The sequence below is a fragment of the Silene latifolia genome, chromosome 5, assembly GCF_048544455.1.
Source record: "Silene latifolia isolate original U9 population chromosome 5, ASM4854445v1, whole genome shotgun sequence".
NCBI classification, from domain to species: domain Eukaryota; kingdom Viridiplantae; phylum Streptophyta; class Magnoliopsida; order Caryophyllales; family Caryophyllaceae; genus Silene; species Silene latifolia.
Genome location: NC_133530.1, coordinates 89,659,235 through 89,718,713, shown reverse-complemented (window position 1 = coordinate 89,718,713; position 59,479 = coordinate 89,659,235). Strand labels below are relative to the sequence as shown.

General features: G+C 38.2%; 3 protein-coding genes across 3 annotated transcripts; 1 reads left to right on the top strand and 2 right to left on the bottom strand.

The window, feature by feature from the left end:
- Positions 1–5,893: 5,893 nt before the first annotated feature.
- On the bottom strand, positions 5,894–9,702 carry LOC141657834 (zinc finger CCCH domain-containing protein 24-like). Its single transcript, XM_074465181.1, has 3 exons — positions 9,187–9,702; positions 7,263–8,697; positions 5,894–6,933 (listed from the first exon to the last, which is right to left on the bottom strand). Exons 2-3 carry the CDS (start codon positions 8,671–8,673, stop codon positions 6,359–6,361), a joined length of 1,986 nt encoding a protein of 661 aa, XP_074321282.1. The 5' UTR covers positions 8,674–8,697; positions 9,187–9,702; the 3' UTR covers positions 5,894–6,358.
- Positions 9,703–17,506: 7,804 nt separating this feature from the next.
- Positions 17,507–24,875, top strand: LOC141657833 (uncharacterized). The gene is made up of 8 exons (XM_074465180.1): positions 17,507–17,993; positions 19,688–20,407; positions 21,426–21,521; positions 21,597–21,680; positions 22,235–22,469; positions 22,548–22,708; positions 23,258–23,536; positions 24,373–24,875. Exons 1-8 carry the CDS (start codon positions 17,661–17,663, stop codon positions 24,427–24,429), a joined length of 1,965 nt encoding a protein of 654 aa, XP_074321281.1. The 5' UTR covers positions 17,507–17,660; the 3' UTR covers positions 24,430–24,875.
- Positions 24,876–25,575: 700 nt separating this feature from the next.
- On the bottom strand, positions 25,576–30,898 carry LOC141657832 (uncharacterized). Its single transcript, XM_074465179.1, has 3 exons — positions 30,768–30,898; positions 29,241–30,047; positions 25,576–26,161 (listed from the first exon to the last, which is right to left on the bottom strand). Exons 1-3 carry the CDS (start codon positions 30,785–30,787, stop codon positions 25,852–25,854), a joined length of 1,137 nt encoding a protein of 378 aa, XP_074321280.1. The 5' UTR covers positions 30,788–30,898; the 3' UTR covers positions 25,576–25,851.
- Positions 30,899–59,479: the final 28,581 nt, after the last annotated feature.

The following is a 59,479-nucleotide window of genomic DNA, read 5'->3' as shown; positions in this document are numbered from 1 at the left end:
ATTCATGTGGTCCCCTTTCTCCACTAACCCATTTTGTTACCATTTTAACTCACAAAATATCCGCCACAAATGGTGACCCGTCACAAGGGAGACCAATTGTTTGGTAAATTATTTTGCTTTATTCAATCATAATTCAAACCGAAGAATAACGAGTCTTTGGTTCCACTTGAATTTGGAAATGTTATGTATCGTTAAAACAAGCTTAAAAAACACGGAAGATGTCCTTTTTGACGTTGATGTGATGATGAAGAAAACTTGTATCTGATTGTAGGCCTTATGTCTATGGTAGCGACCTTTGCGAGTGTGACATTATAAATGACATTAGCGACACAATTTAAGACTCATATTCAATGATTCAGACCTTTCTTTTCTGTTTGTATTTATCAACTAGAGTACTAGTCAAAAACCCAAAGTGATTTTCACAAATTCTTGAATAAGACAATCTCACATCGTGAGACAGTTTTGTTTTTTTATAAAGAAAATCATTCATTTATTGTTATTGTTATCAATAAAAGAGTGATTTTTATACAAATGGACCGCCTTACATTGTGAGACTGGCTCACACGATAATTACTGAAGTATTTTAGATCACAGTAAACACTTTGGAGGTTTATTAATTTACATGAAATAGAATGGTTTATGTTGTGTTTGGATGTCTTCATGTTTTTGAATTTTGTTTGGATTGCTCCATTTGCTTGACTTTCCGTTTCGGTTTTGGGTTCGGTTTGTAGTTTACTCTTCAAGAGTTTGTTTTCTTGTTTTACACCTTCAATTTGTGACTGTATAGTTACTATTTCAAACAATCGGAGAAAAGAAAATATATTGGTCCAAATGCTATGGAATTGAGGTTGTATTTTTGAACTTCCAAGCTGAAATCCTAATATTAGTATACTATAGACTTAAGATGAGGATTTCCCTTTAATATACCCATTCCTTTCAATGTTCGACTATGTCACTGTCATTGATATGGTACGTGTTTAAGTGTCGGACTCACTTATGAAAAATAATCATATTTTTGGCCTAAATTAAAGTGTGTATAGTTATCATATACCTCAACTATTTTGTACTTGTGCAAGTAAAGGGTGGGAGTAGGAATGGCAGATATGTAAAGTTATCATATACATCAACCATTGTTAGGCCGGTCCGATATGGTACTCGTAGATTTCTTATTTGTTTTTTGCTTTTTTTTTTTAGTTTAAAATTTTAAATACTGCTCGAGGATATACTCGCTCCATTTCCTTGAATTAGCCCTCATCAGTCCATTTTTTGTGAAGACAAAAATTACTCAATGGAGCTAATTCGATAAAATGGAGGGAGTACATAATACGGAATAAAAAATTAGCTTGACGATCTCGGGACCCCGAACTACTAAGGTGGGCGTCCCAAAGTCCCAATGGAGCCCAGGACTAGACGACTAGTGTTATGTTATAAAACATCTCATGTGTGTGGGATTCTACATCTCTTCTTATTTGCATCTCCTTTGTTCTTTTCAGATATTAATATCACAACTTGAGTTATTATTATTATTATTATTATTATTATTATTATTATTATTATTATTATTATTATTATTAGCGTAAATTGATAACTTATACCTATAATAATACCATTTTTCAAATTTTATACCTAGAATAATTTTATGCAAGCTTCTCTAGGCTTCTGCTAGTGCTAACCATTTGTGTTCTTATGAAATGGGTTCCAATTTGGCGGCTTTCGATCATCTATCATGTACGCAGTATGCAGGGTTCACTTATTAAAGTTTCAAAGATGTTTTGTTAAATGAGGGTTTATGGAATTTTTACTAAATTTGAATTGTAGTTGGTCTTGTGTAAAACCGTTATATAAGACAGAGTATAATATACCGTGATTGTTAGAAGTATCGTTGAAGGAGATGTATGACTTATTGACTTGTGATTGAATCATGATATATGATCTTATGATTCCTATCTCAATATTTTAGTATGAAATCATAAGTCTATAATACTTTAGTTTGAAACTGGTCTATAATAGTCTGAATTAACATTACACAACAAAATATATTTGTATATTTTTTTATGATAAGTGTTGGTGTATGGAGAGTTGAGTGGAGATTAGTTGTTAGTTTATTTGTTTAGTTGAAGGAATTTGTTTGTTTATTGATTTGTTTGTGAATTTCTCTTTTGGGTACATAGAGAAAATATATCTCTGTAGTCTATTCCATGATGAACAATTGGAGCAAATATATCTCTGTAGTCTATTCCATCATGTTGGGAGTATCTTTTGACCATCAATCTTGCCTTGTATTTGTTGATAGAATTGTTAACTTTCTTTTATACACCCATTTTACGCCAATTATTGTTTGATCTTTTGGCTTCTTCTTTATCATGTTTATTTCCGTCTCCATAGCTTCTTGCCACTCTTTGTGCTTGGACGCTTCATTGTAGTCACTTGGCTCCTCAATGGTGAAATAACATCTCTCGCACTCTTCTGCATCTAAATGAGGAATGGGACATTCTACATAAAACAGTGGTTAAACTGATAGTTTGTGAAGTATTACATGTGTTCTTGAGGGTTACCCGCTCGATGAAATGTAGGTTATTCAGATGTCATCTAGCTTAACCGGTAAAGTTATGAAATATCATACTCATGGCTTCATGAGTTATGACCTGGTTCGAAATCTTGTCAACATCTATTTTGCCTGATAACTCCCTTTACACACAAAAAGATTAACGCCATGTTCTTTTCGGTTGAAAAGGCTGAACTTAACTAAACTAAATTTAATGGAGCTGAAATGAACTGAACTGAACTGAAGTAAGGTAATTTGTGAAGAGTTGAGTTGAACTAAATTGAATTGAACTGAATAAACTAAATTGAGCTGATTTGAACTAATATGAATTGAAATTAAATTAAAAAAAACAAGGGATAAAATCTATAGTTATCCAAAAAAATATTATCCATATCTATTAAGGTCATTATCTTATCACTTATGGTATGGATTATGATTTATGATTATCACAAAAGAAAGGAAGCATAAAATATTATTCTCCACTCCATAAAAAGAAGCCAACAATGTAAGGTTTAGGTGGGGAAGTGAATAAAAGTCGCAAATACGCTCTATGGTACGTTGAGATCCATGACCTAAAAAAATGTACCTCTCATTTCATTGTCAAGAAAGTTACTCTTGGTCGGCAAGGCCCAACCCTCAAATCTACTCATGTACCACTCTTCTAATCAAGATCCAAAAGTTGTACGACAGAAATAGGGATAGAGATTAAGGTGCTGTTTGGCCTTGCTTGTATAAAATAGTTTTTTCTTTTTAAAAGGAGTTTATTTATAAGTTCATTTTTGGAAAAATTGTGGTTGTTTGGCCATACTTTTGTAAAAACTCTTTCTTATAAAAATTATATGTTTGGCCTAACTACTTCTATCTAGCTTTTTTTGCTTTATTTATTAATCATGTTGTTTATATATAGTTATTCCCTCGTCTCATTCATTTGTTTACCTTTTATATTCTTTGTCAGATATTTTAATTAACGGTAAATAAATTATTGGGACGGAGGGAGTATAAGATTAACGGTAAATAAATTATTGAGACGGACGGAGTATAAGATCATAGAACTAAGATTGTAGCAGTAAAAAATAGTTGGAGTAGACGATTAATTACATGTTACTTTGATGGGTACATGTGAGAGAAGCAAAGAATTGAGAGAAGAGAGAAATAAAATGGAGCACACCATAATACAACACTTTTGTGAAAAGTAGAATGAGAAGTAGAAAATATTTACTTCTACTTTTTGGAATTAATAATCACTTTTTAGCTTTTTAAAAGTGGTTTTGCATATTCCTAATTTATAGTGTTTGACTTAGCTATTGCTTTTTAAGTTAAAAAAGCACTTTTAAAGCTTGGTCAAACCGCACCTAAAAACTACTCTTGACTTCTTGAGGATACTATTCAAAATCACAAAATAATTTGGAATTGTGACATCTGAGATCGTCGAGGACATTCAGTGGAACTCCAACAAAATTATAATTAAATTAAAAATGACTGCTAAGAATTGTAAAATCTAACTTATAAATTTTGGTTTTTAAGGCGGTGTTACTTAAAAGGTTTGTAAAATGGATCTTTTGATAGCTACCTTTTTACTTAAGGGCTTGTCTGGAATTCATGGAATAATCAGGGGGTAAATTTTAATCGGGTGATAATTATTAGTCATTAATATATTACCCCTTTATGAGGGTAATATATTCGGGAGGTGAATTATTACTCCAATACCAAACATGAAAAATGATCCTTTACCTATCACTCTTTTATTCATTTTCCTCATTTTACCCTCAATCCAAACAAGCCCTAAGATGTTATAATATTTGTATAACAAATTCGTTTTACACAACTTCTATATAAGGCATGCTTACAGAAGAATAACTGAATAAACTATTAAAAGAAGGTTACATACAAAAATCAGAAAAAACTTTGAGAATAAATAAATAATTCAAAACAGACGGTAATACTTTTACAAAGCGTCTTGCTTGTGACGGTCTAATTCCGTCACAAGCTGAAGACCTCTCACAAAAAGGGAGAGGGGACAAAGTGGGACATCCCCCATGTGCTTCCCCACTCACCTCTTATGGGTATTTTGTGAGAGGAAATAGTATCCGTCACAAGCTTGTGACGGATATCGCCGTCTTCAATGAGATTTTGTGATACTTTTAGTATAAAATTGTTTTATAGTACTCCTTCCATACCACACAAATGGTAACATGGACCCACTTTTTTGTGAGGAGAAAAGTGAGTCTATGTTACCATTGGTGTGGTATGGAGGGAGTATGAGACAGACCTGTGAAAACACACAAATTCTTATTTAAGACGGGCACTATCTGTCTTGGCTTAAGGCGGGTTAAATATAGACATGTAGATGAATATGACAAAAGCATAATATATTAGAAAAGATAAAAGATTTCTTATATACCTATGTAGGGTAATATTTTACCGTCCTAAACTTAAAATGAATAGTGCCTTTTTAAGCATGACTAGGTGGTAAAAACAATAATTCCAATTTAAATTAGAGACTCATTTTACACTTAGAATACACAATCTTTATGTGTTTTAGATTACCTAACTCCACAAATAAATCACAAAGCAAAAATAATGTTGGGTGGTAGACAAAATTAAGTCATTTTCTTTCCACCATTCCCTTCACTTGTCTTAAAAGTTCCACCCACCATCTACCATTGGGATCCACATCATAGATTCCCACGCTTTCATGACATTGGTAGAAGAGAGAAAGTACCCTCCAAAATAAAGGCTAAATAAAATGAATCTCAACACATTTAAATCACAAAGACAAGACTTTAGTAAAATAGGAAATTAATTGCAAATATGTCACACTTCTATTAATATGTTCATCCATCAAGAACCAAATGTCCCACCTATCTATCATTTTCAAGCCCTACAATAATTCACATATGCAAAAAAAAAGTAGAAGATTACTTTCCTACAAACATGCATTTTCCACCCATCTTCCTTACAAGATCACAAAATCGTTCTCCTTCCATGCTATATCGTTCAATTAACGCTAGTTATAATGATTCAGTTATAAGTTTAGACTATCTTAAGTAAGAATAACAACTCCTAATATTGTATTGGCGTATTGTTCAGTTAACGCTAGTTATAATTATTCTGTTATAAGTTTAAAGACTACCTTAAGTAAGAATAACTCCTAAAAATCAGTCACAAGGCAAACTTATAGTATAAAATACAAGTCCAATAGAAAGACGGAAAAATTAGGTTATTTGAAAACGGTTATATCAACTTAGCGTAACTCATATCGCAAACTTATGGAAAGAAAAGGTTATTTGAAAAACGGTTATACTATAACTTAGCATAACTCTCATCGCATGATTAAACTCGAGTAGGTAAAAAAGAAAAGAAAAATAAATTATTCTGAATGGTAAGAATACAACTTCATAAATTCATCCAAGGGATTAGAATACAATGGAGGAGATGAATGAAATAGCAACCCCAATTTATTCTAAAAAAAAAAATGGATTTTTTTTTTTTTTGGCTATTTCGATATCTCGAGAAGAAAAGAAAAATAAAATAATACAGGACATTAAATCCAAAAAAATGAGTAAAAAAAGAATGGCCTAGCTGGGTAACATTTCTGCAAACCTTTCAAGCTAGGTTCCCTTAATCCTGTCTTTTTGGCCTCTGTAATAACATGGATAATTGATAATTATAAATAATTAAATAATTAAATAATATCGAAAAAAGAATAAATCTTGATGAATATTATCCTCCACCTCCTTACTAATGTTACTGCAGTCTTCTGAAATTTGACCTGTAACAATTCATGGGGTAAATAGTAATTTAGTATTATTATTACTGAGCAGCAATTTGATCAAGCCATGCACCAAGAGTAGTATGATCAACAGCCTCAATCTGTGAGTTAGAGTGGTTCGAATCATCTCCACACGGGTTTGGACCGGAAACTACGTTAGTTTGAGCATCTTTGCCGTCTGATGGTGGGTCCTTGACTAAGGACTGCACCCAAGACAGATCAGGCTCGTCACCATCGTGTCCGATGGAATATGACCGCTTTAATCGGGTCAACTCGTCCCCATTGACTGACCAGTCGGGTCTTCCATTGCCCGACTCCCACCTTGTCCAAGATCCATTCTCTGGGGTGAGTTCACGGGCGCTTAAGCTGCGCATCTGTTGGTGTTTCTCGTGTAAAGCGAGGGCAGCCAGACGAGCGTTCAGAGGGGAGTGAGGGTCGATGCCTCGAGGAGACATCATACTGGGTGATGATGGTCCGAATGTAGGCTGCATCATTGGGTGGTCCATGGGTCTTGGAGAGAAGACTTTGGTGTTTATCGGTGACAGCATGCTTTGCTGGTGCTGAAAATGGTTCATCATGGCAGCTGACTTGTGAGAGTATCGAGGAGATGACATATCTGTTCACAGAGCAAAAACTTATATGAGACGGTTTACAAAACAACAACGCATTTCCCTGCAAATGGCAGTGTATGGGGCCTTGTAGTTAGAGAGTTGTTTTCGGATGACTCGTAATAAAACTAGTTTATCGGATGACCTGCTACGTTACAAAAAAAATATGCAATTGATTTGGTGAACCGTTTTGCTTTATTTTATCGCAATCCAAAACCAAAAAAGGCAAAGTTTTTGGCTGCATTGGAGAAGGAAACAGTGACGGCCTATACTTATACGAGGAATACATGACAAATTACGTAGGTGAGACTGTCTCACGCAAAAGTACAAAACTCACCAGCCGAGAAAAGCTCGTCTAAGTTTGATGGAGCAAGACTTCTTGAGCGTGCCGTGGGTGAGTTGTATTGCGGCTGTGAGAAGCACGACATATCCTCTACAGGAAAATCTCTAGCGTTCAGAGATGATCTGAGGCGGCTAGCTTGGAGGCTATTTGCCTGAATATTGCTGCCTGGAAGATGCAAGGATGGAATGTTCTGTGGCTGCCAACCGGAAGATCCGTTCCCAGAAGGAGACATTGGGGGAGTAAATGGAGAAGGCGACATAGCAGATGCTCCAGATGGTGAGACAGGGAACATGTTGAGAGCAGCAGCCATATCCATAACAGCAGCAGCCGAGGCCACAGACCGGGGTGATGGAACAGCTGACCCCGTGGATGCATAAAGAGGACGGAGTTCCTCAGGAAGATGTGCAAAGAAGCAAACCCGACGAATACAGCCAGGCCCATCCTTGCATAATCGGGTCCGGTACTGTGCAGGATGGAGCCAACACTCAAACACACCATGAGCATACTCACACATATCCCCACGTCTACAAGCACCTTTTCGAAACTCTGGACAAGGGACACAACTGTAATGATATTTCCTAGGGTCCCTTCTCCGAGCATTTTCACCCGGATGAACAAAAGGGCACTCAGTCCAATCATGGGAATAGGCTCGTGAACAAGGCCTGATTTTAAACGAGTACATTCGAAATTCATCAGTAGTATATATACTGTTCTTTATATCAGGAAGGGATGGATCCACAGGATACTCCTTCTTTTCAGACACCCTAGGGCTATTATTGTCATTACACTTCAAAGCCACGGGAGATTTCCCTTCCTCGAGGGATGGAATAGTAAGCGGAGCAACCTTCAACCCAAACCCATTGCCCGACACCCCCGAATCTTTTGTATCGCTACTGTCAACAAGCAGTTCTTCGAGGGAAACCCTCGCTTCAGGGTGAGACCGTGAGACGGCCATCACATCATAAGGCCGGTTCCCTTTCGAGTCAACCAAATTAACATCAGCACTGTTTTCTAAAAGAAGCTTAACAGCATTAAGGGACCCACCACAAGCAGCACAGTGAAGGGCAGTGGTCTTATCAGTACCACAAGTCACATTCACATCCTCCTCAGAAACCATAAGTATCGTTTTCATCACATCCAAACTACCATACATGGCAGCCACCATTAACGGGGTCCGATACTCCAACACCATACCCTTAGCCCCGGCCTGGCGGCTATACCATAGGCCAGCCTCATCAACTGCATTCGGGTTCGACTCAATATACTCTTTGAACTGTTCTACATCGTTTTCAGCCGCAAACTCAAGCAAACAAGAAAAAGAAGCCTTGGTCTCACTAGAATCATCCATTTCAACATCAAAAATTAGGGAAAAATCGGATTCCGCTTTCTTTGGTACAACACACATGATCTAATTACCTCTGGAATCAATCTGTATAAACACACAAGTTTAATCACACAGTCAATACTACTATATCTCTGAGATTCTAACTACTCCTCTATCCCATTGTTATTTTGGAAGGGGAAATAAAACAAACGTAAACTATTGACTAAGACGGAACTGAGTAGTAATGGATTTGGGGAAGGATCAAAGATTCACACTATACACATAGTTTGGTCAAAATTTCAGCACAATCACAGAACAAAAAGAATATATTCTTCTAAAAACAAAACAAAAAGAATATATTCTTCTAAAAACAAAATAAAACAATATAAAACATAAAAAAAAGGAAGAATATAAATATTAAATATTAATGCACTAAATCAACTAATATCTACCTCTCTAATACAAAGAAAAATCACAAAATGCACTAAATCAACTAATATCTACCTCTAATACAAAGAAAAATCACAGAACATTAAATTAAATTAAATAATCTCAAAAACTAAATAAAAAAGTGCATGAATATTGAATACTCACTAATTCCTTGAGATAAGCTTGGCTTGGAGATTATTAAAGTTAATAATAATATACATCTTCAATTCTTCATCATCATCAAAAAATTAAAAAAAAAATGTAATAAAATCAAAGATCTAAAGAAAAATAAAGAATAAAAACTCCAAAGATTAAAACTTTAGGGTGACCCAATAAAAATGGTACAAAACCCATTTGAGAAAACATCAAATCAAATGCTATTTCTTCAAATTTTTGTCAAAATTGAATAAATTAATTAGTAACTGTAGTTGTAGAAGTCTTCAAATTATTATTATATTTAATATTTAATATTTGATTATATCAATATAATAAAGTTTCAAACTTTGAGGGAAGTTAAATTAAATGCTATAGTACTACTGGTCTTAATTAATTAATTAATTTGTTAATTGTTAAATTAAATTAAATAAAAAATGAGTAAATGAACTCATTTATTATTTATTTTTTTATATTTTTTTTGGGTGTAAGAAGAAGGTTTAGAGAGAGAAAGAAGAAGAGAGAGGAAGTGAGGAAGTAGGTGATTGAGTATATGTAGAGAGAGTGTGAGGAAGGGAAACCGGGAGAAACGGTAAGTGGAGCGGGGTAGGTGACTATAGTATACAGGGTTTGGTGACCGGATATAACGGTAGACTTGTTTTGAAAGTGTGGAAATAAAAAGAAAGTGGATTTATGTGTCTGGAATTAAGTGGATTGGAATTTAGATAGGATAATCTTTTCATGTCCGAAGAGTTTAAGCACATGTGGAGACTGTGGACTAGTACAAATATGTAGTACAATTAGGGTGACGAACTAACAAAGGAGCTGATTTATATCGACGACGTTTTAGTAAATATCGACGACGTTTTTCAAAAAAAAGACTATAACTGCCCTTCCACTCATCCAACACTTTCTCTCTCTAAAAAATTTCCTCTCAACTTCAACTAAATTAAAAAAAAAACAACAATTAACAACACGACGGATCTCGAATCACCGGTACTTAAACAACTTAATCGCTTCATTATTTGGTTAATTTTTTTTTTTTTGCGCACCCTTAAATCTATTCGATAATTGATTTACGTCACGTATTGACTTAGTAATAACAAACATTGCAATTTTTCTGCGTAAATCTGAAATTTGTACCCCAAGGTTGAACCATGGACCAAACTTTGAGATCCAACGTTGGCCGTGGTCCAAACGTGGGAAACCAACGTTGGCCGTGGTCCAAACGTGGGAAACCAACGTTGGCCGTGGTCCAAACGTTGGAATCCCACGTTTGGTCCACGGCAAACGTTGGTTTTCAACGTTTGGTCCATGGTCGATTGTTGAATCTCAACATTTAGTCCATGAGCTAGTTCATTTTTTTTAAAAAAACCGTGTTTAATACGTTTATTTGCCGATTTTTTAAATTTATTTAAGTTTTCTAGTCGATGTGCGTTAATTTCTAACATCTTTTAATTGGTTTAATGCGATGAGAGATCGAAATGTAGTTGGTTTTTAGTAGAATTTGAGAGAAAATTGTTTAGAGAGAGAAAATAGTGTAATTATACAAAGGGCATTATCGTCTTTTGGAATGAAAACGTCGACGATATTTACTAAAATGTCGACGATATTTACAAATCGGGCTAATAAAATGGACTAAAACTGACTATTTGGTTGGACTCTGGATCGAACCAGAATGAATTCTTTTAGGTCTGGCTTTCGGTCCTTGTTTTTTTGAAGTTTTGGTCTTTGATCTGCTCCAGTTAAGTCCGATTATTTTAGGTCCGGACGGAATGGACCAAAATATATGGTATTATAGTCTATTTTTTGAGACTTTGTAAATGAATCGAATACTTTACGCTAAAATGTCATTATAAACTTAACTATAGCAATTATTTACATTAAATAATAGTTTAAAAGCTTATTTTATTTTATTTGATGATTTTAAAATTCAGTAATCATATATTAACTGCCGACAAAATCGTACTTTTCGGTCCATTTCTGTTAAAAAACAGACCGGACTGAAAATTTTGGCTTTGATCTGATCCAGGACCGAAACTTTTAGGTCGGATCTTCGGTCCATTAATTTCTTTTTTCCGGTCCGGGTTTGATCTAATGCTCAGGCGCTCAGCCCTAAGTACAATAAGTTGGTCGACTTTGGGTTTTGTTTTCCTTTAATTAATATGAAAACTAGTTTTGTCACCCGTGCAATGCACGGGATAGTTCCATGTTTTCTTAGGATTCTGATGTTTATTTTTATCTATAAAATTGAACGTTAATGTTTGAATATAAATGTATAACAAATTCTTGCACAAATTACGATATAGTACAAGACGATTACATATTTTTTTTAAAAAAATAAAAATAGTACAAATACTTTTTTTTGTTTCCATTATGAAAACAATTATATGTGAACAAAATAGTTATCCAAAATTTGCACCGGAAACTTTCCAACCCATTGACATAAAATATGTGCTCTTTTATTTGAATCTATCTTTTAATAAAACAATACATCCATAACTTTTCAGTTTCTAACTTACGTTTTTTTACCTTTAATTTTACCTCAATTATGTGCCTTTTATATTCCATCCCCTCTTCAGATTAACCACGTGATACTTTGCGTTATCTGCATTCACATACGTTTCATGATGCTTTAAAATTTATATAAAAATATATTGACAAAAAGGTCAAACATCAACATGACAAAAACTTGACAAACGAATCAAAACATTGTCACATGTAAATCATTTAAATTAAACCAAATGGAAAACATGAATTTAAATATAAAGTAAATAATTCAAAAAAAAAAACAACTACATAACAATTTAAATAAAACTTTATCGGAAAGAGCAACAACAACAACAACAATACTTAATATACTCACTATAATCAAATAAATAAATAAAACTTTAAAATATAATCCACAACTTAAAAACTCAAGAGCAAATGAGCAATAGATTTTAAATAAATAAGTGAATAGAAACTATTATAGATATTATAGGTTTTATAGCCATTATAATTTATACAACCATAAATTCAAATATTTTAATTTATTTTTAATTTATTTTGTGGTATTATTTAATTAGATAATTGATTGCCGAGAAACTCAATAGGTGAATTAAATAGGAAAAAATGTTAATGAAAATCATGGGTGTTAACTGTTAAGTAATATAAAGAGTTTTAATCAATTTATTAACATATTATATTATAAAAATTAATTAAATAGGAAAAACTTTTAATTAATTTGGTGGGTGTTGAGTATTATGAAGAGTTTTAATCAATTTATTACCATATTTAATTAAAAAATTAATTAAATAAGGAAAAATGTTAATTAAAATGGTGGGTGTTAAGTAATATGAAGAGTTTTAATTAATTTATTAACATATTTTATTACAAAGATTTCAATTAAAATCTCAATTTTAATTGTAAATTATAAATTTTATTAACATGTTTTATCACAAAAAATTCAATTAAAATGTCAATATTAATTATAAATTATGAAATTTTGATGTAAATTTCTAAGAGTTACATAAATTTCAGAAAACAATATATTTAATATACAAAAACTATTTAAGAATATAGATAATATTTTTTAATATTATAGATAAGTGAATTAAATTAATTTATAAATAAATGAATTAAATTAATGCCATGTAATAATAAATTAATGCCGATTGATGAAATCAGCGGGAAAAGGAGGATTGTCGTTGTCGGTAGGAACAATGATGATGAGAGACGTGGTAATTGGGTATGAATGTGTGTGTGGCATTTGTGGGTTATGCGGCTGACGTGAGCTTTGAATGCCTGCGTGACTTTTTTATCCTACGTGGCATTGTTTACGTGGACTTAATTGGTCATTTTAGGGTAGCCTTTAAATAATATTTTATAGATGAAATATAAGTACAAGTTTTACTCAATTTATATTATCAGACCGTCGTATAATGCGATCACTTAAAAAATGATTTTATGTTGAAAATGACACCAATTTAATTATAAAGTGACATTAGTACTTTTAACCTAAATTGGTCATTATTCATCATAAAGTCGTCATTTTAGGGTAGCCTTTAAATAATATTTTATAGATGAAATATAAGTACAAGTTTTACTCAATTTATATTATCAGACCGTCGTATAATGCGATCACTTAAAAAATGATTTTATGTTGAAAATGACACCAATTTAATTATAAAGTGACATTAGTACTTTTAACATAAATTGGTCATTATTCATCATAAAGTCTATCATTTTTTCTCGATTGAATCATACATTCATACAACGGTCGTAAACAGTATCTGTTAAGTTGTCAAGTTTGTGACCCGATCCGGTGAGTCTTTAGAATTTTCACCTATTTCTCCATTTTCATGTCCCCTACGAGTTCTTACAAAATGATTCGGGATGCAATAAGTTTTGCTGTAAACGGGTCACATTTTATCACGAGCTGAAAACGTGATCAAATGTGACCCATTTAAGACAAAATGTAATCATTGTAGATAAAAAGTTACCAAAATAGTTTCTAAATTATAATAGTTTGTCATTAAAATAGTCACATTTGTCGTTAAAATGACGACATTTAGCCCGTCTTCAACTTATGACAAAAGTATTACAATAATGCATCATCTAACAGCTAAAACCATCGAAATTGGTTGATTAAGATCAACATTGATACGATTGTCTTCTTATGGGTGTTATTGGGGTGGTTTGGTTAATATAAATAAGATGTGGCAGAAAAAAAAAAAAAAACGTGAAAAACAGTTTAGTGTTTAATAGCCACTAAAATGGTGAAAACCCTATATTGTTTTACTAGGAGTGACGAAGTGAATTGCATAGTAAATAGAGGTAAAACTAACAGACTCGTATCTGAATTAAGGAGCCGAATCTGATCCAAAACCCGAATTAACCTGTACCTATTCAATCTAATCTGAATCTGAATGTGTTACTATTGTATACTTACCGTTATTCTCAAATAACTTTGATAACAACTCACCTAGAAAATGATCCGAACCCGAAATGACCCGACTCGATTGACCTAGCCTACTCCGCAAACCCAAACAATCCGAATCTGATTGAGACATATCCCGAACCCGACCTAAACCTAATTGAATCGATTCACTTGATCCGACCCTATTAATGTTGTACTTCTTGTTTCTTTAGTTAGAACTAGTATAGAGCCCGTGCGACTGCACGGTATTTTAGAATGTCATGTATAGAGAACTTAATAATTAGAACTAATAATAATAATATATAAATGAACTTTGAATTTTATTTGTAATTATCTACAATTGTTAATGTGTAAAAATACTAAGAATTAAAATAGAACGAATTTTACATTTTTACTCGGAATAAGTTTATGATTAAAAAAAGAAGATTGTTTGTTTAATTGCAAAAACTTATGCTTATTTTTACGCATTTGAAGCATATAACTATTTTTCTAATTTTTGTTACTCCGTACAATATACGGAGTAACAATTTAAACGGAGTAAAAAACTTAAAGAATAAAAAAGTGAAAAACACACACCTATTTTAATAATATGAGTAAATCTGCATATGTTTTAAATAGAAAATTTACGACATTTAAAATACATATATTTGACTAATGAGATAAAAATGAATAAAATAAATTTGGCCCAACTATAAAAGTTGCGGTGTTTGATAAGATACTTTAACACATAAAGACCATATATTAGGTCCAATACATATCTAGATAAAGTTAGGCCCAATTTCTAGTTAAAAGCATTTAGGCGGGAAAATTTTCACTTTTCTTATTCTTTTAGTTTAAGGGGGATTTCTTGAGATTGAGGTCATGTTCTTTTGGACTGAAACGAATCTTATCTGAATTGAACTTATAGGATCTGAACTGAACTGAACTGAACTTATAGGATCTGAACTGAACTTATAAGATCTGAACTGATCTGAACTTATAGGATCTGAACTGAACTGAACTTATAGGATCTGAACTGAACTGAACTTATAAAATCTGAACTTTTCTGAACTGAACTTATTGGAGCCGAACTTAACTTTATTTTATTTTATTTTATTTAACTTAACTATTATTATTATTATTATTATTATTATTATTATTATTATTATTATTATTATTATTATTATTATTATTCAAGAGAGAACATTGATAAAAAAAATTATAGTCTAAAATACAAGGTAAAATAATAAAAAAATTCCCCTTTATATGTATTGGTTTGTTCATACATTATACTACGATTACATTACGATAACAAATAAATCACATATTATATCTTTTTTTCTAACCATTTATTTCCATATTATCATAATCCTCATCACTTTCATCTTCACTATCACTCTCAACAACGGATCTATTGTCTCGCCAAATGGTTTTGACTATGTTGTTTCGTACCTAATACATGGCCTTATTCCGCTTTTTATCAAACATGCCCCAAATCTATTGTGACGCTGAAATTATTAATGAGAGGAGTGATTTTTTAAAAAAATAATAATGTATGTATCGAATAATTAATGTCAAATGTTTTTGTATCGGTCTTTAAAAATAATACTCCGTATATAACTTTTCTGAACTAAATTTATAGGATCTGAATTTTTCTGAACTGGATTTATAGGATCTGAACTGAACTTATAGAATCGAATCGAATCGAACTTACGGGATCTCGAACCGAATCGAACTTATAGGATCTCGAATCGAACTTATTGGATCTCGAATCGAATCGAACTTATAGGATCTCGAATCGAATCGAACTTATAGGATTCGAATCGAACTTATAGGATCTCGAATCGAATCGAACTTATAGGATCGAATCGAATCGAAATTAAGTGACTTTAAGTCCAAAAGAACAGGGCCTTAGTAGATAGCTTCATTTTGGTTAATTTTGTGCACAGACTTCTTTCGTCCCAATCATTTGTTTATTTTTAGTTTTGCCAAAAAACAAGGGAAGGGAAGTGGACCATTGAATAACAAGTAAAAATTGAGTATGCAGAATCAAATTATCCGTCAAATATATTCCTGACATAAAAATGAGAATTTGTGAAATCAGTAGGTCTCTTTTGCGCCAAAAATATGTGAAATCAGTATGTCTCTTTTAAGGCGGAGGTATTCAATTTGAGCTTAAAATGGTCAATTATAAGACATTTTATTGGTTTTCCACTTTTCTTGATGTAATGTGGCTTTTTCTTATCCTTACTACTTGATGCGTTTTAAGTTTAACACGGATAGACCAGTCTGACCGTCTTAAATGAGAATTTGTAATGTGAAATATGATAGTCGTTATTTGTTTATCTTTTTATATTTGCGAAAAGTAATTTGTGTAAATGTGACAGTTTTGCTTGTGACATTTCACAATCTTTTTATACTTGATGCGTTTTAAGTTCAACTAGAGGAAGTAAGTATATTTCTGTTGCTAAGAGGACATGTAACATGTGCCTCAGTAGGGCTGGGCACCGGTCCAAAACCGGACCGGACCGGAACCGGTTTGGACCGAAACCGGAATCGGCAAAATTCATGGACCGGACCGGATTACAAAAATTCCGGTCCGGGACCGGACCGGTTGGACAGGAATTACCCATTTTTTTAAATTCCGGTCCATTGGACCGGATCGGACCGGAATAAAAATACAATTTTAAGAAAAAAAATGAAAATAACAATAATTCCGGGCATTTCGGTCCAAACCGGAAAATTCCGGTCCCGGACCGGTAACCGGAATCTTGGAAAATGGTGGACCGGAGACTGGACCGGAATTTTTAATTCTGGTTCCGGTCCACTCGATTCCGGTCCGGACCGGATTATGCCCACCCTTATGCCTCACAATAGAGAGGATGATCTCTTAGAAGAAAGAGAGTGTTAAGAGGATGTCTCATCCTTTTTATTGTGGATGCTCTAAAGAAGACGCTAGAAGGTCAGCGAGAACCCCAAGAAGACTAAATTATCCGAGCACAATTTCTCTCCATTTCCTAAAAAGAAATGGAGAGGCAAGTTCTTATTAATGGTGCGGATCGCATCTTGGCAACATCTAACGGTTCTCAATTTACGCATAAAAGTAAAGGAAAAATGGGAGTGGAAGGGATAATTATTAATAAAATAGATTGTGAGAGGAAATGGAGAGAAAGGAAATGGAGAGGATCCAAATCCAAATTATCCATAGAAATAGAAAAGCCGACCAAAACAAATACTTATTTCTATACACTAAAATTAACAATGTTCATTGTTTTATTATCAAAACATGATAATAAAACTCAAAGAAAGTTCAAAAACTTCATAGCTTATTGATTTAGACCAATATTTTTAAGATAAATGACTAAATGTATATATTAGTCGTTATTTATTTACCTTTTAATATTTGTTAGAATTAATAAATTAAAGCAAAATAATGATTGGGATGTAATAATTCCCCGAAAAAAAAAATCGAAACAATAAAAAAAAAAAAAAGCGCAAAAACACATCTCTTTCTCTCTCTACCACTACTCTTCCCCCTCCGTTCTCTCTCCTCCACCCACTTCGAAAACCACCGTACACGGCGGCGATGCCAACATCCGCCACCGCAAACCTACCGGAAAACCTAATTTACCGGCTGAACACGGCGGAGAGAGAAACGAACTTCAAATCTCTTCGTAAATTGAAGAATCAAATCATCGGAAATAGAACGAAGAAGCTCTCATATGTCAAACTAGGTGCCGTACCCGCCGTTGTAGCTGCCTTGTCTTCTGCCGTTGACTCCGGTGACTTTTCCGGAATCATTGAGGCTTCCGCTGTCATCGGAAGTTTCTCTTGTGGTCTTGATAATGGCGTTAAGGCTGTGCTTGATTCCGGTGTTCTTTCACTGCTTTTTCGGCTTGTCGAGTATCGGAATGATAAGGTATGAATGATGTATTGATGTTGATGCTGTGGTGAATTGACTGTGTTTTGTAGATTTCGTGATTTTGATTGATTTTTAGTTTGTTTTTTGTAATTCGTATTTTGTTGTTTAGAATTTTACAATTTGATCTAGTGTATGTTGTTCTAATGTTTGTTATAATCTTCAAATTGCGCTTGTCGTTGTTTAATCCGGTATTTTAGCTCGTTTGAAGCAGCTGATGAACTGTATGTGTTTTACTGTTTAGTGCAATCTTCAAGTTTCGGTTATTGTTTTCGTGTGGATTTTCGCTCGTTTGAAGCTGCATGTTTCGCCTGTCTCTGGAAGTAAGTTCAAAGTTGGAGAGGTGGAGTTGAGAATCATGAAAATTTATGTTAATTAGAGTAGCAGATTTTTAGCTTGAAGCTTTTGTTAGCCAAGTCGAAAGCTAAATTTGAGGTTGTTTTGTGTCCTCGTTGTTCGTTTGAGGTGAATTGATCAAATTTATCGATTTGTTAGTTGTTACCTTTGATTGATTTTGAGTTTCTTTTTCAAATTCATATAATTTTTTAGAATTTTTTATTTTGGATTTTCATTCTTTTCATGCTGTATTTTAGCACGGTTAAGGCCATTTCAGCTTTCTCTGGAAGCAAGCTAATATTTGGAGAGGTGGAGCTGAGAATCATGAAACTTTATGTTGATTATGTTGGAGATTGTTACTTAGAGCCTTTGTTAGCAAAGTCGAAAGCTAAATAGAGAGAAAAAGCGAGGTTGTTTCAAGAAGAGTCCTTGTTTAGTATTGTCATTGTTCTGGAAGATTGGAAAAACTAGGAATGGAGTTGGAATTCTGTTGAAATTTTGTAACTTGTTAGTAAATACGATGATAAAAAGAAATTATGTAGGAGAGAGCTTATTTGAGGCAGTTTAAATTAAATACGGTTAATGATAAAAAAGTTAAAATGTTGGGGACGAGAGATTGAGAGGGTCATGGAGTAATAGTAAATTGAAATGTTAGTGGTTGTAGCAATTAATATAGTCGCTGGCAAATGTGGATGGAGAAAGCAACGGAAGTTACATTTTAAGGCTATTTTGATTATAGCTGTTTGCTGCTGAATGTATTTCTTCCACTGTAATTACTCTCAGAGACTCAGACCAACTGATTCAAGAAAAATGGCAGCTTTTTTCATTGCAATACCATCGTATTGCAGATGATCGAACTCTTTTACATGATATTTTGTATTTTGAGAACTACTCGATGTTGTTGTTGCTCCAAATTAAAGTGTAATTCTGCATAATTAAGTTGTAGTGTTATTGTTGTATGGAGTACAACTTTATAAAAGACGGTTATATGAGTGCGTGGACTGAATAAGGAGTTACAGCCACATTCATTTAAATGAGTAGTTTTTTACGAAGTTTATTTTAACTTTCTAATCTGGAAACCTAGCATTAGTTGTATAAGAATCAAGAGCTTGATAGATAATTGTAACATTTGTAAGATTATGACAGTGTTGGGTTATGATATCAAAGAGTTGAAGTAAGTGTTGGTATTAATTAAATTTGACACTTCCAATCATTTCACATATGGTTTATTTGCTGTTTATATTCTATAGTGCACTAAACAACAGATGTGTAAATAACCAGCCCTATGATGTCAAAGATCTCGAAAGAGTCAAAGAGCTTATTTGGTCACCTCACATTGAACTTCTAATATTATGCAGGTTGTGGATGCAATTGCTCGATCGCTTAAAATTATATATCAATCAAAATTGGCCCCTAAGTACGATTTTCTCTTAAAGGGAAACATGAACTTCATTCTTTCTCTCTTGAATAGCGAAAGTGAGAATCTTACAGGGCTTGCTGCTACTATCATAACACATTCATGTCAGTCAAATGCTGAGCAGAAGGCATTGTATGAGACTGGGATCTTAAATAAACTTATAAACCTTCTTGGAGGCTCTTTGAAACAGAGAGATGATGGTTTGGAGTCTCTAACCTCTATAATTAGGAACAATCCCGATGTCAATTCAAAGTTTATCGAAGCTGAGGATGGAAGAGCTTTCAGAGCTACTTGTGAGCTAATAAAGGATAAGTCTCCTCGTACGCGGCTTCTTGCTTCCATGTGCGTGATTGCTATTTTGAACACTTCCCCCTGTAAATTGCAAGATGTCGGACTAAGAAAGAATTTAATACATATCTTGCTTGAGCTTCTTGAGGATCCTAGTCAAGTTGGCGATGAAGCTCCGTTTGCATTGTCCTCTTTGATTGGAGGAAAAGAGGATCTACAAAAAATAGCCTTTGAGGCAGATATTGTTGACACAATCAGTCAGCATCTAAGGAAAGATCAAATACAACCTAAACGCTTGCAAGGACTGTTCTTGGCTCTTGCCGATGCTTGTGCAAAGTTGGAAGCCTGCAGGTCCAGGTTTCTATCTCTTGAGGTTTGTGTTCCGTGAATGGGTCTTCTGATTGTCTCTCCTAGTTTATCTATCGTTCGTAGTGCTTCTCTGTTTGGATGAATTCATCATTCATTTTGGCATTGTTCGATTTTGTAACTTGTGCTACAACCAAATCAACAAGGATTGGCCTAATTTCAATTATATAAATCAACATTAAGAATCTTATTTTTTATTCTGTTCTTTTTTAGAGATTTGAAGAATAATAGAGTATTCGGTACTCCTCACGGGGTAAAAAAAAAAAACAGGTCGAATAGTATTACACCCCTGATTTCCAAAAAGAAAGAAAAACATTAGCCGGTATAAACAAAGCTATGCTACTAGCTTCATAAGGAAACCATTTGAAAACTCTACTAGCAACACTAAATGCTGTTTTTTTTTGTTTTTCCAAGTTTAATGTGAATCATGCAAGCCGGACTTTGACTGGTCAGCACGTAATTTTTTGATTAATCGTGATTGCGTGGTTGAAATGGTTCTCATGTTCATCTTTCTAATTTTTTGACCTCCACTTATGTCAAGTTTTTACCTGGACATGTTGAGCTATCCTGGCCTTTAGAAATCCCATATTTCTCATTTTTACTAAATTCTGCCTTCCATGCTTACTTATACTACCCCCCTTACCCCACATAGACCTTTTGTAGTTTTACGCTTATGACATGAATACCCAACTTTCCGATGTGTTTCAAACTTTTCTACATATCTGATATGTACTCTTATTCCCTCTGTAGCACGTATTTCTTTCCCTTTGTTCTATAATCAATTTAGAGTATGGCTAGTTGTAGTTGATGAAGCAGAGAAACTCTATGAATTAACATACATTTGACACTGGTTTTTAGCAACTCTTGATGAAGTTATGAATGCGTTGTCAAATTCTAAGAGATGTCTAGTTATAGATTGCAATCTCACTTCCCAAGTTAGAAAATGGGATAATCACATTTTGCTGGTGAGACTAATATCTTAATCTGTATTTATCAATCATCTTACACTTGCTGTCATGTTATAGGTCCTCAAGAAGGTAGCCGAGACATTAACTCATGAGAACATTGATGTGCGAGTTGCAGCTTGTGTTTGTTTGCGAAGTGTTTCTCGGTCAATCAAGGTTGGTACTAGTCCTTACATAAAGGTGACTATATTTTCATATAATCTATAAGTTCTCTAAAAACATCTATTTCAGAGTTTAAGTGCAGGTTTGTTTATGAATGAAGTTGTCGTGATTCCCTTGATTCAACTTATGAATGATGTTTCTGCTGCTGTCCAGGTACAATTTGTTACTGTTGCTAATTGGTATGTGATATGTGGAGAGACTACTTTTTTTTCATGTAATGTAACATTTCACTGCCCATTTCACTACTTCTGCTAATTGCTAATTGCTAATTGCCAGGAAATGATTGATTTGAAGCAATTTTAATAAAAAATAGTATCCTCGTCCCTCTTGAAACCTGAAATACCGAAGTTGTTGTGGCTCAAATTACCCGTTAGGTGTACTTTTTGGGATTAATAGCTTTCCATTGTACGGTTTGGGAGTCTGTTTCTTGACTCTACTTTGATTGTCATGCTGACATTTTCTGGAAAAATATAGGAGGCTCATAGGGATCGTAACTCTGCCATCCCAATCAATGCTTTTTACGTTTGCAGAGCAGTTAAAGCTCCGGTGTTCCTGTCATTACCAGGCTTTATGTTTTCAAAACTCGTGACGACTATTCAGACTAGTTGATCTCCCCCACCACCCAAAAAAAAGTGATATCGGTGAACTGGAGGTCGAATAATTTTTCCCAGCCCCATCATGTAATATGTTGGCATAACTTAGTGCAGGTTGCGGCACTTAGTGCTTTAGTTAATGTCGTAGTGGAATTCACTTCGCGCAAGTCAACCTTTTATCAATATGGAGGTGTCAAACAACTTGTTCATTTATCAACATCAATGGATGGTACCGTGAGGTTGAATGCCATATGGGCTCTGAAGAATCTTATATTCCTTGCTGAAAACCAGCTGAAAGACCAGATATTTCAAGAATTGACCCCATCTACAATATCCAGTCTCATATGCGGTATTTATTGACATCAAACTCATAATATGAAATATTAGTTTTGCAAACTCATGATCACCCTTTTGTATTTATGTGCAGATCCGGAATCATGTGTCCAAGTGCAAGCTCTCTCTTTTGTTCGCAATCTTGTGGATGGATGTATCGAGTGTATTGAGCATGTTTTCATGGAGGATGGCATTATATTACATGCAGTTGTAAGACAACTTAGAAGTAGTTCAAAATCCGAAGTCTACATTCAGGTAATCTCTGTAATTGTTGTGGACCCTACTTTATCTTTATTACTCCCTCCGATCCCCACCAATAGTAACATGGACCCACTTTTTATGAGGAGAAAAGTGGGTCCATATTACCATTGGTGTGGGTCGGAGGGAGTACTAGACATTGGTAGAATAAAATTGATTTAAATTTTGGCCAAAATTTTCACTAGGGTCTTTGGAGCAAGCAAATTTGCATTTCCTTCTGGTCCTTTTGTTTCCTTGCATTTGGATGAAATTACTCCATTAATACTTTAGTAGTTACACACTTATGCTCATTGCCTCATCATACCTGTGTTGTAGACTTGTAGCTTCTTAGGCCTCGCATAGGTAAGCGATTAAGTTCAAATGGAAGATGAATGACAATAGAAAAAAATTGAAGCCACGGTGTCTATATTTTTACATTCCACGATGAGAATACATTATGACTGCAAGCTGAAAACCTTCGCATTGAGAAGCAGTGGTCCAATTGTTTAGCGCTTATTTATATGTTTGCATTGTTACTTATATCCTTGTAATGTGATTTTGTGCCAGGGAATGTATATACTTGCTAATGTGGCAACTGGAAATGAGGTCCATAAGGAAGCTGTATTGCAGCAACTCCTATTAGATGGTAGCAATGATGGTCAACCTGTTTTAATCAAGTTTTTAGATAGCAACGACGATAAATTACGAACAGCAAGTGTTTGGGCTGTGGTGAATCTGACTTTCCCGAGCAGCCCTGGGGCATATAGTCGGTTTGTCAAGCTGCGTACTGCTGGTGTATGTTCTCAGATAAGCAAAATGGCCAATGATTCTTGTCTAGATGTGAAGGTGAGTTAGTACATTGCATACTTGCCTAATGCTTAGCTTATCAAGTCTTTTTTGTTTCTTGGAGAACATCTTATATGAGACGGTCTTACATGTGAGTCGAAATTGGTCTTATGATAACTTGAGATTATTTTAAAGTAAAAGACAAATGGGTTAATAAAAGCAGTAAATAGACTATACAACCAGTTGTATTGGTTGTATAGAAAAGAACCCGAGCTTTAGAATTATTTGGTTGAGCTTAGACCTATAGATTATGAGCTTTCTTTAAAAGAATCCGAACTCCATTATAAAAATATTGAACTTGAAAAATTATAATGAAACTCAAAAATAATATATAAGAGCTCAATTAAATTTTAATTTTTGACATCAAAAAATTAAAAAAAAAATATATATATATATAAGAGCTCGAAAAAAATACACATAAGCTCAGCAAAATTGATTATGGTTGTACAATGCTCTTGTACAACCAGTTGTATAATACTAGTATTTTTGTAATAAAAGTCGTCATATCCGGTTACTAGAAAATTTATCCAAATATAAAAGGTCAATAAAGCGAAAATTGATTAATCTAAAAAAAAGGGCATTAACGATACCAATATGAAATTGGTACCTAGATAAAAGGGGTGACTATTGACAGTAGAAAGGTCACTAATAATTTATAAGAGGTCTCTTTAATTTTTGAGTAATGTGATCTTACAATAAATTATTGTAAGATTGTCTCGTACATAAATTGGTGATAAAATTATTGATACACAACAGTTTAAGTTCGTCTCTTCAAGAATGTTTCTTGTAATCACCTTATGAGTCCTTTTCCTGGGTTTTATATTGTTTTTCTTCAGCTCCGTGTCAGAACTGCAATGGGGCAATTGATGAGTTTCGGTGAAGCCTTGAAGTAACTATCTTAAGAGTACACTCTCCATGACTTCACAAATTCTTTGTACAAGACATTTTCGGCTCTACATTCGCGTTACTCGGATCATCAATCTATAAATATGGGAAATGGTGCACCCACGAGCCCTCGAATAGCACCAAGAGTTGCTCTGGTACATAACAATGAAAGATTGTTATGTGAGGTTGCTTGAGCGGATTCTAATTCGAAGGTCAGATTTATTATTGGCATTCAATTGTGTATTACAGGTGCTTGTAGATTAGAGATTTTTTGCTCAGATTTGAAAGTCAAATCTGAGGTATGTATGGTTTGAGTCGTGTCGAGGCACATTATCGAGGAATCAGTGTAGAATCATTGTTAATGGTAGTGGAAATGTTGTAATCCTCTGCCGTTCCAAAACTTTCGAAAATTGTATACTTTTGTAAATTACATCTACCCTTGTCAAACTCGAGAATCAGGTTTTGGCGCTAATAAAAAACTTTTGCGCCTTGTTTTGTACTCCTTTGTCGTAACAGTTCTTGAAATCAAGCAACATCGCCTTGGTCTTATTCCGGTTCTCTAACAAACAAGGGGAGTTCCAAGTTTATTCAAGGCCTTGTTCCTTTTAGATGAAGAGTTCAGGAAGAAACTGAGTGCGATCATCTTCTTTCATGTTTGGTAGAGGGGAAATAATTGTTCATTATCGAGGGTGTTCCTTTTGGGGAACAGCCTAACATGGTCGTGGAAATAGGCTCGCCCGAGACTAATACTCCCTAGCCTCAGAAGTCACAAACCGCAGCACGCACTTGCAAACTAGACGAGTTGACGAATACTACACCAGTTCTAATAATTTTCCGGGGTATAATAAAATCGACCTTGTATGAGGATCAAAGTGGGTAGTTAATACTCGATCTAAAAAAAAAAAAAATAGTTTATATACTCTTTCCACCCAATTTTTTCCTCACATTTGTTTTATACTCAGCTAAGAAACTCGATAAAATACACTAATAGACTCACCTGACCACCCAAAACTACTAGCAGAACCACCCACAACCTAACCACCAGTTTGAAAGCGACAATAACCTGCTGTGAGGCCAGAGAACACACCGGTGGTGATAATTTTCATTTCCACCTACATACGTGGAGCTATAAACATATTCAAGACCAAGCGATATACCTTTGTCATGTTTCGGTTCTCTACCCAAACCATTGAGTTCTTCCAAGTTATTCAAGGGCGTTTTCTTTTCAGACAAGGGTTCAAGACATACGAATACAAATGAACAAACTGCTATAAACTTGCAATTTCGAATGAGAGAATCCTGATCTAAAACTAGCGTAAAATGCCATGTGGACTTGACAACTACAGACTGTATATGTTCTGGGAATCGATCACAGTACAGAAATCTATATTGAGCTCAAATCAACTAAAGAAACAGCAATTAACAAGCATTCACCGTCCTTTAGAAAGCGCCTCATTTAGCTCATCCTCGGAAGAAGCAAAAAGCTCGATATAGCGGCTTCCTAGGATTTTTCGATCCTTCTGCATTGCAGCCTCAGAATCCTCAGCGCTTGCAAACTCGACAAACGCTTCACCAGTTGTCTTCCCATTCAAATTCATAGTGATGTGGATGGACTCGTCTTTCAAAACAAATCCACTGAAGAACTCCGACACATCCTTCTTGGTGGCTGAGAAGGGTAGCCCCCTCATTTTTAAGATTCCTGTATGTTTCACAGGCTCTTTGGGGCCCTCATCACCTGACCTGCATGTATATGGAAAAGAACCAAGAGTTTGTTTTAGATAGGCATAGATCAACAAGCGACTTGAAATAATTCCCTAAAAACTACACAGATTGTCAAACGAGAGCGTCTCATGAAGCATGATACTAACCAATATGAAATCACAGTGGGTAGTTATTCCTTTAGGTAGTTGTTTTTTTCTTGAAACTTTGAAAGAGAGTCTCATGTTACTATAATGGGAGACCAACCCGTTAAACTACAGATCATATCCATATTTCCTCCGTTTTTCTATTTTCTTTCCACTTTTGGTTTTAGAAAGCTTTTTCCTTCTTCCGGCAACATTTTTAGTGACTTCTACCAAACTGCCCTCATGAGCAAAGTATATACGGAGTATTTATTATGGGATATTCTACATGGTACCCCTCAATTTTTTGACTTTCTACATGGTACCCCTACACTTTTTAAAACATATGTGGTACCCCTAATTGTTGTCATTATCACTAAGTGTACCCCTAAACTTTATTTTCCGTCAATTAAACTCAGTTTTGGGCGTTAAGTGATTACTAGGACGCGTAACCAAGCTTGTCATTTATCATCCCATGACATAAGGACCCTATTAGGCTCAATATCCATCTTTGGACGTGATAATTTGGCAGGGGATCAATAAATTTTCCGTCAAAAAATTTTTAGCCCATTTAGCCCATATATATCAATAAATATTAGGATCGAGATGGATATTGAGCCTAATAGAGTCCTTATGTCATGGGATAATAAATGACAAGCTTGGTTACGCGTCCAAGTCATCACTTAACACCTAAAACTGAGTTTAACTGACGGAAAATAAAATTTAGAGGTACACTTAGTGATAATGACAACAATTAGGGGTACCATGTATGTTTTAAAAAGTGTAGGGGTACCATGTAGAAAATCGAAAAATTGGGGGGTACCATGTAGAATATCCCATTTATTATTTAAATAATTTGACCTAATAACCCTAACAGGGCTAACACCCCACCCCCACCCACCAGACACCTAACCCATCCCCATCCAACCCCTACCTGGAGAACCACCTGCCGCTCGACTTAATCGCCCATCTCCGAGCAAGATGTCCACCATCACCTTGCCTCTCCTATAATTCAGTGACTGGTGCTCTCCTTTATTCTCTTCCCTAACAGCCCTCATCTCAGACCACCTCTCTCTCCTTCTCCCTCCTACTTCGACCTCCACCACCATAGATGCGCAAGAGTTCGTCATGTGGACTGTCCTTTGACGTCCACCACAGTCACCCAGATCTGCGCGTTGGGAGAAGAATAAAGGAGAAACAGAGGTGCACGTCATTTTCTAGGTCGTTTCAAAGGTGCTGGGTTGCGATGGTGATCTCTTGATTCTCATCCTACGTTAGCATGACCGTCTTAAACAAGACCATTTGACAATTACTCCCTTGAAAGACAGTCATAAATAACTACAGATCTTACCCATATACCACTAACTTAAAGAATAACTATACATTTAATTTTCATATGGGTCAGTGTTGTAGTTAATAGTCTTAATACCAGTTATAGTATCATATAACAGAAAACTTGGAGCATGTAAAATAGGACCTCTCCAAATGCTCTCCAAGATGGTCTCCACTGCTGGAGACCATAAACGACTTTTGTTTCCCACGACAGGGTGCTCCCTTTGTTTTTTAAGTGTTCTCCAAATTATAGATAGGGAGCTCTCTCGAACTCTAGGGGAAGAGCAAAGGAAAGCTAGGTCTCCATTTAGATTGGGTCATAATAAGCGAACATGGGAAATGAGAAATTTGTTTTTTCAGTTTTGTCTTTTATAAATGAGTTTTTTGTCAAAAACTACCTAATATTTACCTCATTTTCATAAAGACTACCGTAAGTTTTTAATTTTGCGAGAAACTACCTTATAATTTTTAACTTTTGTCGTACACTACCAAATTGAAATTAATGAGCAAATTCGACAAATTTCTTGCCAAATTAACTAAAATTCCGAAAAATAAGTAGAAATGTGTGTCGAATTAGTCATATAATTTTATCCAAATTAGCCACAATTTCGGGCAAACTAGTCAAAATTGTAGTAAAAAAAATTGAAGTGAATGAGTTAGTAGCTAATCAAATCAGTTGGCTGTCAGGTTAAGTATAGTAAATAGTGAATGTACAATACCAAATATCCATGTTTTCGAGTAAGAATTTTGTCTAATTTGATTGGAATTTTTAATTTGGTAGTGTTCAACAAAAGAAAAAAATATAAGGTAGTTTCTCGCAAAATTAAAAACTTTAGGTAGTATTTATGAAAATGAGGAAAATGTTAGGTAGTTTTTGACAAAAAACTCTTTATAAATATAAATAACCGGGGATTGTACATGCACTTAATAGGGTTAATTAATAACATGAACTATACGACAGAACAGGAGCGGACGCAGGATTTTACTTAGGGAGGGCACCAGAATTTTTTTTTACTAAAAGAATGTTTGGTTTGCATTTTTTTCCCAAAAAGTAATGCTCTTGGTGGGATTTGAACCCTAGTGGTCTTGTTTATAAAGTAAAGCTCCAACCATTCAGCCAATTGAAGGATAATGCTACTAATTAGTACCAAAATTAAATTATTTCTAAAATTTAAGGGTGGCACTTGCTCTCCCTTTCCACCCCCCAAATCCGCCCCTGCGACAAAAACTAGAGAAAATGCTGTGGACACTAATAAGTTCACAGTGAGCAACAGAGAAACAGCAAATAGCCGTTAACCGGTGGTTTGCTTTCGAACAAGACAAGAGCAGTGGATGGGTACAATACTACAATTGGATTTCAATTTTTATGGGACAGGTTGGTAAGGTATTAGGCAAAAATGAAAGGAACAAGAATGGATGTCAAATACTCAAAAGGAAATGAAACTGATTCTTCTATAAAATAAGAGCACTGAACTATTACATGACCAAACTGATACCAAGTATGGAAACAGCGAAACTTATCATGGGAGAATGACTATTTTCCTTCCAATCACTTTCATTTATCAATATTTTCTTTAGTCAAACAAGTAACGAAGTAAGAGGAAAAGAAAAGGTAGAACACGGTATAAAAGAGAACAGAAGTTCACCTTCCTGAAGCAACTGCTTCATCCATCTCTTCCTGCGTTGCAGGAAACAGCTCAACATAACGGCTTCCAAGGGTCTTTTTGTCTTTAACCATGGCAGATTTAGAATCCTCCGCACTAGCAAACTTCACAAAAGCATCCCCGGATGCTCTTCCAGCAGAATTATATATCATATGAATGGCATCATCTGCAAGATCAAAATCCTTGAAAAACTTCTTGATAGCTTCACTCCTAGCAGAAAAGGGCAGACCTCTTAATCGTAATATCCCTGTGTGTTCAAGCAAGTCCTTTCCATCATCATGAGACCTCGCTCTAGAACCCCTACGTGGGGATCCACTATGAGAATCCGATATTTCATATGCTATTGCCTTGTAATATTCATGCCTACTGCACCTGAAAACCTCTACGTATCTACGGCCAATATTCTGCTTATTTCTCTGGAGAGCAAAGTCTACCTGTGTAGGGTACCCCAAAACACAAAAGGCTTCCCCAGAAAAACGGCCTCCTTTGTGGACAAAGAGAATATCAACAATGTCTAGACCACGTAAAAAGTCAATAACATCGGCCTCTGTACAGTCAAAAGGAAGACCACGAAGTCGGACAGCCGGGAAAGAAGGAACCGCGCTACCATGTCCGGAATACGGGTTTGATTTATACATGTAGCTCGAACCAGGTGAAGCACCATAGGCACTTGAACTACCATAGGTAGGTGAAACCCCATAGCTAAGTGAAGATCCATAATATGAAGACGAGTGGTCCAGCCGTTGACGCTTTGGAGGCATTTCCCGACCATCTCCATAATCACCATATCTATACAACATTTCAGAACCAACATAAGTAACAACCACCGACAACACCAGTATAATAACTCCCTCATACGAGGAAAAGCATACAAACCAAAACTACCCATTCTAATGAGACTCCAATCTATTGACTAAGATAAACTTGAGCTTGAAATACTATTTCCCAACAATTCTGCAATCGAAACCTTATATCTTATAAATGAACTCATATTGAGACAATACCGCGTCAATTAACCTAAATTTCGGGTTGGTGGGTTGATTGGCACCATAGAGTAATAAATTTCGCAACGAAATCATTAACTGCAACTATTTAAAGTTATCATTAATTTTGAATCAAAAGAGACTTTAGATGATACAGCTACTAAACCCAAATCAAACATCAAATCGAACTACACGTCGTAAATCGCTATCGGCCTCACAACACTAACTTTCCCGCATTGGCCCAACAAAAATTGAACCCAATTAACAATAAAAGAACCCTAAATCTCCCGATTCATACTTCTCAACAGCGCAATCTTTCTGTCTACACACCCAACAACAAAAATACCCAGTTTTTCAATTACTAAAAACCCTAACTAAATCAAAATCAATACAAAAAAGGGGTCAAATAATCGGATTTCAATTGGATTACAAAAGAAAACCCAAACACTAATCAAATTACACAAAAGTGGAAGAAATACTATGAATTTGAAAAGAAGATTGAAATTAGGATGATTGTAGAAATTACCCAGATTTGTTATAGTACATGATTGGCTGAAATTTCAAGGTCGTTCGTCGGAAAATCGCAGCTTTCTCTTTCTGTTTCTTGGTTTTGTGTTTTGTGTGTGTAATAATGTGTGCTTTCAATTTGAGGGTTTGTGACTTGACTACGTTTTGGGGTGAGGCTTATTAAGTTGGCCCATTTTACATTTGTTTGGTGTTGGGTCGACTCGAGTTGATAGTCGAGGCTCGCTCGGGTTAGTCGGGTCGGTTATGAATTCAGTTTATCTTTTTTTCGTTTTAAATAAAAGGGTTAAAAACTTAAAACTTGGGCATCGTATTAGTATTGGCCTGAGCACTTAGAATAACGAACTGAATATAAAAAATTGTTACAATTAGCAAATTAAAGTTAAACATAAAATCATTAATCTTCTTCATCGTGTGGCGTAACCACGTCCCCTATTTACTAAAAGAATAGGTGAGGTCTTATATTTTCTCTCCAAAAAGCATATTTTTTAAATGAGGAATGTAGTGATCATCTAAATGAATACGTGTGCATTAACTAATTAACTAAATAAGTAAGTTAATAATTATAAGGGTTATTTAATATGAATACTCCAAACTATCAATCACCTTCCCAAAATACTCTGAACTCCAATTTAACTCACAATAAACCAAACTATTGACCTTATCTTCTCGTATCATACTCGAGATATTTTTAACCTGTAAAATCAGGTCAAAAGTTAAGTGAATCCCATCACCACCAGTCCACCACCACATCATCCTCCCAACGTAATCCTTCTCTCATTTACACTATTTTCAACCACCCTTCACCACCATGGCCATCACCATCTCGTCGTCATCTTCTGCCAATTAAACCAGAACAATTTCGCCTCCTTTTCTCCCCTGATTTTCGAGGAAAGAAATTCGATCCAGATCGCTACCACACATGTGAGCAACCTCATAAGACCGCCATTCTCTCTACAATTAACACTAAAATTCATGATTGAATGCTTGTACTGAATTAGCATTGTTGTAACCACCAAAAGGGAAATGGATCCTCTCCATTTCCTTTCTCTCCATTTCCACTCACAATCTCCTTAAATAATAATTTCCTCTTCCACCCTCATTTTCCTTTATTTTTATGCGTAAATTTAGAACCGTTAGATGTTGTCAATATGCGATCCGGGCCATTAATAGGTACTTACCTCTCCATTTCTTTTGAGGAAATGGAGAGAAAATGAGCTCCACCAAAAGGTACCCTATTTCCGCCATTTGTAATGTAGAATCATAAAAAGCTTTATTTTTAGATCTCCTCACCAGGAGAATATATGTGACAAGAAACGTTGAGTTTTGGCTGAGCAAGACTTCTGATATTGATCGCCTAAGCTAAACTACCATAGCCCTCATGTCTTATCTTTATCACATCAAACTCTTTTTCCCAATTAATTTTTAGTCCGCCAAAACCACTACGGAGTACACCAACACCTGCCGCCCCTTCTTCTCCCTTGCTTCAATTGATGTCATTTTCCAGAAACCCTAGATCCCCAAATCGATTTGGGGGTGAATATTATAATTTATTAATAGGGTTATTTAATGAGAATACTATGAACTATTGCACCCCTTCTTAAAATACTCTATACTTTCATTTAACTACGAATATTACCAACTAATACACCCGTTCCCATAGAATAGAATTGCTCTGTGTATGACCTGATGCAGCAGGTTAAGTGCTAGGCGGGACCCATTTTTTTCATTATTAATCATCTTCTTAGTTCTTCCTGTAGACACCTCGTTTCTGCACCCCTCGCAAACCACCCGGTGATGATTGGGCCGCATGTTTGATTCGCGGAACGATTAGTGACAGTTCGTAAGATTATCGTCAAGTGATTGCTCAAAAATTAATGTCAACCTCTTAGTTGTCATCTACGTGCCGATACGGTCGTTTTGGCAGTAATTAGAGTACATTCGGAGTCCGGGTCAAAAACCGTCTCCATTTTTTCGATAATGTTAAATCCCGAGTCGAATGTTCGGAATGTTAGGATATTTCTATTCCATATTTCTCAAATTTTATCTTTTGGCAAATAATATCCCGTAATATTCAAAAGATAATCGAATTAAATCCGTCCTACCATAACTAAAACACGGAAATCTTTCTTAAACAGGAGGAAACCTCCTGGGAATAGACGAAGAGTCTTTGCGCCTCTTCCAAGAGACGCGATGGCTGCTGCGCCTCTTCCCGTGCCCTTCTTTGCATGATTTACGTATCTTTTTTATATCTTTCCGAGATTCACTTCCAAAGAGTCTCCGAAACCCTATTCCTCCGTGTGATTAGTATAAATAGGAGCTTTCGTTCCTCATATTTCTCACGCGAGTGTCCGCCCTTCTCTTCTCCCTTTGCATTCTAGACTTCGTTCTTACTAATTGGCGCCTACGTGCTTGAACATTCGACCACGTAAGCTCGGATCTTTCCGGGTACCAGCCTCTCCGTTGCAGGACCGACCAATTTGACCACTACACTCAATCAATCTAATTAATCAACTTGTTAAATCGTTTTCCTCTTTCGAGGGCACTCTTTCCTTACGTTCGCGTCGAGCATCACTAATCGATCTTCTTAGTTCTTCTCGTTCCGTCAACATGTAAGTCTGAGGGTGTAAATCTCTCTTTTATTTATTGTATTTTATTTATCATATCATCGTTGTAAGGTTTATGTCGAAAGTACCTCGTTAAAACCGATTTCTAAAAACCGTCTTTAAAACCTTTTTACGGATTTCCAGTAGACAGACGAAGAGAAAAGACGCAGCAACTGCTGCGCCTCTTCGAAGGAGCGCAGCACCTGCCGCGCCTCTTCGTGAGGCTGCCGCAGTTCCTGCTTCTTTTCTTCTTCTCCGTCCTCTGTAATTCGTGTTTTTGTTTGTTTTATTTGTTTCTTTTTGTTCATTAATTCGTTCATCATAATAACATACCAATTCACATGTATATAATTGTTCACTCATCATTAATGTGCTTAATTCATCATTGTTCCGACTTAAATCCTAGATAATCAATATTTACGGGTTTTCGGCATTAATATTCAAATCTGGGTTTTAGAAGTTCAATTTCGTTCATATTGAGTTTCTGGAGTTCATCGTTGATATATTTGCATCCATATTCATTGATAGTTCGTCATGTTTAGTTAACTAATTCGTTTGTTTGTTTAGTCTAATTAATCATTTATTAACATCGACCCTTCACATAATTAATCCGTCTAATTTCCGTCTCATTCATGTTTCATTGTTTACTGCCTTCATGACCATCATTCATATGTAAATAATTCATTAAATCACTTCCATCCGAGTCAAATATCGCAATCAATCCTTTAAAATTAACAATCAACATTAACGGTTTTGCGGTTCGGCCACAGCCGAGAACTCACCCTTGGAAAGACGCAAAGAATCGCTGCGCCTCTTCCAAAGGGCGCAGATGTCTCTGCGCTGTTCGGGTGATTTGTCTCTCGAACTCCTTTCCGCCTTGACCTTAGTTATTTAGCTACGTATTAATCAACTAATATTCGTATTATCACCTTCTGATCTGTCGTGTTTTTATTCTTTTGTTCCTTTTTTCTCAAATTATCCGTTTTAAAGGTATTTTCGACATAAATCGCCTTTCCAATGTAATTAATGTAATTTTCATTATTGTAATTTATAATTATTGTATTGCTTTTATTGTTTGTATGATTTTACATGTAAATTAACATTAAACTCCTACTTCGACCAAATTGTATGCTAAACTAATTGTTCACCGACTTAGTTAAATTCTTCATATGCTAGGATTAATCTATGGATGTTGCATTGCATGCATATAGCCGGCGATATATCAAGTACAAATAACTTCCCTAATCATTAGTAGAGGCCGCTATCGAGGCGGGCGGGATTAGGTGTTCGATCAAAAGAGCTTCCTAATACGTACCCTCACCCCTTACTCCAGATCTCCGTGAGCACCCGTGTTCATTGGCATCCACGAGAGTCATTCTAGACATAGAATGCTAAGGGTAACGATTGCTTAGTGTTCATGTCACTACTTTATGTCTTGACATGACATGAGGTATTCGAACGGTTCCAATTTCCCATAAAAATTGGTGGCGACTCCTTACAAAATGCAAACGCTTGTTGTTTCCGAGCTCCCCTCGTCCCAAGCGCCCCCGGGCGGCCCGTGTCACGGTTTGGCGACTCCATGGGAACATACACTCACGTGTAGCTAGGGTGAAACTCGAACAAGGTTAGGGAACAAGTTTGTACAAGACAATTGTCGGTTTTCATAACTCGGTCTTCCTAGACCGTTTTAATCGGCCTTCCTAGGCCCAACCCAACCCATTTGACCAATCGTCCCGTCTAAACGGTCCTAATTCTTATTTGGGCCTAAGGATGGATAGCGATTGACGTCATCCATACCATGATGCTTACTCTTGTTTGTATCAAGGGCCTTCACTACTTGAGGAAATGGACTAGGAATCGGCCTTACTCTTGTTTGGCACGAGCCTCTCCCTGAGACTTCGGGTTTGATGGTTCGGTATGGCAACCCACCTTTAAACCAAAACCTTTCTAAATGCACTCAGCATCCCGTTATAATGCTTGTATAAATATGCAAAACCTTATGTGATCACCATTTCAAAACAAATCATGGCCAATTTTCAAAAAATCAAAACCCGTTTTCAATCAAGAATTTCGAAAATAGGGCCTTTAATTAGTACAAAGTCCGGTCAAAACTCTGTCCGTTTGTCGTGTCAAAATTCGGGCCACAAGCCCATTTCAAACCTCACTTCGAGTCCACTCCTACAACTACACTACAGTTGGCTAGGACACACATTTTCAAAGACCTTGTCTTTCTTCAAAAGCTCACTCAACACAAGTGGCACACACCCACTTCACGAGTCAAACTTTTCCTCTTTTAGCAAATGTGATAGAATGGTCGATCGTGTTTTGATTCGTCGCCGGTCTCTTATCCAGTTTCCAAGATGCCTGGGTCAAGTGATGATACAAACCTCCAGCAAATTCAAGAGAGTAATGATCGAATCCTAGCCGCGATAACCCAAATGCAAATCACTCAAGAACAAACCTATGACCGCCTTGAGCTTATCGAAGGCCGCATCTTTGATGTAGAGGGAAAGCTACCTCCCGTTAAAAGTGAAGCACTAGGTTTTTCCGATGACGAGTCCAAAGATGAGAATCTTCTCATGGGGACAACTGCAGCTGAGAAAAGACTCCAATACCTAGAGGAGCAATTGATGTACCTTAAGGGGGATGACATTTACAGGGAGAACAATCGTAAGTATGAAGCCGTCAATTCCAAATTGCCCACTAACTTTAGCATGACGGATATCCCTAAGTTTAAAGGACATGGGAACCCTTTGAACCACATCCGCGCCTTCAAGGACTACATGTCTATCAAAGGCATCAAACCCGAGATGTTCTTAAGGATCTTTCCTTCATCTCTTGACACCATCCCAAAGCAATGGTTCTACACTTTAGATCACAAAAAGGTCGCTACTTGGGAGGACGCCGCCATTGAGTTCTCGAAACAATACGCGGATAATGCCGAGATCCAAGTCAACATGCGCACTCTAGAGGTTCTTACCCAAAATGACAAAGAAGGATTCACCGACTTCCTAAGTAGGTGGAGGAAGACTAGTACTCAACTAGTAGAACGTCCAGATGAGGCCACTCTTGTGGAGAAGTTCGTGGACAATCTCAAGCCCATATATGCCAACCATTTGAGATATCAAAACATCAAGACTTTCAAAGATTTAACCGTGTTGGGGACACGAATTGAAGATGACATCCGCAAAGGGCTCTTGTCCAAAACGGTAGGTCGAGGATATCAAGGGTCCACAAGTCGTTCATACGGCTCTACTAGCAAGACCGACGAAGTTAACCTTCTCGAGCCATCCAAGAAAACTAGCCCACCAAGGAAATTCACAAACCTTGGGGACACGTACTCCAATGCTCTAAAAAGGCTAATGAAGCAAGGCAAACTCCAACCCATTGGACCTACTCCCGAACCCGAAAGGAAGTCCAAGTTTTGGGATGAAAACTCTTACTGTGAATACCATAGGGGCAAGGGGCACGACACAGAAAAATGCTACAAATTGAAACATGTGCTTCAAGATATGATTGAAGATGGTCGGCTTCCAATTCCACCAGGAGGTAAGCCCAACAACACTCAGAATCCTCTTGGAGTTCTAGTGATTACAAGTGACGAATCTACCTTAGATTGCTCACATCTCATTTCTCCCACCAAAAATGAAATTCATGCAATTGAGAAGGAAAGACTCCACTCTACCATCTCCCCTACCATTTCCGACTTCATCGCGTGGGCAAGGAGTGTAGATAGACAAGTGTGGGAATTAGAAAACATGGTAATGATCTTACGCGATCCCAAGGCAACGCCTAAAGAACGCGCGCCTTTGACCTTCTCTCAAAATGCCACTATGCAAGAAGTAGTCGCCTTGGTCGATAGACTAGTTGATCAAATCATACGACTAGAAAGTGACATCATGAGGATGAAAGAACTAGCTGCAATTAATGGGGTTTGGGCCGATGACGATGAGGACGAGTATCTCATCGAAAACTCCTTACTAAAAGAGATAGTCCAAAATGGCGAAGACCAAGATGTGGATCACCTAACTCGCTCGGGCCGTCCATACCAAAGTACTACTCAAAGCAGTCCAACCAATGTCAGCACACCAAATGACAACGAAGACGACCCCACCGATCATTTGCTCAAGCAATTACAAAGAACCAAGGCTGATCTTTCAGTCTGGCAACTAGTGGCAAGCTCATTTCCACACCGCCAAGCTTTACTGCAAGCTTTGGCCAAATTGAATGTGGCACATAACTCTACTCCCGAAGATGTAGTCAACTTGGTCTTCCAAGAATCACCAAAGTTAAGTAATCCTATTACTTTCTCAGACGAAGACTTGCCACCTTTTGGCGCTAGTCACAACCTCGCTCTATACATCACTGTCATCTGTCTAAAGAAAAATGTGCCAATGACCTTGGTAGATGATGGCTCCGCGGTCAACGTCATACCCCTCAAAACGGCATATAAACTGGGCATGAAAGAATCGGATTGGACCCCTACAAGTCAAGGTGTACGCGCATATGACGGTACGCGACGAAAAGTGGTTGGACTTGCTAGCCTAACCATAGCCACGGGACCAATCGAGCGAAAGGTCAACTTCCAAATAGTGGACATCGAAGCTTCATTCAACATACTTCTGGGAAGGCCTTGGATTCATGCTTCCAAAGCAGTAACATCCACCCTTCACCAAAAGATCAAGATCCCACTCAATGGCAAAGTTGTGACAATCACTTCGTCGCCTATCAAGGCAATAATCGAGAAACTTGATCAAGCAATCAAGTCCTTACGGATCCCATATACGAACTTGGGGGCTTCCAAAGTGTAAGTGTCATAGAAAGCGAGTTGGCACCCTTGTACTACAATCCCTACTCTAACTTAGTGGTCAATCACATACTCAAAAATCAGGGATACTTCCCTGGAATGCCTTTGAACCCAATTCGGAAGAACACCTTCGCGCCATACAAGAAAGGCAACTCATCAAGAATACCACTTGGACTAGGGTACAAACCCACAGCTGAAGAAGTTCTCGAAATGCTTGCTCAAGTCCAAAATCGCAAGTATGTAGGAGTCCAAATGAGGCCATATCTCCCCACCTTGAATGGGTACTTCGTTCAAGAAGGAAGTTCGGAACTCTTTCATGGATTTCCCGAACCTTGGCATTACCTCGAGAGGAAGTTAGCCGGAATCGAGATCTTTCACGATTGCTGCTTCATACCTCCAGAAACGGTTCCTACCGTCAAAACCCGTCAAGCACCTTGCTTAGACGAACAAGCTGTTAGCCTCCTATTTGGAGAGGACCGATTTGTTAGGGCCGCGCAGGATGAGATCATTACTACAATACTTCAAGACGATCGCTTCAACCCCACCGCATTAATCACGAAATCAAAGCAAAGCGAGAAAGGATGGAGAAAATCAATCAAATGGACCAACAATCAAGGAAGACTCTTCAAGCTCACCACCGGAGAAGGAGAGATGTTCAAGGAAGAGCGGGAAGACGACGAGTTCGAATCGAGTCGGAGTCGGAGTCGAGTCGAGTACAGAGAAGTCATTAGAGAGTCTACTCTGTCGTCACCCCCACTCCTTTCGTTTCTCTAGCTTACTTTCAAGTAGTCACGATAGTTCGGGAAATGCCCCAACTATCGTTTGTTCCTTGCCGCCACTTGACCATGGATCGGTTGGCTTCTTTGTTTCAACTTTACTCAAATCTTAATATGAATAAATCGGGTTCTGCTTACTCTTTGCGTTATCTTGAGTGCAATTCTGTTTATGATGATACTGAGGATGACCAAAACCCAGACTTGACCGAAATACCTCCCTACGTAGCCAAAGAAATACTACGGGAAAGGGAAGGGGGACCAGTAATTGAAGACACCGAACCCATCAATGTAGGAACCGAACTAGAACCCCAAGAACTTAGGATAGGGACTACCTTGAGCTCTACCGAAAGGGCCGACTTCATAGACCTCTTAAATGAATTCAAAGACGTTTTCGCTTGGTCCTACAAAGACATGCCAGGGATCGACGGGGATATCGCCGAACACAGGATTCCGATTAAGCAGGTTTCAAGCACAGCAAAACAGAAGCTTGACGGATGAGAACAGAATGGGCCCTAAAGATCAAGGAAGAAGTGGATAAGCAATTCAAAGCCGGGTTCATCAAAGTTTCCGAGTATTCATATTGGGTGGCTAACATAGTACCGTACCCAAAAAGATGGGAGAATCAGGAGTTTGTGTTGACTTTAGAGATTTGAACAAAGCAAGTCCGAAAGATGACTTTCCTCTACCTCACATCGACATATTGGTGGACAATAATGCAGACCACGCATTACTATCCTTCATGGATGGATATGCGGGTTATAACCAAATCAAAATGGCCATGGAAGACATGCACAAGACCGCGTTCGTCACCCAATGGGGAACCTATTGCTATACGGTAATGCCATTCGGATTGATCAACGCTGGAGCTACATACCAACGCACCGCAACTACACTCTTACATGACATGATGCACAAAGAAGTTGAGGTATATGTAGATGACATGATCGTCAAATCCAAAGAGAGAGAGGGACATATTGCGAACCTTCGCAAGTTCTTCGCAAGGCTACGGAAGTATAACATGAGACTCAATCCTCAGAAATGCACATTTGGGGTAACATCTGGCAAACTCCTAGGATACGTCGTTAGCCAACGAGGTATAGAAATAGATCCCTCGAAAATCAAAGCTCTGATTGAAATGCCACAACCTCAAACAGAGAAAGAAGTCAGAGGATTCCTGGGAAAAGTTCAATACATAAGTCGATTCATATCGAAACTTACGATGATTTGCGAGCCTATCTTCAAGAAACTCAAGAAGACAGACCACACCATGTGGGATGATGATTGTCAAAAGGCGTTCGACCGAATCAAGGAGATATTGGCTAAACCACCAGTGCTCATGCCACCACAACCAGATCAACCTCTTGGTTTGTATCTCACGTAAGAATCGAAAGCGCCATGGGTGCTATGCTAGCTCAAACCGTAGGAAGTGAAGAAAGAGCTATTTACTACCTAAGTAAGAAGTTCTTGGAGTACGAGTGCAAATACTCACAACTCGAAAAGACATGCCTCGCTCTTGTGTGGGCAACAAAGAAGCTACGCCACTACATGCTTAGCTACTCCGTCAAAATATTCTCCAAGATGGATCCAGTCAAATACCTCTTCGAGAAACCTGTCCTCAATGGACGCCTAGCAAGATGGACCATGATGCTCTCAGAATTTGACCTCAAATACGTGCCACTAAAAGTAATAAAGGGTCGCGCCGTCGCCGAATTCTTGAGAAAATCCCATCAACGACGCACAAGCCATAGATACTTGGTCATTTCCCGACGAGGATATACTTCAAACAGATGTAGACTGCTGGGACCTATACTTTGATGGAGCATCAAACCTAAGAGGATTTGGGATAGGAGTGTTGCTCATTTCTCCCGAAGGTGAGCATACACCGATCGCTGTCAAACTCGACTTCGAGGTGACAAACAACGCCCATGAGTATGAGGCTTGTTTAATTGGACTACAAGCGGCATAAGCTTAGGCATCAAAAACCTCCGAGTGCATGGAGATTCGTCACTAATCATCAACCAAGTTACAGGATCTGGAAAATCGGCGAAAGCCTAGCACCCTATCAAGCTAGGATCGACCAAGTCGCTCAATTCTTTGATCATGTAACCTACTTGCACCTACCTCGAGAGGAAAATCAATTTGCAGACGCTCTTGCGAAACTTGCATCTTTGATAAGTATACCAGATTACATGATGGAAATGCCTTTGTGTATCGACGCACGGTCGGAGCCGGCTTATGTCCATCAAATTACCGATGAAGAAGAAATCGCACAGGAACCCTGGTTCCAAGCAATCCTGAACTTCAAGCTCAATGGTACCTATCCACCGGATATGGATAAGAGGGGACAACGAGCTATACGCCTGCTAGCTTCACAATACGTCCTCATGCAAGGAGAATTATACAAAAGAACACCTCTTGGTGTAGTCCTGCGTTGCCTTGATCATTCACAGGCACGAAAGGTGATGGAAGAAGTCCACGATGGAGAGTGCGGTCCTCATATGAGTGGACCTATGATGACAAAGAAAATCACACGTCTAGGGTACTATTGGACCACAATGGAATCCGATTGCATCAAATATGTGAGGCATTGCCACAATTGCCAAATCTTCGGGAATGTACATGTCCCTCCTTCGTTGCTCTATACGATGACATCTCCTTGGCCATTCTCCGCGTGGGGAATCGACATAATTGGGAAAATAACCCAGCGAGAACAGGAGGTCACTGTTTCATCCTAGTAGCAATTGACTACTTCACCAAATGGGTAGAAGCGGCTTCCTACACCGCTCTTACGGCCAAAAACGTAGCCAAATTCATACAAAATAACATCATCTGCCGATATGGTTGCCCACATGAGATCATCAGCGATAATGGGTCCCACTTCCAAGCCGAAACCGAACAATTGCTAGCCAAGTACAAGATCAAGCATCATCACTCATCGCCCTATAGACCACAGACTAACGGCGCGGTAGAAGCAGCTAACAAGAATGTCGTCACAATCCTCAAGAAAATGACTGACAATTACAGAGATTGGCCAAGCAAAATACCCTTCGCTTTGTGGGGGTATCGAACATCCGTCGGGGACGCCCACCGGGGCCACTCCTTTCTATTTGACCTACGGTATGGAGGCCGTACAACCAGTCGAGCTAGAAATACCATCCTTGCGTATTCTACTCGAAAGTCAAATCCCGGAAGCCGATTGGAAGAGGGATAGATATGAAGAACTCATCCTCCTGGATGAACGAAGGCTTCGTGCCTTACATAATGTCCAAACATATCAAGCACGTATCAAACGAGCTTTCAACAAAAGGGTTAGGCCAAGAAACATCAAAGAAGGAGATTTAGTTCTCAAATCGGTCAGAGCTCTTTTACTTGTCGACCCAAGGGGAAAATTCAAACCTAATCGGGCGGACCATATCTAGTCAAATCAATACTCCCAGGGGGTGCGGTTAGAATCACAGACCTAGATGGGAATGAGTTTTCAAACCCCACAAATATCGACCAACTGAAACGGTACTATGCCTAGGATAGAACAGAAACGCGCCTCGCGTAAACCTACGTGTCGCTCTTGCGGCACTAAAATAAACGGCCCCTGGCCCATCTGAATGTCACTGTGCTCTTGCATCTTGGCAAACTTGTCATCCTCATATCATCAAGCAAACTAAATTCGCACCTCCCGAGTAAGCAAAAGCTCATGCTTATTTTCTATGTTCATTACAAGCTCTTGCTTCGAACAGTTATTCTTTTACATTTACTCGAACTACGCGCAAGGGTTTGATTTCGCTTTTTTAAGTGAATACGTAGGCAATCCTTCACGGGATTCAACCCACCATTTTATTTAAAATGTAAATAGAAGGACATCTGCATTGCATTTGAAATTCGACAAGAATAATTAAAGAAAATCACAACGGTTTCGTAACCACTTAACCTTTTGTATTTCATTCAATTTCTAATAATAATAATACGGCAAATAATAAAAATCGACTAGGCTAGGATTCTAAAAATCCCTCCTTTTATTACAACAATAATAATAATAATCAAATAATAATAATAAGACTTGGGCTATTCCTCCATCTTTCCCTTGCCTTTGTCGTTCTTGTCATATTTCTTGTCACGACCTCGAGCCGGACGCTCCTGCACCACTTCAGACCTAATCACCAACGGTCTTTCTCGAGGCCTGACTCTCCCATTCTTGCCAACCACCACCTCTGCGACAGGAGTAGTCTTCGATTTCTTCGAAGGATGAATGACTTGGAACCCGGCTTCCTCTTCTCCTTCGGTCAGATGCTTCTCCTTCTCTTTCTCTCCCTCGCGTACTTTGTAGTCAACGGGCTCGCGCTTCCTCAGTCTTTCGCGCTCTTCCGAAGTTGCGGCCTTCCTCCACCTCAGATAAGAATCCGACACCCACAAGGCATTAGAGGAGAAACTCAGGAACCACATATTTCTTTGGGCCCACTTCATAGCCCACTCTCTTCGGCTCTCGGTAGTCAATGCCATGGCAGTCTGCGGGACGGTGTCAAGCCTAGGAATCATCTGCTTCAAACCGACTTGCCTCATCAACCTCTCGGGAAAGATGCATACCATAAACTCCAATCCAGGAATGCGCACGGACCTAGTAGGATCCAAAGAAGACACTCCGGTGTGGACTTGAGATGCCACCACGGTACAATCCACCGATCAAAGGGCCATCGTCGTCTTGACTTGTTCTTCCAATAATCGCAGCACCGGGTAAAATCCACCATGTCTGGCCGTGTCCTCATCGAAATCATACGGGCATGATAGGAAAGTGCATGAACTGGGGGCTCGAGCAATCGGAGACGTTCCATAAGCCAAACCTACCAAAACAGGTATTAGACACCCAAAAAAAAAAAAAAAAAAAAAAAAAAAAAAAAAACGAAAAAAAAAAAAAAAAAAAAAAAAAAAAAAAAGGGTGTCTTTTTACCTGTAAGATGACGGGACTCCCCAAAAATGGAAGATCGCGGTTGGATTTCCTATTATCCAAGCCCAAGATAATCTCCCCTAAGCACAAGCAAGCTGGGCTCCTGCGCAGCTCCATTTGCTCAACAAGACCCAATAGACGGGGATCACCTCTCAAATCTTCATCAACATGTCCCTGAAAGACATAAACATGAAGCAAACAGAAGCCAAATGCTCTCCTCCTAGCGACATAAGAGACAGTAGGGTCGGCCCTGTTGATGAATCGATCCATAAAGTCCAGCATCCGCACGCCTTTCGAAGTAACAAGACGATCTACCTCAAGCCTAGTAAGTCCAAGCAAATCTCTAAACTTACTCTTATACCCTTGTGAAGTGGAAGGGATGGCAGGTAGATGTTCGGGGTCCCACCCGCCAATAGCAGCAATTTCCTCCGGAAAAGGACAAATATCACCTCCTGGGAACGCGAAAACATGATAATTTGGATCCCAATAATCAAGACATGCATCTAAGAACGGTTTTACTACCTTAATGAGTTTCAAACTCAACAAAGACCCAAGGTTGTAAGCACCCATGTCATGTTTCTCAACATTCGAAAACTCGTTAGTCCATTCCTTCAAGCGAATTTCTAGGGTATTCATGATGATAATTTTCTCTTGAAAATTTATGGGGAGTTTTATATGTGAATCAACGAAGAAGAGACGGAAGAATTGTATGATTTAAAAGCTTCATCGACGCTTCTATTTATACTAATTCTTTGTTTCCAAAAATCATTAACCGACACTGCTTGGGAACAGGCGCGCTTTGCGCCTCTTCAAAGGGACGCAGCTCTTGCTGCGCCTCTTCCCTAGCATCACTTCTGTGATTTCCGTGTTTGGATCTTTCCTAATTCTATAAACGAATAATTTCCTATTCCTACGGGATTTTATTTTGGTAAATCCGCGAAATCTACCATGCTTCAGGTTTCCTTGATCCAGGAACGCGCATTTCGAGGCGACGTCAACATTTTCGGCCATTTTTATATTTAGTTTTCATTTTAATTACTTTGATTCTTTTCTTTTTCATTTTCACTTTTATTTAGTCATTTCATTTCTATTTTCTTCATTTTCTAACTTATATATTTCTTTTTTTCTTTTTTTTGCGGGGGTAACCCTCCCTACCGTCCGGTCATTTCCGACAAAATTTTTGTATTATCGCGTTCTTTTCGAGTCTCATTTTTTGCACTAATTAAAGGCCTTATGTGTATATAAAAAATGTAAATGAATGTGTTTTTTCTATGTAAACTTCGGCAGCATGACGGTACAAACTGTTGTCTACCAAACTTGTCCAAAAGCTAACCTGCAGGTACAATCAACACAACCCGAAAGAAAAAGGCACTCGGGCCGTCGATATACAACAAAAAGCAAATGTACAAGCAATCGGGGCTTCGCCCCAAACAAATCCAGATGTAAACCGGGCTTCGCCCCAAACAAATCCAAGTCTAATAACCGGGGCTTCGCCCCAAACAAAATCCAAAAATGTTCAAAATCAAGACTACAAAAACCACGCGGACTCATCGCCGAGCACCCTCCAACTCGCAACCTCGCCATAAGAGCGGCAATCTCGGCATCCCGAAACTCGAGCTCCCTCGACAAACGAGCCGTCTCCTCCCGGGACTGGGCTAACTCTCGCTCCAGCTCACGATCGGCCTGAGAACAGCAACAGGTTGGCTCATGTCAACCAATTCAAACAAAACTGGAAATCAAAAAGTCAAAAGAGATCAAATAAGGTTCATACCTGACGACCTCGACCACCGACGAGTGCCTCGATGGCGGTAGCTCGCAACCGGTTGGCCACCCGCCATAGTGCCACGAACCGAGATGGCGCGACCTGCGTTTCAAAAGCTTCTCAGTAAACTGAACAAGTTTAATCCAATGTGTTCTTACGCAAAAGGTGAATAAGCCAGAGGCTCACCCTCCGAATCGAATCTTGCCGATCGTCGAGGCCAAAGATCCGTCACGGCCCACGTCAAAATCACGCAACTCGGAGATCGTCGTCCTCCCGGTCGCGTCGGTGTACTCGAGAGTCTCGGGATACACTGGGGGCTCGATGCCCGCCGCCTCAACCTCCTGCAAAGACAACGACTCTCATTAATCGGTGATCTTTCATCGAAATTCCCAAAGTCAATCAAAGAGAAATAAAAGGATACTCACCACCATCGCCGACGCCAACCTCCCGTAAAGGAATGCCGAGTAGTCCTCACCAGGCAAAAGGAGGTCGTCACCACCGGCACCGCCAAGTCCGCCTCCCTCTCGGCCTCGGAAGGCTCCCTAAACATCGTCCTAGGAGGATCAACGGGAACCGTCAACGCGCCCGAGAGCACCGACGAGCCAAACGCCGCTAAGTACCACACCGGACCCATCGACGTCCACAACAACGGTGACTCGGGCTCCTAGGTCGAAGGACCTCAAAGACAAAAGGAGGTGCCTCGGCATACTCCGCCCAAGGTCCTGGGCACCCACTGCAACAAGATAAAGACAGAGATCATTCCTATGATCGGATGAAGGGAAAGAAGTATAAATGCATACAAACGGATACTCACGTTTCACTCGGTGAAGGGCGTTCACATCCCGCCGGTAGACATTGTGAGAAGAACGCTTGCTCTTCGTCCGGCACATGACCCAATCCCTCACCACGAGATAGGCCCTCTCCAACGGCTCCGTCCTCTTGGGCGCGAGGCCCGGGAAGTAAGAGTACACCCACGCCTGTAAAACGGAATAGTCAATGACGATCTTTCGATCTTTGATGAGAGAAAGGGATTTATTTTGCTATCAAAGGGAAGGTTCATACCTCCAACAATAGCCCAGGTCCGACCGCGCCAGGAGAAGTCCCCTTCTCCATCAACTCCGGACGAACCATGGCCCTCATGAAACGGATAAGGACCGCAAAACCAGCAGTGACCCAATCCCAACGCCCTAGGGAGCTCAGGTCAGCAAGAAAGGGAAGAAGCTTCGTCGACAGCCTCTCACCCTTGTCTCCGAGGTAAATCGAAGACAAGAACCACCAAAGCCACAAGCGAGCCCTCTGCTCAGCTGTACAAGGAGGAGGAGCCGTCTCCCTCCCATCGATCACCACCGATGCCGGGGTCTTCCCCGCGAAGTAATCTCGAACATAGGTACGGGTACCAAACCCGCACGCAACAGCCTTCGGCGACTGTGTTCCGGCCGATCAACCTCCTCGCCTCGGCCGAATCCGCTCTCATGCCAATCTCCGGCCACACCATCTCCTCGATCCGCACCTGCACCAGAAATCATGCCGTAATCCTCCAAGGTGACTCCCACCTCACCAAAAGGCAGGTGAAACGTGGAAGTCGTATCCCAAAATCGATCCAAGAAAGCGCGGACCAGGCTAAGGTTGGCCCGCAACTTCCTCTTCACGATATCCCTCCAGACCTGAACCAGAGGACCGAACGCTCCACGCTCGATCATGGCCCTCTCCTCCTCCGACAGCCGCTCGTAGTGCTCCATCGCCGTCGTGTACCCCGAGAACGACCGGATATTCCCGGCCTCCTATTATGATTTGAAATAAAGCTATCTTTAGTTTTGAGTAAATTTGAAAGGAAGTTTGAACAAAAACAGAAAGAGGATAAGTAATGAGTTAGGGAATTCCTATTTACCAAGCTCTTCACCGTCCTGTAGGACAAGTGACCCTCTGCCGCCCACACAAGGTGCCTACTCTCCCAGGTCTCAGCCCACGTGGGAGCTCCTCTCAGCTGACGACCCCCTCGTCCGAGGTGGGCCCGTCGCGGAATCTCCTCCTCCTCAGCAGCCTCCTCCTCGGGAACCTCGTCTGCGGCAGCCATCACCGCGTCGGTGAAAGCCTGCTCCAAAGCCTCCTCAACCGCACTGGCGTCTACCTCCATGGGAGTCCTCCCGGAAGTGGAAGCATCATCACCTGTAACATTAAAACAAGTTTAGGCCGCGTCACGTGACGGCGAGCCTTTGTTAAGAAGTTTTCGAGCCTCCGGAGCCCTGAAGACTGTCCGTTTCTGGCCATCCTTGGCCGTGTTCTCACCAATTCAATCACTCGTGTGACAAATTGGGTCAAGTCGAGTCAAAATCAAAGCCTAGTTCCGGGTTCAAGTCGAAAATTCGGCAGCATTTCGCTATAATGGCGGTTATGCCCTAAAAGGTGCCCTGCAAAAGTTGTCACCAACCAAAATTCCGAGATGACAGGAAGTTTACCCATCACCCAAGGGTCCCAAATATCAAATTTCATCACGAATGGGCAATCCTAAGGTCGTTTTCGAAGCCATTTTCGATCTAGCTGTGAAACCGTCTCAAAATTCGCTCAAGGGCTCAAAACTCGATGAAAATTCAAAGTGAATACATGGTTATGTTCCTAACATAGCCTACTATCCATTTCTAGCATCAATTTGGCAAGACAAATCCATTTGGGGGAAAAGCCCCAAATTTTCGAGTAAATGGGTCGAAAACCCTAATGTTTGCGGCTCAAAATTCGACGAATACGGATGATTAATGCAAGATTAAAACACATACCTCGATTAGTCATATTTCAAGCAAGCTTTTGAATCCAACCTTGACGGAAATGGTGAAGATTTGAGAGAGAAATTGAAAGATTCGTGTTTCGAAATAATGAATTAAAACCCTTTCGATTTCGCGTTTTTACGCAAGAATTGTCAAATTGGGAAAGGGCAGCAGGGCCGCGCCTCTTCCAAGGGACGCAGCTCTTGCTGCGCCTCTTCCTTTTGTTCCCTCCTTACGAATTTTCGAAAATTCGTTATGAGTTCGTTATTTGTGGGCCCATCTTTGGTGCGCCTCTTCCTCGATGACATTTGTATCATTTTGGTCCGTTTCGACGATTTCTTCGTTCCGGCCCACATTTTATCCAGTAGCGACAATATTTTGCAAAGATCGTCCAAATTCATTTTATCCTCGCAGCAGTATTTTGCAGTATTGCTCATTTTGTTTCAGCGCAGTGGTATTTTGCAGTACCACTCACTCAAGACCTTCTTCCCCGACGATCAAGATGTCCCTAATCGTCGGTGTATTCCCCAACAAGAGTTCGCTTGAGACCGACGCAAGCAAATTCAACTTCAACCTCAAGTTTTCTTGCCTGAGTTCGCTTGAGACCGACGCAAGCGGATTCCCCCCACAGCAGTTTCTACCGACGTCCTGCTGCTTCCAATATTTCCCATTTCCCGCGGAGTCCGACAGGGTGTCATTCTCCAGAAGTTCCTATACCCAAAACTTAGTTACCCCTTAGGTCGAAACTTATATTTGACCTCTTTCCCGTCAATGCTTTCTTTTAGGGTCCCACACCCTAGCACCATCCTTATATAACTTTTAGGTCTTACCCTTAGCTCCTACGCTTAACCTTAGCTCCTATGCACCTCCGAAAGCATCTCGAGAAGAAGTCTCAGGTATGGTCTCTTCTTATGGTCAAGTAGCTTCCTTACGTAGTCTAATGGACTTTAAACGACCCTCCCCGATAGTCGACAGACTCTAAAATGTTCCCGACGACAGGTCCTTGGCTCAGACCCCTTGAGCGGCCTCGCGTCGCCATAGTCGTCAGTTGTAATCTTGATTGACTGATGGCTATACTTTGACTTTCGCCTTGTCCAAGCCTCCGTCAAAGTGGGGGCTCAGAGACACCTCGTTTCGCACCCCTCGCAAACCACCCGGTGATGATTGGGCCGCATGTTTGATTCGCGGAACGATTAGTGACATTTCGTAAGATTATCGTCAAGTGATTGCTCAAAAATTAATGTCAACCTCTTAGTTGTCATCTACGTGCCGATACGGTCGCTTTGGCAGTAATTAGAGTACATTCGAGTCGGGTCAAAAACCGTCTCCATTTTCTCGATAACCGTTAAATCCCGAGTCGAATGTTTGGAATGTTAGGATATTTCTATTCCATATTTCTCAAATTTTATCTTTTGGCAAATAATATCCCGTAATATTCAAAAGATAATCGAATTAAATCCGTCCTACCATAACTAAAACACGGAAATCTTTCTTAAACAGGAGGAAACCTCCTGGAATAGACGCAGAGTCTTTGCGCCTCTTCCAAGAGACGCAGGCGCTGCGCCTCTTCCCAGGCCCTTCTTTGCATGATTTACGTATCTTTTTTATATCTTTCCGAGATTCACTTCCAAAGAGTCTCCGAAACCCTATTCCTCCGTGTGATTAGTATAAATAGGAGCTTTCGTTCCTCATATTTCTCACGCGAGTGTCCGCCCTTCTCTTCTCCCTTTGCATTCTAGACTTCGTTCTTACTAATTGGCGCCTACGTGCTTGAACATTCGACCACGTAAGCTCGGATCTTTCCGGGTACCAGCCTCTCCGTTGCAGGACCGACCAATTTGACCACTACACTCAATCAATCTAATTAATCAACTTGTTAAATCGTTTTCCTCTTTCGAGGGCACTCTTTCCTTACGTTCGCGTCGAGCATCACTAATCGATCTTCTTAGTTCTTCTCGTTCCGTCAACATGTAAGTCTGAGGGTGTAAATCTCTCTTTTATTTATTGTATTTTATTTATCATATCATCGTTGTAAGGTTTATGTCGAAAGTACCTCGTTAAAACCGATTTCTAAAACCGTCTTTAAAACCTTTTTTACGGATTTCCAGAGATGACGAAGAGAAAAGACGCAAAGAATCGCTCGCCTCTTGAAGGAGCGCAGACTGCCGCGCCTCTTCGTGAGGGCCGCAGATTCGCTTCTTTTCTTCTTCTCCGTCCTCTCGTAATTCGTGTTTTTGTTTGTTTTATTTGTTTCTTTTTGTTCATTAATTCGTTCATCATAATAACATACCAATTCACATGTATATAATTGTTCACTCATCATTAATGTGCTTAATTCATCATTGTTCCGACTTAAATCCTAGATAATCAATATTTACGGGTTTTCGGCATTAATATTCAAATCTGGGTTTTAGAAGTTCAATTTCGTTCATATTGAGTTTCTGGAGTTCATCGTTGATATATTTGCATCCATATTCATTGATAGTTCGTCATGTTTAGTTAACTAATTCGTTTGTTTGTTTAGTCTAATTAATCATTTATTAACATCGACCCTTCACATAATTAATCCGTCTAATTTCCGTCTCATTCATGTTTCATTGTTTACTGCCTTCATGACCATCATTCATATGTAAATAATTCATTAAATCACTTCCATCCGAGTCAAATATCGCAATCAATCCTTTAAAATTAACAATCAACATTAACGGTTTTGCGATTAAAACTTACGCGGCCCGAACTCACCCTTGGAAACAGACGCAAGAATCGCCGCGCCTCTTCCAAAGGGCGCAGTGTCTGCTGCGCCTGTTCCAGGGTGATTTCTGTCTCTGAACTCCTTTTCTGCCTTGACCTTAGTTATTTAGCTACGTATTAATCAACTAATATTCGTATTATCACCTTCTGATCTGTCGTGTTTTTATTCTTTTGTTCCTTTTTTCTCAAATTATCCGTTTTAAAGGTATTTTCGACATAAATCGCCTTTCCAATGTAATTAATGTAATTTTCATTATTGTAATTTATAATTATTGTATTGCTTTTATTGTTTGTATGATTTTACATGTAAATTAACATTAAACTCCTACTTCGACCAAATTGTATGCTAAACTAATTGTTCACCGACTTAGTTAAATTCTTCATATGCTAGGATTAATCTATGGATGTTGCATTGCATGCATATAGCCGGCGATATATCAAGTACAAATAACTTCCCTAATCATTAGTAGAGGCCGCTATCGAGGCGGGCGGGATTAGGTGTTCGATCAAAAGAGCTTCCTGTCACGTACCTCACCCCTTACTCCGGATCTCCGTGAGCACCCGTGTTCATTGGCATCCACGAGAGTCATTCTAGACATAGAATGCTAAGGGTAACGATTGCTTAGTGTTCATGTCACTACTTTATGTCTTGACATGACATGAGGTATTCGAACGGTTCCAATTTCCCATAAAAATTGGTGGCGACTCCTTACAAAAGGCAAACGCTTGTTGTTTCCGAGCTCCCCTCGTCCCAAGCGCCCCCGTGGGCGGCCCGCTGTCCACACTTCCCTTTATACTTACAACACTAACGAATTGTTTTAGTTAGCTTCCAAATTCCAATAATAATCCATTCCGGGCCTGCAAGTAGCACACTTTAGTCGCAAAATGCTGGGTGGAAGTAGCCTTCGTGTTCATCTCCGGAACCTGACGCATCGTACCTGGCGTTGGCTATTCATCTCCACGGCCGCGACTCCAGGCGACAAGAGCGAGGTATATGAGGCGTTAAGGAAATTGTCATGGACGGCATCGACGACGTGGTCGGAAAAACTGCATAACTAAGTGGAATTTTTTGGCAAAATGGGGTTATTTGGCAAACTAATTTGAGTTTTGGTGTCGGTTTCAAACTATTTAGAGCCAATGGGTCTACGTAATCGGTTTTAATTTTCTTTTCCAGTTCTAGGCAAAACCGCTGACTTAACCAGCGGCTTCACCTCCTCTCTTAGACTTCTGCCATTTCTGTATTTCTGCATTGCCATAAACCGCTAGCTCAATAAGCGGCTTCCTTCCCTGCCTAGTGCAAGTCACAATACACAATCCATGCCAAATTAATTGTAGTTCCTCACTTTACACAGTCCATGTCATTCCAAATTACACAAAAACATACCAACCAACAATTTCCATGTCATTCCAAATTAAGTCACAAAAGTCGCACAAACCATTGAATACCAAACGAATCACACATTAGTACTTTGAGATGAATTTAGGATGAATTTAGGATGAATTGAGGTTGATAGAGAAGTAATTGATTGAATTTGGTAAAACTTAGATGATAATTGTTGTTTTTCGGATAGTTAGGGTTTGGGTTTTAATTGGGATTTTAGGGGAAAAGTTGGGTAAATGCAAGAGTAAGAAAGCTGCGTTTTTTTTACAAAGATGAAGTCTGGATTTTGGGGGAAAAGTGAGAAATGAAGGTAATAAACTAATAAAGATAGGTAGGAAAAATATTTTTAAAAAAAGGAAAATTATGTGTTTTAAACAAAGGTAACCTCTAGAACAGGTAACCCTTCCGTCCGTTCTATTATATGGAAATGGGTGTATTAGTTGGTAGTATTCGTAGTTAAATGAAAGTATGTAGTATTTTGAGAAGGGGTGCAATAGTTCAGAGTATTCTCATTAAATAACCCTTTAGTATTTGGGATATAGTGAGATGGTCGTTGTGACGGTAGTGAGTTGGGATTAGGTGGCCAGTAAGTTGGGCGTAAATGGTTATGGGTGAATTGAGACGATTGTGGTGGGTGTTGGTAATGTGGTGAGTCTGCTGATGATAAGATCCAGTAGGGTGGTTCATGGGTGGGTTTGTAAGGGAAATGAGAGGGAAGCTACTTGCTAAACAGGTAGCTGGTTACTTAGTGTAATACGAGAATGGGGTGTCGATAGTTTGGTTTATTGTGAGTTAAATTAAAGTTTAGAGTATTTTAAGAAGGTGGCCAATTGTTTGGAGTATTCTTGTTAAATAATACTAATTATAATGTTTTTCATTAAAATTATTAATTTCAACAAATTGTATAATTTTCACTAAACTCTAAACTATAATTTTTTAAGTAAAATATAAATAATATAAAATTATAAACTGTTAAATATTTTATTATTGCTATTTTTTTTTTTTGAGGGAGAAGCATCATATTATTAATCATGTTGTTGAACCATATAGATATATATGTTTATGTTTTGATGATGTCAAGAGTGCTTTATATTCTATATACTCGTTGCGCGTAATTGTTTGTTTAGTCTTTTAGATTGGACTTACTAATCGCAAGCATTAAAGAATTGTGACGGAAGTATACAAGAACATATCATGATCATGCCCTCAATCAAGGATCAAGATATTAAAGATAATGGAAGAATTGTTCAAGCATTCATGAGAAGATGAAGCTCAATTAAAGATTGATCAAGCTTGGATAATGAAGTAGCCTACACTCGAAGATCTCCTAACGAAGATTAGAATAGCGTAGGTGATTATCTCGTAATGGTAACGTAAGAATGCGCTTCTTAAATTGGTAAAGTTGTAGCTTCACAGCCATAACATTACTTGTTAAAGAGCTCAATGTTATAGCTCTTCTACTATAACATTGAGATGTGAAGTTTATAAAACACACGACAAAATAGTTTTTAAATTGTTTTTGGAAAACCGTTTTTAATGTTTTAGTAAAAGTATTTATTTTACAAGGGAGCTTATTTTAATATTGAGTATGGTTCTACTATGAGCTTATAATTAGTAATTATGATTGAATCAACTTATGAGTTGAGACATCTTGCTAATTAGGGTTTCTAGTTTCTACATACTCTATAATACCCTAAACCTAATTTATCTTACCTAGGGTTTCGTGAAAGAGGAATGGGCTTATGAGTCGTTTCTTTCTCTTACACGATGACTCTTTGTACAAGTTAGGGTTTTGTGTAAATCTTTATAATATTTGATTAGAGATTTAATATCTCTTTTATATTATTTTGATTTATTCTTTCCTAACTTATAAGATATTATTTTTGTAAAGATAGAAGGAAAAGATTGAGTAAATCTTTAAAATAATATTTGGTAGGAGATTTATTATCTCTTTATTATTTGATTTATTCCTTTCTATCTTATAAAAATATTAGGGATGAATAGTGCTGTGTGAATAGTACCCGTGAACAGTGCCGCGTGAATAGTAAACGTGAATAGTACTTTCCTTCTTGCACATTAAGTCTTTGCTTGGATAAAGGTTAAGGTATTAGGATAATATTTGTTAGAGATTTATTTATCTCCTTATATTATCTTTCCTAATCTCCAAGATATTGGTGAGTTGTTAAGATAGGAAAATATTATTTATTAAGGCAAGTCTTGGAAAAGAATTAAGGAAAGATTTAACCTAATTCCTTTCTTGCTTTACAAGGCTTCCACACGGCATCTAGGGCACACGGCATCTAGGGTTTTAGTAAACCGAAACCCTTGCTCCTCTTTTACTATAAATACTCTATACTTTACATCATAAAAGAAAAGACCTTTGAGCATAACTTTCATATATTTTCACAAAACAAAAACCGTGTTTTAAAGCAAGAAAACCGTTTTGTTTATTCTTGAAAAAGGTCGTGTGAATTATAAACTTGTGCATTCGTTCTTTATTTATCGTTATAAGATAATAGTGCTTAGTTGATTTCTTAACTTGTTCATTAACGTGAACCTTTGTTAGAATCATTAGTGCTTTCTTATTAGCGTAAGTTAGTCACTCGAGTATTTAACGGTACTCATTGAGTTACAGCTAGAGTTAGTTGTACGAGTTGGGTTAGTAAATTTGTAATCCGTAGAAAGGTACTAAATTTATTAATCGAGAATAGTGGACGTAGGTTTCGACTTGTGAAACTGAACCACTTCAAAAATCCGTGTGTCTCTTCTTGTTTTGTTCTTTCGTTTACTTTGCTTACAATCATTAGTTGATTAGTTAAAGTTTAATCAATAAACTTTAAATAATCAATTACATAAGCACAATCGAAAAAGCTTTCAAAAAGTTTTAAATCCTCAATTCACCCCCCCCCCCTCTTGAGTATTTTGGATCAATAGACTCTTCAATTGGTATCAGAGCCTCGTGCTCTTGATTGCCTAACCGCAAAGAGGCTGATCTATCTTGTTTTTCATTTATCTTATTGTTTTATATTCCGCTGCCTATCACGTGATAAATGGATTCCAAATATCTCAAATGTCCCGTCTTTGATGGGAAGAATTATGGATTGTGGAAAAACATGATGACTCACTATGTGAAAGGACACGATTGGGAGTGCTGGAGGATTATCCAAAACGGACCGCATAAAATTCTTGTGGCATCCGAGGAAGGCACTACCTATGAAAAGAAAGAAGAGGACTATGTCGAGGCCGACTACAAGAAAGCCGAGAAAAACTCCAAAGCAATAAGTCTTCTGCAAAACGGAATGACTTCCACTGAGTTTGATCGGTTCTCTTCATGTTCCACGGCCAAGGAGATATGGGACGGGCTCGAATTAGCTTATGAAGGTACTTCCATTGTTAGGAAGCACCGAATTGATTTGCTTATGCAAAAATATGAGCTATTCATCATGGAGCCTAATGAGTCCTTAGATAGTATGTCCGCAAGGTTTTCAAGCATCATAAACGAACTAAAAAACCTAGGTAGGAAATTCTGTACTGAGGACATTGCTAGAAAGGTTCTTAGGAGCCTTACTAAAAAGTGGCGTGCTAAAGTCACCGCAATGGAGGAATCACGAGATCTTGAAAACCTATCTTATCAAGAACTTATTGGTGCTCTCATGGCCCATGAAATTACTCTTAACAAAGATGACGCTGAACCAAGTCGTAATAAGAGTATGGCCTTAAATAGTGAGGAGGTTGACTCTGAATTAGAGGATGAAACCGTTTTGTTTGCACGGCGTTTCAAAAACAAAATATTTCGAAATAAACAAACAAAATCATCCTACAACAACAACAACAACAACTACAACAACAAATCATTCAACAAGAAGGTTAATGACTCAAAGTCGTCCTTTGCAAATAGAGTTTGCTTTAAGTGTGAAGAATCTGGTCATATGATCAAAGACTGTCCAACGTGGGAGAAAATAAAGGACAAGACGAAACGTGAGAAGACAAAGAGAGAATTCAAGCAAGTTATGATGGCTTCGTGTTGGGGAGACCTTGACTCAGAAGATGACGAGGAATCTGAAGACGACGAAGTAGCAAACCTTTGTCCCAGCAGTGTCAGTCTTGACCTAATCTCCGACAGTGACGATGAAAGCACAAATTCTCATTCAAACTATTGCTTTCTTGGAGAATCAGACGAGGATGACGATGAAGAGGTAAGTTATCTTGAGCTTAAAAAACGTGTTAGGAAATTGTCTAAAAGTTCTTTAATTCAATTCTTTGAACAATCTCTTGATAAGTGTCACGAACAGGATTTGGAATTAAAGGATCTAAAGGAACAGATTCTCGAAATTGCGGAAGAGAATCATATTCTCAAGACTAAAGCTAAGAAGTTGAAGTCTAAAGTTATAGCAGAGAATGCTACAACATTAGATACTACTATGGCTGAAAAGAAGGAATTAGAATCCAAAGTTATGGCTAATGAAGCTATAACTTCCGACCTAAAGCTTAATATTAAGCACCTTCAAGCCAAAGTTATAGCTAATGAAGCTATAACTTTAGAACTTAGAAAAGTCAAAGAACTCTTGGAAACTAAGGTCACATCTAATGAAGAAGTGATCTTGGATCAAAAGAAAGAGATAGATTCTCTTTCAAAACAATTGAAAGAATCTAAGACCGATATGATCAATGTTAAGAAACACCACACCGATGTTGTGTTCATTCTTAACAAACGATTCCAAGACTTTCATGACAACTTTAAAAAGGACAATGATGTAGATCACACGAAATGTCAAGAGGAAATCAAAACCCTAAAAGACCTACTTCTACACGCTAGAAAGGTCCATGACAAGTGGGAAGGTAGCACGAAAGTTCTAAACTTTCTAACAGAACAATCTGATAATAATATGAAGATGGGGTTAGGACATGAGTGCTACAGCCGTAGAGATCACTCTAAATGCAAATCAACACCTTCGGATTTTGATTTTAGAAAAAGGAAGTATGCTGATCTTCCTGAATACTTGATTTGCAATTACTGTGGTCATACGGGTCACATCCAAATCAATTGTGTCAAAAAGGCTCACGATTTACGAAAAAATGCCGAACATGCTAAAACTGTTGACACAGTTGTCGAGGATAAGGAAACCCCCATTAATGAACCTAACGAAGAAAGGAACAACAAATTTCGTTGGTTCTATGACATGGCCTTTGACTATTCTAAGAAACCTAGCACCTCACAAAGCCCTTGTAAAACTCAACCCAGTAAACCTATTCACAAGGCAAATAGTCAGGAGAGACCTAGAGAAGTTCCGAAACCTAGAGAAGTTCCGAGACCTAGAGAAGTTCCGAAACCTAGAGAAGTTCCGAGACCTAGAGAAATTCCGAGACCTAGAGAAATTCCGAGATCTAGAGAAAACCCTAACCCTAGAACTCCTCCCAAGCCAAACAAACCTAAAGTTAGAAAAACAGTCATTAGACGTGTTTGGGTTCGAAAGGATTTAGTATTTAGAGTAACTAATAATAAGGGACCCAACTTAGCTTGGGTACCTAAAAAATGTATCTAATCCTTTATGCAGGAAGTAGTGAAAGAAAACAACCAATGGTATCTTGACAGTGGATGTTCAAGACACATGACTGGAGACAAGAATTTATTTCTTTCACTCAAGCCCTTCAATGGAGGAAAAGTGACGTTCGGGGATAACAAAAAGGGAAAGGTTGTTGGCGTTGGCAAAATTGGAATCTCTAAGGCTCACGCAATCAGTGATGTTTATCTCGTGGATGGTCTAAAGCATAACTTGCTAAGTATATCTCAACTATGCGACAAAGGTAACAAAGTAGTTTTTCATACTGATAGTTGTCGCATTATTATTGAAGGAACTAGCAATGTTATTCTTGAAGGCCATGAGTAAAAGGAACGTTTATATGGTGGATTTAAATGTTGTACCTACTAACTCTTTTTCGTGCATGAAAGTTACATTAGATGATCCTTGTTTATGGCATAAGCGTTTTGGTCACATTAGCTCTCTAACCTTGAACAAGCTCAAGAAATGGGACTTGGTAGAAGGGTTACCTAAGATCAAGTTTGACCAAGAAAAGATGTGTGACACATGTGCAAGATGTAAACAAGTACGATCATCGTTCAAGCCAAAAAGAGTAGTAAGCAAAAAACAAGCCTTGGAATTAGTACACATGGATTTATGTGGACCTATGAAGGTAAGGAGTAGAGGAGGATCCAGGTACGTCTTTGTTCTTGTAGATGACTACTCAAGGTATGTATGGCCTATCTTCCTTCATTCAAAAGACGAAACGTTTGATGAATTTGATTGTCTTATGAAACTTGTTCAAAACAAATATAAGACTAAACTAGTGTCTATTCGTACGGATCATGGCACCGAATTTGATAACCATACCTTTATAGAATATTGTCGAGTTAATGGTGTAGGGCATAACTTTTCTGCACCAAGAACTCCTCAACAAAACGGTGTCGTTGAACGTATGAATAGAACCTTAGAAGATATGACACGTACAATGCTCTTGTGTAGTGGTTTGCCTCGTAACTTTTGGGCTGAAGCCATTAGTACTTCTTGCTACATCCATAATCGTGCTATGATCCGACCTATTCTTAAGAAAACCCCCTACGAACTCCTTAGAGGTCGAAAACCTAATATCTCCCATCTTCGTTGTTTTGGGAGTAAATGTTTTGTACATAATAACGGTAAAAACCGTTTAAGTAAATTCGACCCTAGGAGTGATGAGGCGATTTTCATAGGATACTCAGACCATAGCAAGGCTTATAAGGTCTTCAATAAAAGGACTCTTTGTATTGAAGAAAGTGTACACGTTATTTTTGATGAGGATAACGTGTTCGATAAGCCATTACAGGATGAGGAAGAAGACTTGGATGAGCCCGACTTTCGTCTCTCTAGAGACGATCCCCCGGATTTGGAATTAGAGGA

Excerpts from the sequence above, each read along its gene's own strand:
- LOC141657834 (XM_074465181.1), bottom strand. The coding sequence starts at position 8,673 with ATGTGTGTTGTACCAAAGAAAGCGGAATCCGATTTTTCCCTAATTTTT. Across the intron at positions 6,934-7,262 it reads AGACGAGCTTTTCTCGGCTG|ATATGTCATCTCCTCGATAC; the intron begins GTGAGTTTTGTA and ends CTCTGTGAACAG.
- LOC141657833 (XM_074465180.1), top strand. The coding sequence starts at position 17,661 with ATGCCAACATCCGCCACCGCAAACCTACCGGAAAACCTAATTTACCGG. Across the intron at positions 20,408-21,425 it reads CCAGGTTTCTATCTCTTGAG|GTCCTCAAGAAGGTAGCCGA; the intron begins GTTTGTGTTCCG and ends GTCATGTTATAG. Across the intron at positions 22,709-23,257 it reads AATCCGAAGTCTACATTCAG|GGAATGTATATACTTGCTAA; the intron begins GTAATCTCTGTA and ends ATTTTGTGCCAG.
- LOC141657832 (XM_074465179.1), bottom strand. The coding sequence starts at position 30,787 with ATGTACTATAACAAATCTGG. Across the intron at positions 30,048-30,767 it reads ATGTACTATAACAAATCTGG|ATATGGTGATTATGGAGATG; the intron begins GTAATTTCTACA and ends AATGTTGTATAG. Across the intron at positions 26,162-29,240 it reads GAAGCAGTTGCTTCAGGAAG|GTCAGGTGATGAGGGCCCCA; the intron begins GTGAACTTCTGT and ends ATATACATGCAG.